Source organism: Muscardinus avellanarius (assembly GCF_963383645.1).
Source record: "Muscardinus avellanarius genome assembly, chromosome: 4".
Taxonomy (NCBI): Eukaryota; Metazoa; Chordata; class Mammalia; order Rodentia; family Gliridae; genus Muscardinus; species Muscardinus avellanarius.
The window spans coordinates 81,437,974-81,510,062 of NC_137789.1; the positions used below are offsets into that span (position 1 = coordinate 81,437,974).

A 72,089-nucleotide genomic window follows, 5' to 3' on the forward strand; every position below is an offset into this window, starting at 1 on the left:
TTCTTCCTGTCTCAATTAGTTTGCAAGTTATTTTAAAAGCTAAATCCAACACAGTTTCTGAGCAAAAAACCGAAACCTTAAAATTTTCACATTTAAATATTTAACAACTTTAAGCATGAACAAATATGCTCATTTTTGGTATTAAGAAGTGACTATATTATCTTTAAGTAGTAGAGTACAACATTTAACATAGTAGTGGTAAAAAGAGTAACTAAGTTATTTTTCCCTTCTAGTGTCAAAATGAAAGACCTGCTGTGGCAATGAAGAAAAAGACTGACTGTCATTTTCACCTAAAGAAAAATGATGGACAAAAATCAAACCTGTGCTGCAGAACAGTATTCTGCGCCATATATGACTTGTCTGATTCGCATACTTGAAGAATGGTTTGGTGTCGACCACCTGGAGGACTATTTGAATTTTGCAAGCCATCTCTTGTGGGTTTTTACACCACTAATACTTTTAATACTTCCTTACTTTACTATCTTTCTTCTCTACCTTACTGTTATTTTCTTACACATTTACAAGAGAAAGAATGTATTAAAAGAAGCTTATTCTCATAATTTATGGGATGGTGCAAGGAAAACAGTGGCAACTCTGTGGGATGGACATGCAGCAGTTTGGCATGGTAAGCAAGAATGCTTTGATCAATACGTTGTAATCTGTTTCCCACTGAAACCCTTTTATCCTGTTTTATTGATTGAGAAGATACTGAAAATAATGGAAGTGATATTTATTGTTCCTTCTCAATTTGCATGCATTGTGCACATGTATGGTTTTCTTTTCTTATTTTTCTTTCTTTCTCTTTCTTTCTTTCTCTCTTTCTTTCTTTCTTTCTTTCTTTCTTTCTTTCTTTCTTTCTTTCTTTGTACTGGGAATGGAACCCAGGGCTTTTTACCTTCAGGCTATACCACCAGACCTATTTTATATTTTATTTGAAAACAGGGTCTCACTAAGGGGCTGAGAGTCTCACTAAGTAGCTGGGGCTGGCTTTAAACTAACTGTGTGATCCTCCTGTTCTGCATGTATGGTTTTCTTAAAGTGGTTTTCCCCAGATATTAGTTAGCCATTAAACAAAGAGTTATACAACACTGTAGATTATTATTATAAGCTAAAATATGAAATTTATTTTTAAAGCATCTAAAAGTATATGAGACTAAAACTGCATAGCAGCTGTTTTTGTTGTTGTTGGTGGTGGTGGTGGTACTGGGGGTGGAACCCAGAGGCTTTCTACCTCCGGGCTATACTCCCAGACCTTTTTTATATTTTATTTGGAAACAGGATCTAAGTTGCTGAAAGCCTCACTAAGTAGCAGAGGCTGGCTTTGAACCCGTGCAATCCTCCTGTCTCAGCCTCCCAAGCGCGGGGATTATTAGCATGCGCCACCACGCCCAGCTAAATCAACTGTTTTTCAAGGGTTTTAATACTTAGCATTTTCATCTGTTCTTTAAAACAAATTTGATTTAATCAGTATAGAAATTTTTTAAAAGAAGGAAATATTAAATAATGATTTTACATTAAATATAATTGTATTTTTATGTCTGCTTCAGCAGCACATAAGCTAATTTGTAATCCAAAATTCACAAAATTCATTAAGTCTTTTAGAATAAATGAGATGACAATACATTTCTCTTCAGGAAATTCATCTTTTGTTACTGAGAGACTGATATTGTATACTTAATGATTTATGGTTGGCTCTTCCTTAGGTCATCATGAAAATTGCCTTTGTGATTGCCTATTTTTAAGGGCTTAAAGTTTTCTCTACCAATTTTTACTTCATTATTACACCAGTAACCTTTTTGTTGGTCTCTTGGTTTTAGCCTATCAAAAAATACCTAGGATTGAATAGGTGTGGTTTTAGTCCATTTTCTGTTGCTCTAACAGAGTACCTAAAACTGGGTTTTAGTTTATAATGAAAAGTTCATTTTGGTTCACAATTCTGGGAGTTCAGAAGCATGGCTCTAGCACCTGCTGGCTTCTGGTGAGGCCTCATGCTTCTCTATGCATTGTGGAAAAGCAGAAGAGTAAGTAAGCATTTGCATAAGAAACAAAACATGGTGGGCAACCTGATTTATAATAACTTGTTCTTGAAGTAACTTACGTAATTCTCCCAAGGGTGAAAACTCACTCAGGAGAGGGCATTCATCTGTTAATAAGGGACCCATCCCCATTACCCAAACACCTCCCATAAAGCCCCACCTCCTAACATTGAAGAAGTAAGCCTCAACATGAGTTTTGGTTCAGGCAAACCACATTCAAACCATAGCAGCTTGTGACAAAGATGTGGCTTTCTGTATCATGTTGTATCATGTTTACTAGAAAAAAGGATGCAGGTTTTCCTCTTATTCAGTTCTTGTGTGCAAAATTAAAAGTCAAGAGACTCTAGAAGAGTTAGCATAGGGGTATAAAGATTTATTTTAAGACAAGGAAAGATAGAAGACAAAGCTCTCCCCACTTAGTGTAGGAGGAGTCCCCTAAAGAAAGTAATTGTTGAAGATCTTGGGAGGTAAGCTTTTATCCCTTTTTGTGGTTCCCCATCTGCTCTTTTGTTATTGGTCAGAACTGGTCTTGGGGACCTGATGTCTTTTGCCTGATTTCGGTCCTTAATATCTATTCCAAAGGTAAGTGGGCTCTTCTATTCTAGCACCACTTATCCTTTTTCCTTTGATCACACTGTTGGGGTTGAAATTTTATATTAATTTTCACTGTTATAATTGTATCTATTAACTTTCCCTATTTCAGTTCTTCAATACCCTTCTGTTCCCAGGTGCTCTGTTCTGCCTCAGTTTTATAGAAGGAGACTTCACAATAGATGCTTGAGGATATAGGTCACTGGAGTATAGGACTACTATTAGGAAAGATTACCTGTAATTGGCTTATTAGGTTAATGTGTTGTCATCTTAATACTTTATACATACTTAGATGCCTATAGTCTTTTTGAGTGTTTATCATTGCAGACATTGGGAAATACTTGACATACATTGACTCCTTTAGACCTTATAACATGACAGATTTTAGTATTTTCTCCATTTTACCCACGAGGAGAGGTTATTTGCCCAGGTTCCACTAGGAAGCAGCACCAGGATTTGACCTCTGACATCTAGCTATAAATCTTGTGCTTTGCATCATGTAGTGAATCTGTCTCAGGTTGGGGATTCAGAGCCAAAGTCAGGGTGTTCAGCAGGTTTGCAAATAGGAACCATTACTTTTGGTGGTTTGAATTCTTAGTATTTACTGATCATTATTAAGGTTCCTGTAGTCAGTATAGCTCACATATCCTCTCATTGTTTTTCATGAAGCAAGATGGTATTTTAGCATTTTACATGTGCATGTCAGCAGAGGCCGCATTTCTGCAGACTACTGCTATTCATTGTCTTTCAGTGATATAGAAATTTAGTGATGTCATTTACAGTACTTGTTGGGAATTCATATTCCCCACATATATGCCTCCTATATTTTAAGACCATGTATAATAAGGAATTTGAATTTACTTATATTCCAGGGGATGTGATTTAATTTAGGTAAATTTAAACACTAAATTTTTTATAGTAGAATATGTATTTTAAGGTATTTTTAGATATGTAGAGCTCAGAGGAAATATTTGGTTCTCAGTCTCTTTAATGTTTTGTATGATAACTTAATATTTTATTGGAATAGTGATACTTTATTTATTTATTTTTTGGTACTGGGGGTAGAACCCAGGGGCCTTTTTTTTTTTTTTAACCCCCAGGCTATTCTCCCAGATCTAGTTTTATACTTAATTTGGAAACAGTGTCTCACTCAGTTGCTGAGAGCCTCACTAAGTAGCTGAAGCTGGCTTTGAACCTGTGTGATCCTCCTATCTCAGCCTCCTAAACGCTGGGATTACAAGATTGAGCCACCAAGCCGGGCTTAAGTGATACTTTTTAAATGTTGATTTTCTTTATTTTATAGCAACATAAAAGGCAGTTGCATGCATATTTGGATTTTATATTGCTGTTAAGTAAGTTTTAATTTATACTGTGTGTGTGTGTGTGTGTGTGTGTGTGTGTGTGTAGTACTGGGGTTTGAATCCAGGGACCTTCTGTCTCTATTTTACATCTCCAGTCCTATTTTATTTTAAGCCTCCCAAGTACTGGGATTACAAGTATGTGTCACTATGCCCAGCTCCCTAATACGTTTAAAATACAGTTTTAGGCTATCAAAGTTTTTACTGTGATTCCTATTGAGAAAAACATTTTGCCATCCTGTATACGTGTACATGGGTATACAGTACCATGAAGAGTATATATGCTTTCTTCATTTGGTTTACTCTGTTTTCTATCTTTTTTGTGTGTGTGTGGGTCTGGGGATGGAACCCAGGGGTATTCGACCTCCAAGCTATACCTCCTGCCCTAATTTTTATTCTTTATTTTGAAACCAGGTCTCACTGAGTTGCAGAGGTCTCACTAAGTAGCTGAGGCTGTCTTCAAACTGCAATCCCCCGGTCTCAGCCTCCCGAATACTGGGATTACTAGCCTGCGCCACCACACCCAGCAGTTTTCTATCTTATTCAAAAAGAAAAACGCTGGTCATAACTCACGAAAGTGTTTTTACATTTGACAAGTCAATTTCACAACTTTTTAATAGATTACAGTCAACATGAAAATCTAGATTAGCATGTATAAACCTGTGACATGGAGCAAGAATACAGACTTTGGAGCTGGGCAAAAGCAGGATTGTACCCTGGCCCACTGTGTGTCTTTAGAAAGATATAGAGGCTTTTCACACTTAGATTTCCCCATCTGTGGAGAGTTTATGAGCATTATGTGAAATTTGTTTAGTCTAATAATAGTTTCTGGCATGTAAATAAATGCTTAGTAAATGTTCATTTCGTTTCCTACAGAACAAAAATAAAAGCACTACTTACACAGGAGGTAGCTTTTGAACAAGGATTTGAAGAATGAGTAGAAAATGAGGAGTAACTACTTTTCACCACTGTAAATGAATTGGCCCATGTTAGAGGAAAATAGAAATAGTCAAAATTGGTTCAAAGAGAAATAGAATAGACCAATAAACATAAAACATTGGAACCATATCTAAAGTTGTTTTCCTTTTCCTTCTAACAAAGGGCAGAGCCCACCAGTTGCATAAGGTTTTAAGTTAATGTCCATCCTAAAACAAACAGTATATACAAAATGTGGAGTTAAACTAGTTCTCATATCTAGCATAATTTTGCTATTAGAACTAAATAGATACAAAAAGATTTATAGGTCAGTCTTGTAGAAAATAATTTTATAAAATTTAGTATTTTTGATAAAAGGGTGTAGCAAATGAGGACTAAAATGTACTACTTTAACTGTTAAGGGGAATGTACCAGAAATCTTTAACAAACATAAATGATGGAGAAGCAGAGTAAAAAAGGAATTCCGTTAATAGAGAACTGGGACAAGGTTGCTGTTATTGCTGCTCTTTAACATTTGTTTCAGGGGTCCCAGAAATAGGAAGGATAAGTAATTAGAAAAAGATACTTGAAAAAATAAACAATAATTTAATTATTAATAAGATTATTTAAGCAAGAAAATTGCATATAAGAGTAATATAAAATTAGTAACTGCCCATATGTCACTAATAGTCATTTTTAAAATGGGATTATTAAACACATTATTTATAATTACATTATAAATAATGTAATTTTTTCTTTATAGTAAAATCTTACTAGGATTAAAACTAACAAAATATATGGATTTTACTGAGAAACTAACTATACAGATAAAAGTCAAAAAGAGCTGAAGAAATGGTTAGTTTCAGTAAATATGTCACCTCACATTCCATATTCCAAGTTTATATGTTAATTTCATGCAATTCCAACTGACTTTTCATTGAGCTTCTAAAATGTGTTAGTGGTACAGGGAAAAGATAGATCATCACTCATAGATCAAGCAGATTAAAGAGTCTAGAAACATGGATTTAGTAAGCGATAAAAGTGGCATTTCGGATCAGCAGGAAAAATTACAGTAAAATATTTGACAGTCTTTAATAGGGAATGTCAAGACAGAAAAGTGAAAAAGAAATAACATGTTAAATGGCAGGGCAGATCAAATTATTTACAATATACCTTAGAAAATAAGTTAGTAAGAAAATCCAATGTCGAAATGGCTTAAAGGGGTACTCAGGAAGCATAAATGGCCTATATTATTTTTTTAAGGCTGATGCTGGGGCCTCCGAGGCTGGGATAAGAGCCTGCCGAGGGGTTAGGCTGGTGCCGGGGCCAGTGGCTGGCATCGGAGCCTGCCGTGAGGCAAGGCCTCTACTGGGGCCTCCGAGGCTGGCTTCGGAGCCTGCCAAAGGGTTAGGCCGATGCCAGGGCCAGCGGCCAGCATCGGAGCTTGCCGTGAGGCAAGGCCAGTGCTGGGGCCTCCAAGGCCGGGATAAGAGCCTGCCGAAAGGTGAGGCTGGTGCTGGGGTCAACAATGGCCAGCATTGGAGCCTGCCGTGAGGCAAGGCCGATGCTGAGGCCTCCAAGGCCGGATTGGAGCCTGCAAAGGGGTTAGACTGGGGCTGGGGCTAGCGAGGCCGTCATTGGAGCCTGCTGTGAGTCAAGGCCGGTGCTTGGGCCTCCGAGGCTGGGATCGGAGACTACCGAGGGGTTAGGCCAGAGCCGGGGCCAGCGGCCGGCATCGGAGCCTTCTGTGAGGCAAGGCTGCTACGGGGGCCTCCGAGGCCAGGATCGGAGCCTGCCTAGGGGTTAGGCCGGTGCTGGGGCCAGCGAGGCAAGGCCGTTGCTGAGGCCTCTGAGGCCAGGATAAGAGCCAGCCAAGGGGTTAGGCCGGTGTCAGGGCCAATGGCCATCATTGGAACCGGCCGTGAGGCAAGGCTGCTACTGGGGCCTCCGAGGCTGGGTCAGAGCCTGCCAAGGGGTCAGGCCGATGCCGGGGCCAGGGGCCAGCATTGGAGCCTGCCATGAGGCAAGGCCGGTTCTGGGGCCTCCGAGGCCGGGATTGGAGCCTGCCGAGGGGTTAGGCCGGTGCCGGGACCAGTAGCCAGCATCGGAGCCTTCCGTGAGGCAAGGCTGCTACTGAGGCCGCCGAGGCCGGAGCGGAGCCTGCCGAGGGGTTAGACCGGGGCTGGGGCCAACGAGGCCATCATCGGAGCTCACCATGAGGCAAGTCCAGTGCTGGGGCCTCCGAGGCCGGGATCGGAGCCTGCTGAGGGGTTAGGCCGATGCTGGGGCCAACGGCCGGCATCGGAGCCTGCCATGAGGCAAGGCCAGTGCTGGGGCCTCCGAGGCCGGGATCGGAGCCTGCCGAGGGGTTAGGCCGATGCTGGGGCCAACGGCCGGCATCGGAGCCTGCCATGAGGCAAGGCCAGTGCTGGGGCCTCCGAGGCCGGGATCGGAGCCTGCCGAGGGGTTAGGCCGATGCTGGGGCCAACGGCCGGCATCGGAGCCTGCCATGAGGCAAGGCCGCTACTGTGGCCTCCGAGGCTGGGATCAGGGCCTGCTGAGGGGTTAGGCCAGTTCTAGGGCCAACGAGGCTGGGATCGGAGCCTGCCGTGAGGCAAGGCCACTATTGTGGCCTCTGAGGCTGGAATCGGAGCCAGCTGAGGAGTTAGGCTGGTGTCAGGGCCAGCGAGACCAGAATCAGGGCCTCCCATGAGGCAAGGCCGCTGCTTGAGCCAGCGAGGTCTGGATCAGTCCACCTGGTAGCTAGGCCACTACTGGGGCCGTCAAAAGTGGGATCGGTACTTGCAATGCATGCACAGAGAAATATCACAGAAAATAAAAATCAGATGCTTCCCCTAATCAGCAAAAATTAGGAGGAAAGGGGCTACAGGAAGAGGTCGAGCTATAGAAAGGGCCCTATGGTGAAGCAACTAATGTGACGAATCAGAGGGTATGGAATAGTGGAGGACGGAGCCTCTTTAAAATGCAGGAGGTACATAAACAAATATATCAAAGTTAATCACCAAACAAGCATGGGATCAAGGGAGGGGGAGGGAATGGGATGGGGGCTGGATGAGGACTGATTGGATGATGTGTGCTTGTATATCCTCTCAAGTCTTGAACTTCAGTGTGATTGATATATGACTACAATGCACCAATTAAAAATAAATAAATAAATAAAAATAATTTTTTTTATTGGTACATTGTATTCATACATCTTAATGGGATTCAAGATGGTGGAGACATACATGCACACATCACTCAATTAGGCCTTACCCAGTTCCCACCCCATTCCCTCCCTCTCCATCCTCCTCATGTTTGGCTTAGTGATTGATATTGATATGTTTGTTAAAGTACATTATGTGTATTAGAGAATTTCTCTCTTCCCCTCTCCCATCCCCTCAAGTCATCTTATTTGCTTATCTATAGAATCTTATCCTGGAGTTCCTCCTATGACCCATTTTCTCCCTAGCTGTCACATATTAGGGAGAGCATTCGATTTCTTATTTTTTGTGACTGACTAATCTCACTTAGCATAATGTCCTCCAGTTTCATCCATTTCCTTGTAAATGATGTAACTGTTTTTCTTTATGGGTGAGTAAAATTCCATTGTGTACATATTCCACAGTTTTGTAATCCATTATCTGTTGAAAGACATTTTGGCTGTTGCTATAGTTTGGCAATGGTGAATTGTGCAGCTATGTACATAGATACGCATACATTAGTTTGGTAGTTTGTTTTTCTTTCTTTTGGGTAGATACCCAGAAGTGATATTGCTGGATCATATCTTTTGCTGTACAGAAGCTATTCAGTTTCATGCAATCCCACGTACTGATTGACCTAGTTTTTTGTGCCCTTGGGTCTTGTTGAGAAAGTTTTATCTGTGTCGATGTTGCAGTGTTGGACCTATGCCTTCTTCTAGGAGCCTCAAGGTCTCTGGTCTAATTTCTAAGTCATTGATCCATCTTGAATTGACTTTTGTACAGAGTGAGAAAGTGGGATTTATTTTCATTTTTCTGCATATGGTTAACTAGTTCTGCCAACACCATTTGTTGAAGAGGCTATCTTTTTTCCTGTGTATGTTTTTGGCCCCTTTGTCAAAAATTAATTGGGTGTAAGTTTGTGGATTTTTTTCTGAGTCTTCTATTCTTCTCCATTGGTCTATGTATCTGTTTTTGTGTAAATACCATGTTGTTTTTATTATAATGGCTTTGAAGTATAAGCTTAAAGTCAATATTATAATTCTTCTTACATGGCTTTTGTTTCTAAGAACTACTTTGGCTATTCTGGTTTTCTTGTTGTTCCAAATGACTGATTTTTCTGTCTGTAAGGAATGATCTTGATAATTTAATGGGTATTGCGTTGAATCTGTAGATCACTTTTGGAAGTATGGCCATTTTGTTGATATTTAGTCTGCCTATCCATGAACATGGAAAATCTTTCCATCTTCTAAGTTCTTCTTTGATTTTTTTTTCCAGTTTTTTTTTTTATCATTTTCTTTGGAGAGGCATTTTACCTCCTTCGTTAACAATAAGTTTATTCCTAAGTATTTTATTTTATATTTTTGTAGGAAATCCTGAGTTGAAATGTTTTCTAGATTTCTTTCTCAGTGGATTTATGGTTGGTATACAGAAAAGTTTTTGATTTTTTAAGATTGATTTTGTATCCAGACACTTTGCTGAATTTGTTGATAATTTCTATAAGCCTTTTGGTTGAGTTTGTTGGGTCTTCTTAGTACTGTGTCATCTGCAAATGGTGAAAGTTTGAATTCTTCTTTTCCTATTTGTACTCTTTTGATTTCCTTTTCTTACATTATTCCTCTGGCTGATTCTCAAGTACTATATTAAAAAGAAGTGGTGATAATGGACATCTTTGTCCTGTAACTGTTTTTAGGGAAAATTCTTGAAGTTTTTCCCCATTTAATATGATGTTGGCTGTGGGCCTATTGTAGATTGCCTTTATGATGTTGAGATGTAATTCCTTCTATTCCGATTCTCTGTAGTGCTTTCAGCATAAATGGATGTTAGATTTTGCCAAATGCTTTTTCAGCGTCTATTGAAATGATCATTTGATTTTTGTCTTTGGTTCTGTTTATGTGATGTAAAACGTGGATTGATTTTTGTATGTTGAACCAGCCTTGCTTCCCTAAGATGAACCCTCCTTGGTCATGGTGTATGATTTTCTTGATGTGGTTTTGAATGTGTGTTGCTAGTATTTTGTTTAGTAGTTTTGCATCCAAGTTCATCAAAGATATAGGTCTATAATTTTCCTACCTTGAGCTGTCTTTGGTTTTGGTATTAATGTGATGTTGGCTTCATAGAATGTATTGGGGAGAGTCCCATTTTTTCTATTTCATTAAATAGATTGAGGAGTATTGGGATTAGCTCTTCTATAAAGGTTTTATAAAATTCAGTTGGAAAGCATCTGGTCTTGTGCTTTTCTTTGATGGTATGCTCTTTATTGCTGTTTCAATCTCTTTGATTGCTATTGGTTAGTTTAAATTTTCTGTATCTTCTTGACTCAGTTTAGGCAGGTTGTATTTATCTAGAAAGTTGTCAATTTTTCCATATTTTCCATTTTGTTGGAGTATAGTTTTTCAAAGTAGTTTATGATAATCCTCTGGATTTCTATACTTTCAGTAGTAATATCTCCTTTTTCATCTCTTATCTTTGTAATTTGGGTTTTTTTTTGTTGTTGTTGTTTGTTTAGATTGACTTGTGGTTTATCCATCCTGTTAATTTTATCGTGAAACCACCTTTTGGTTTTGTTGATTTTCTGTATTTTTTTTATTCTTTACTTTGTTGATTTCTGCCCAATGGCCTCTAACTATAATGGGTATACAAGTCCCCCTAATAATTAGGAAAGGAAAATAAAACTGTCATTGAGATAATATTTTTACCTAGACCACTGGCAGAAGTTAAAATTTGACAGTGTTTTAAAAGTTGAGACAATAGAGAAATGGAAACATTTATTTGATGCATGTGGGAAGTAATGCACAGCCAGCCAGGAGAAAGGACAGTTAGTACTAATTTCTTTCTTTTTTTTTTTTTGCAGGTCTGGGGATGGAACCCAGGGGCATTCGACCTCTGAGCTACAACCCCTGTCCTATTTTTTATTCTTTATTTTGAAACCGGGTCTCACTGAGTTGCAGAGAGCCTCACTAAGTAGCTGAGGCTGTCCGTGAACCGCCATCCTCCAGGTCTCAGCCTCCCGAATGCTGGTATTACAAGCGTGCGCCCCCATGCCCAGCTACTAATTTCTATTATTACTAAAAATAGAAATAGCATATGACCAAGAATTGCCCTTTGATGTGCTCACATGTTCAAGTGAGTGTACATGGGTGCATCTAAATGGGTATTCATGTGGCAGTGATGTGAAACATTGAAAATAACCCAGTTGTCTCTGAATGGGGAAAATGGTTAAATGAAAGCGATAGGAGTTTATTATGGAATACTTTATAGCCACCAGAAAGAATAAGACCAGTTCATGTGCCTGTCATAGGTAGATCCTCAAGACTCATTATTGAATAAGAGAAATAATGTACTAAGTAGGTGCCATTTATGTCATAATGTCAAAATGCAGCAGTATATTCAGGACTAGAAAGTGAATCATTTGTGGGTGAGAAGTGTGCTGAGCAACAAACCTGGAAAGCTAGATAAAGCCAGGTTTGAAGGATCTTGAACCCTATGTTCAGGAGTTTGGACTCTATTTTATGTAGTTTAGTTCTATTTGCTTTTCTGAGGATGATCCTAAAAGGTGACCTTTGTCATTAAGTTACCATACTGTGTAGATGTGTAGGTTTAAAAATGAAGTTTTAATGACAAATATAGAAGAGAGATCTCTCTTTTAGGAGAAGGTTATCTGAATTCATGATAACTTGTCGAAAGCCAGAAGCCCTCAGTTCCATAATAGATCTTTGCCATTATAGAGGCTACTTAAGTTCCCTGTGACTGACCTTCGTATCATTTCCCTATAGGCTAATCTTTATGAGGAAGTCAGAAAATCAGGAGAATGCCTGGTGAGAATGAGATCAGAGCAGAGGAGGAAAATAAATTTTAATTTAATAGAATCATATAAGAGGACCATATTCATTACAGAATATGGCTGTTCTTATTAGTCAGGCCCAGATGACTCCAGATCTAAAGATTGAATCTCAGCCTCCCTGGACAATGGTTGGATGGACAGTGATGATAATTACCTTAGGCACTGCCGTCTTTGAAATTCCTTTTCACATTAGATCTCCCCTAGTGTTGGTGTACTACAGGCAGAAGTTGATGGGGCTGCACTTTGAAACTGATATTGGGAAGGCTACCAGGGCAATAGACTTGAGACAATTTGGAGAACTTAGTGACTGAGTGCAGAGTCTGAGGGAGAAGGAATTAAATGCAGTGCAACTAAGAGAAACATGTGACAGGAGGTACTCCAGTTAAAAGCAACCACAGAAACAGAAGCACAAAGGAGGGAAAGTATAACCAGGGAGCCACTACTGCTTCATGTGACACGTCAGTACTTGCCTGTCACTTGATTAGACAGTTGAGACCTAAGAAGCCTTGGAGAGGGCACAAGGCACTGTGATCTAATAATTTCTCAGCAGAGAGTAGTACCACATGTGTGCTTCATGAGTGATGCAGTTGAATAATTTTGATGCTTAGGGTTTAGTGGCACTATGGTAAGCTATTGTTTTTGTCAATATTGATTATTTGAATTTTTCTACTTTCAACCAGATTACTAGATTTATATAAGTTGCTCAATTATTTTATTTTTTAAAATGTTATGAAAAGCAGAGAGAACCTGTGGAATAGTCTGTGTCCTCCTGAGATAGTATCTTTCAGAATGTATCCAATGGAACATTGATCCTCTTGATAGCCTCATAAAACTTCAGTGATATAAAGAGCTTAAAGCAAAGAGAATTACTTGAATCAGAATTAAGTAATTGGAAGCTGGGCATGGTGACACTTGCTTGTAATCTCAGCATTTGGGAGGCTGTCAGGAGGATTGCGGTTCTAAGAAAGCCTTAGCAACTTAGTAAGGCCCTTTGCAACTCAGTAAGTCCTTATTTCAAAGTAAAGGATAAAAATAGGGCTGGGGGTGTAGCTCAGAGGTAGAATGACCCTGGGTTCCATACCTAATACTGTAAAAACAAAACAAAACAAAAAACCTAATTAATTGGATAGAAAAGTTCTTTTTGCAGTATTTGAAAAATTGCTTTATTTTTTTATTTTGCTGGTCTGGTGATGGAACCCAGTAGCATTTGACCTCCAAGCTACACTCCCTGCCCTATTTTTTATTGTTTATTTTGAAACAGGGTCGCACTGAGTTGCAAAGAGCCTCACTAAGTAGCTGAGGCTGTCTGCGAACCACAATCCTTCGGTCTCAGCCTCCCAAATGCTGGGATTACAAGTATGTATCACCAGGACCGGTTTGAAAAATTGTTTTTTAAATGAATGAATGAATCAGATTGCCTTCTATGGAAAAATCACATAAGACCAAAGAATCATAGGATCTCTAAGGTTAACAAAAAGGTTCTAGCCGGGCATGGTGGCACACGCTTGTAATCCCAGTTTGGGAGGCTGAGACCGGAGGATAGTGGTTCGCAGACAGCCTCAACTACTTAGTGAGACCCTCCGCAACTTAGTGAGACCCTGTTTCAAAATAAAGAATAAAAAATAGGGCTAGGGGTGTAGCTCGGATGTCTAATGCCCCTGAATTCCATTTCCAGACCAGTAAAAAAAAAAAGGATCTAAACTAACAGACAGTATCAGAACTTAAAACTGTTTTGAGTTAATTAACCTGAAATTGGAATCAAACAATTCTGAACCAGTAAACATATGTTCTTAAAAGTGCTTCTTTCTTCAGGTCTTAGACAAAGTTAGTAGTTGGTAAGTTATGTGGATTTTTTTTTGTTTTTAGGGAGGGAGCACTATCAGCCTGTGGCTACAGGGTTAATTCTAGCTCTTTCCTTTTCTATATTTTTAACCCTTTCTTCCAATCATGAGGCACTTGGCTCACATTATCTTTAATGCATAGACTCATGTGATCAGCCCCCTTCTATGTAACCACCCTTCATCGCTACCATTCTCTAACTCATACACCCTCTGACCACACCTGAACTCTTAACATCCCAGGCCAGGCCACCACCCTGCATAGTACCTTTCTCCACTATTCAGGTTGTGAGGCCCTACACCAGGCCACCTCCCCTACACAGACACCTTGTAACCCAGCTCAGCTAGACCTCTTGTGCTAGGCTGTTGCTTGTGTGTGATGTCCTCCTTTCACTTGGGCGTTGACTCCATGCAACCCCTTGGTTCTGCTTCTTTTCCCACTCAGATTTACCATCCTATGCTGGGCTTTCTGTGTCAGGACTCTGCTAGGGCTTTGAGTCACAACTCCAGCACTCACTCTGGGCAACCTCTCCACATAAGTGCATACTTCACTCTGCCCTGCTTTATGGCTATAGGACTGATTCTTTCAGGGAATAAAAAAAGGGAAAAGAAAGGGAATAAAAAGGGAAATGGGAAGGGAACCAGGAAGACTCCTTAACTTGTAAGAAAATACTGAGCTTTTGAGTGGCTGGCTATCCTTTAGTACAGTTAAATTAATGAACAAATCAAGTATTTACATTTCTTTTGAGCAGGTTATGAAGTTCATGGGATGGAAAAAATACCAGAAGGACCAGCACTTATAATTTTTTATCATGGAGCTATTCCCATAGATTTTTACTACTTCATGGCTAAAATTTTTATCCATAAAGGCAGAACCTGCCGAGTGGTAGCTGACCACTTTGTCTTTAAAATTCCAGGTAAGTTACAGTAACTGTACATGGTGGTATAAAAATGTTTAGTCAGCATGATTAGATGATGTGGTAGTCTCCCTTGGGTCTCTAGTGTGATTTGGAAAAGATTTTTTTTACCTTTTAGGGTAATAAACTTGGGACTCTAATTTGGAAACATGATTATCCTGTTTAAGCAATATATCTAAAAATGAGAATTTTCTGGCCAAAAATGTTACTTAAAATTTTTCTTTCCTTTTTTTTTTTTTTTTTTTTCCTGTACTGAAGATTCAGCCCACTGGCATTCTACCTCAGCTACACTCCCAGCCCTATTTTTTATTCCTTTTTTTTTTTTTTGAAACAGGGACTCACTAAGTAGCTGAGGCTGGTTGTGAAACTGTCATCCTCCTGTTTCTTTATTTAAAAAGTATTTAGTTATAAGCTAGGCGTGGTGGTGCATGCTTGTAATCCCAGCATTCAGGAGACTGAGACAGGAGTATCCGGGTTCACAGCCATCCTCAGCTACTTAGTGAGGCCCTTTGCAACTCACACACACACATACACACACACACACACACACACACACACACACACACACTATTTAGTTATTATTTTTCTAAGTTAAACTTTTTCCTTCTTTTCCTCTCCAGCTAGGGTCTCACTAAGTTGACCAGTTTGGCCTTGAACCTCTGATTCTAAGCAGTCTTGCCTCAGCCTCCTAAGTAGCTGGAACCACCACAGACACGTGCCATCACTCCAGGCTTAAATCTTGAACTTTATTATTATTTTTTTTGTTGGTGGTACTCCAGAGCAAATCTAGAGCTTTGCACATGATAGGCAAATACTCTACCACAGAATACATCCCAGTTTAAATTTAAATTATAATTTATGCAAAATAATACATATTTTGGTGTAGAAGGTAGTTGATTTTTCACATGATGAATTTTTTTCATGAGATACTCATTTTGTTTAATTTTACTTTGATTAGGATTTAGTAGTTGTCAGTGTGATAGAAAATAAAAATTAGGGGAAAATTAGTCTTCATTATACTACCCTGCTGTCTTGCTCAACTTGCCTCTACACTTAAATGCTGAGATTGAGGATTACATTCTTTTGAATCTGTTCATAAAATATATGTAGCTTTTTAAAAAGGTTAGTTAGCCAAATGGTTACGAACACAGTAGTGAGATTTTTAAGAAATAATTTTTGAATTAATTTATTGAGATGAAATCTTATTTTCTGTCACTAAATTACTAGAAACAACACAGGAAAGTTAACAGTATTTTCTCTGGAATAATGAAAGCAAAGCTGACCTGTCATCCAGCCTGACACACACCAAGCCGTGCACTGAGTAACGATCTCCGTCAGTGCTTTGCATATGCCTGGTTAGTGCTATGGGTATCATGTGTCCTGAGACACACATTTGTACTTTGTGTATAAATTAAATAGACTATAAGGCTTTCGGTTAAACAGAAACCTAGAGAACAAAAGAGCATCATTGTAATCTTACCACTATCACATTATTTTAATATATTATTTTAATGTATTTTACTTCATTTTTAACTTACATATTTTCACATATTTTGCAAACAATTGTGTGGATTTTAAAAAAGGATTTAATGTAAGCATTAACATGTTTGCCATGTTTTATAATGAATGGTTAATGTTATGACTAAAATGTTTGCCTATTTTATGAAATATTAGGTTGCTCCCATTTTTTTCCTTTTCATAAATAAAATGTGAATATTTTTATCATTGGCTTTTCAGGTAATTTTCTCCTTAATGATCCTTATGATATTTTGACATAGATTTACCTTATGTCCTTCATTGTTTTCTGAAGGTATAAAATCATTATAGTTGTTAGTGCAAAAGAAGGACATTTTTTACTTTATCTTTTTTTTGTGTGTGTGGTACTGGGGGTGGAATCCAGAGGCTTTCAACCTCCAGGCTATACTCCCAGACCTTTTTTATATTTTATTTGGAAACAGGGTCTCACTAAGTTGCTGAGAGCCTCACTAAGTAGCTGGGGCTGGCTTTGAACCTGTGCGATCCTCCTTATCTCAGCCTCCCAAACACTGGCATTACAAGTGTGCACCACCATGCCCGGCTTTTTTTATTTCTTAATCTCAAGGAATAGTGCGCATACTAGCAGTCTTCTAAAGTTCCAATGTAAGATTTTATTAAAATATTCTTATTACTGATAGGATTATGTCATTCATCCATAAACAGTTGTAATATAAAAAGCTATATAATATTAAGACTTGGAATTGACTGTCTTGAATCAACCTCACTTTATTTAAAACTCCTAATAATATTTGTTCTTATTAATTGCTAAACAATTTAATTTTAGGATTAGCATCATCTGACTTTTAAATAGATTTGATTATAGTCTTGCCAGTTTTCATAGGGCTTAGCTTCACATTCTCACAAGTGGTTCTTTCTTATAAGGATAATGAGATTAAGCTCATGATTGCTGATAGGGTATTATTGCTGATTGTTCTAATAAGCATATTGTATTTGGCATGAGATAAAGCAGAAGGACCTTTGGACTTGATATGCCTTTGTGGGAATCTCGGCCCTGCTACCTTTTTGCTATGTGACTTTGTGCATGCTACTTAATTTCAGACCCCAACTTTCCCCACATATAAAACAGCAAGGAGAATCTCTATTTTCTAAGATTGTTTTGCGTTTTAAGAAGAGTTTGAATTTGAGCAGGACAAGGTGTTGCACACCTGGAAGCCCAGTACTTGGGAGTCTGAGATAGGAAAATCATGGGTTTGAGACCAGCCTCAGCAAATTAGCAAAGCCCTCTGCAACTTAGTGAGACCCTGTTTTCAAATATAAAATAGGGAGGGGGTGAAGGTAGGAGATTGAATGTCCCTGGGTTCAATCCCTAGTGCCGCACAAATACATACATACAACATACATACATACTTTAAATATGTAAGGTAGCCAAAGTAGTGGGTGATCAGTAAGATATAGCTATTGCTTCACAAAAAATATTAATCTTATGTTAACCTAAAGAGTTGTTGATTTTAGAAAATAGAGTTTACTGATGTAAGTATAGATAGTCATATAGGTTGTGAAGGGTTTTGCTCTTGAAGAATTTTAACAAGAAATACTTAATATAGATCTTTTTGCTTTGTTTTCTACAGGGTTTAGTTTATTACTTGATGTTTTTTGTGCTCTACATGGACCAAGAGAAAAGTGTGTTGAAATTTTGAGAAGCGGTCACTTGTTAGCCATTTCACCAGGTGGAGTTCGAGAAGCCCTAATTAGTGATGAAACCTACAACATCGTATGGGGTCATCGTAAAGGCTTTGCTCAGGTCGCAATTGATGCACAAGTGGTAAGTTGTTTACAATTAATTATTTAAATAATGCTTTAGGTTTATAATCAATGTTTAAATTGTCAAAATATGTAAGAGCTTCAACCCTTTTATTACATATATTAAAGATTATATGTAACAATTTTTTAACTGTCAATAGAGAAATATTCTGCATGAGAAGCCATCTTATATAAAAAATTAATCTTGAAATTTTGCAAATATTCATCAAGGTTCTACTTTGCAGTATTAAATATAGATTTTTTCTTTTTGGTGGTAGTGGGGATGGAACCCTTCTACCTCCAGGCTACACTCCCCAGACCTATTTTATTTTTTTATTTGGAAACCAAAATTGTTCAGTCTGTAAATAGAATAATCACACCAAATCCCAAAACAATCCTTAATTTTACTGACATTAGGAAGTTTTTAGGAAATATCTATATTAAACAAATGTCTATTTTTGCTTTATGCTATTAGGCAGCTGATCACATTTGCTGCTTAATGATAGAAGTCACATAAAAGTCTCTTAAGTCTCTTAAAACAGCAGGGCTGGCTTTGAACCTGCACGATCCTCCTGTCACCACCTTCCAAGTGCGGGGATTACAAGTGTGCGCCACCTAGCCTGGCTAAATCTAGCTTTTTTATTTTATTCATCTATTTTATTTATTTATTTATTTATTTGTTTATTTGTTTATTTGTTTATTTATTTATTTGTGGTACTGGGGGTGGAACCCAGGGGCTTTCTATCTCCGGGCTATACTCCAAGACCTATTTCCTATTTTATTTGGAAACCGGGGCTCACTAAGTTGCTGAGAGCCTCACTAAGTAGCTGAGGCTGGCTTAGAACCTGTGCGATCCTCCTATCTCAGCCTCCCAAGCATGGGGATGACAGGCGTGCGCCACCATGCCCGGCTAAATCTAGCTTTTTTATATTTGTAATTCTATGCAAATAATTTCATCATTCCTTCAGTTACATATTTTCATAAATATACTCAGTCAGTCTACTTCTATATATTTTTAGATAAGGTACATTTGATATGAATAAGTTGGTATATATCAAGAACATGATTGGTTTTGTAACAATTTTTTATCTGACCAACATTTATAGCAACAAGACTCAAATATGTTACTTCTATTATTAAGCAGCAAATGTGATCAGCTGCCTAATAGCATAAAGCAAAAATAGACATTTGTTTAATATGGATATTTCTTTAAAACTTCCTAAATTGTCAGTAAAATTAAGGATTGTTTTGGGATTTGGTGTAATTATTTTATTTACAGACTGAACAATGTACCATTTGTGCTTTTCTTAGAAATTTGGTCTCCATATTGTATTTTATCCTGTAAAACACCTGTCCATTACTAATGAAATGTTTCTCTTTTGTTTTCTGTTTATTTTTAGTGTAGATTCTCAAAAAACGATGTTATAGACCTTTGATAGGGTGGTGGTCTTTTTTTCCAGCCCTATTAGTAGAGCCTGCTGCCAGTGATTTTTACACTACGGCTTCTTTGTGTTCCCATTGCTGCCACATAAAGAGACCAGTCTCTATCCTTAGCTTGACTGCTTAGCACATAAATAAGGACTATTAACTAATAAAGAAAGATTGTGGTTGCTTCACTGTGGTCAAAGAATAATAGTTGAAGAAGAATGAATGTTTTATTTGCAAAGTTTACAGAAAAAGCACTGAACTCCTTTCTTCCCTCTACATATGTATACCTAACTCCTAGAAGTTGTTGCTATAGTGCTTTAGTCATGGGTCCCAGTATGAGTGAATGTGCTTGCCCAAGCGTTTAAATAACACAAAAATATAAGTAGTACCGTCCTGGAGTACATTGTATGTAAGCTTCTTGAGAACAAGGATTTTATATTCAAATTCTTAGTATAGTGACCGGCTTTGAGTAGGCTTTCAGCATTTGTTGAATTTAACTGACTTTTTTTTTCTTTTTTTTTTTATTGGTGCACTGTATTCATACATCATAGTGGGATACAAACTTTTGTAGACATACATGCACACATCGCTTAGTCAGCCCCCACCTGATCCCCACCCCATTCTCTCCCCATCCCTCCTTCCCATGCTTGGCTTAGTGGTTGACATCTAGTATTATAGCAATTTATCCAAAATTAAAAATGATAATTTCACATAACAGTTTCATTTGTCTGATACCAAGCTTTTGATGACTTAAAGATAACATTTCAATATTTCTTTTTGCTTTCTTTCTTACCAGAGAATATTTTTTTTCTATATTTTTTAGGTGAAACTATCATATATTTATATATTTATTTTTCAGAAAAAAATCTATCCTAATATGGAATATGGACTCTAGATACCCAAAATGATCTTGAAAAAGAACAAAGCTAGAAGATATAAATTTTCTGATTTCAAACCATATAAAGCTACAATAATTGAAACAGTGTAGTACTGTTCTAAAGGCAGATATATAAACCATTGGAGTTAAATAAAAGCCTAGACCTAAATTCTTCCCTATATTGTCAAGTTATTTTTGACAAGGTTTCCACGAACATTTGGTGGTGGAAATAATAATCTTTTAACTAAATATTGTTGAAAAATAATACTTACATGGAAAAGAATAAAATTGGACCCTTACCTAATCCCATATACAAATATTAACTCAAAATAGATAAAAGACCTAAATATAAATCTTAAGACTATAAACTTTTAAAAGAAAATCTGGGTCATAAAATCTCACAACATTGAAATTGGCAGTGATTTCTTGGATATGATTTCAATGGCACAGGCAGCAGAAGAGTATACAAACTCCCTAAAAAATAAAAAAAATATTTTATATCCAAAGACAATGTGAACAGAGTTTAAAGTTACTAATAGAATTGGATAAAATATTTCCAAATGCTGTATCTGAAGGTATATTAATATTCCAACTAGACATCCTAAAAATTAAGAACAATATAGGCAAACAATACAATTTAGAGATAGGTAAAAGACTAACATAAATAATGAATCTCCACAGATAACCAATCTTAGTTGTCTGTTGGATGGAAACTCTTGTTTCTCTGATTCTGGTGTGTGTTACCTATTTCTTCTTTGTAGTTAATCTCTTTCAGTATTTTCCCTACCGCTGGTTTTGAAGACATAAATTCCTTCAGTTTCTGTTTGTCATGGAAGCTTCTTATTTTTCCATCTAATTTAATAGAAAGTTTTGCTGGGTAGGAAACTTTTGGCTAGAAGTTGTTTTCTTTCAGTGTTTGGAATATGTTACTCCAAGCCTTTCTGGCTCTCATGACTTGGTTTGGAAGAAGTCTGGAGTGATTCTAATTGGTTTGCCTCTGAATGTCACTTGGCCCTTTGTTTTTGTTGCCTTTAAGATTCTCTGCTTGGCCTCCACGTTGGTCATTTTGACAATTATGTGGCGTGGGGATCCTATTCTCCGATCCTGTCTAAAGGGAGTTCTATAACTTTCCTGGACCTGTGTATCGAACTCTTGCTCTATGTTTGGAAAATTTTCTGCTCTTATTTCTTTGAAGATATTACTTATCCCTTTGGTTTCACCTTCTTTTCCCTCCTCTATTCCAATTATTCTTAGGTTAGCTCTCTTAAAATGGGCCCATATTTCTTCAATGTCAGATTCCTGCTGTCGGATTTTTTTTTCTAATTTAGAAAGTATGCATTCATTTTTGAATGATCTTCTTCTAAGATCAAGATTCTATTCTCCATGTGGTCTAATCGGTTGTTTGTACTTTGAGGCCTTTACTTCATTAATTGCATCCTTTATCTCTTTTTGGCTCTCTCTGAATTCTTTTCAAAGCACCTCTATTATTTCTACAGTTATTTTCCTGATTTGATCTTCTAGAAATCTCTGATTTTCTGTTTTATCGGGTTCTGATGTTGTGGGGTTGTGGGCATTCATTGCTCCAGTGTTATTCCTCTTTCCCATGATTTCGGAAGTTTGTGCCTTCTCTGGGTTCTTCCCTTGGGTCACTATGACTTCGCTTAAGGTGCTCTGGATCTCGAGTCTGTAGTATCTCTGACCCCACTACTCCTTTACTGGGTTGTATCACAGAGTCTCCGACCCAGGGAGTCGATAGAGGCTGCTTTAGACTATGGGGGGTGCCAGGTTGCACGTTCTCCTATGGCGTGATATCTCTGCCACTGCCACTCCCCCACTGGGTCAAGTCCCAGGGAGTACAGTACTGGGATTTCTCCTCTGTGACCCGCAAATTGACTCACTGTTCTTGAGTACGCAGATGTAGCTGTACTGGACTCGGTCAATTCACTGCTGCTGCCGCTGGTGGCAATATGGCGCCGCTGCCCACGCCCTTGGCCGTGAGGCTGGCGTATTTTTTCTTCTCTGGTTTTGAGTTCCACTCTGAGTCCCTGCAGCTTGTGCTGAGCTCAGCCACTGGGAGCTTTAGATGCTTCCTGCGCCGAAAGATCCCGCCTGGCTGTTCCTCAGCGGCTCACCTCGGCTTGCTGTAGCCGTCTGGTGAATTCGCCGCTGCCACCGGCAATATGGCGCTGCTGCTGCGTCCTCAGGTGTGAGGCCGGTGTATCTCCTCTGTGGCTCTGAGCTCTGTTCTCAGACCGCTTTCTCTCTGGAGCCTGGTGATTTTTTTGTTTCTCTGGTGATGGTGTTTTCTGGCTATGAAAGGCGCTGATTTTGTGGTAATGGAGATTGGTTGTTAGTGGGGCTCTTAAGCCCCGCTTTTCTCGGTCGCCATCTTCCCGGAAGTCCTTTAACTGACTTTTTACTAAACAGAGTACTGAACACTAGTGGAAAGGAGCCTTTTGAATTTAATTTTATGTTAATAATGTTAGCATTATAGAAAATTAACTTTTAGCCCACTTTATTTTCTAGAAAGTGTTAAGCACTGATGTTGAAAACAAAAACTTAGACTGTACAGAAATTAAGGATAATCAATGTAATGTTTAACAAAGCAATGATAAAAACTAAAATCCTAATTAAACTAAAATATAAATATGGTTCACTTTTTAAATTTATATTTTGAAAGAATTATCTCCTTATAAGCTTGAGGTAAAATACCACAAATAGATTTGAAATTACATAAATTTATCATGAAATTATAATTCTTCACACAAGTTTAAAGTTTAAAGCAACATATTGCTCAGAAGACAGAAATGATATAAAGAAAGTAACTTTTTCTATTCCTTGAGTTTCTAGATAAGCGATTAAGGAATCTAGGTAATTAAGATTTTTGTATACAATTTCAAAAAATTTAAGAAATAACCTTTATGAGTTTAAATACAAAGATCGTTAATGCTGTGGATTTGCAAAATAGCATAAACCTGAACAATATTGTGCTATCTCAACATTTTGTAGGCCTGTGAAGGGCTTTTTCTTGGTGCTCCTATATGTAAGGAGTTGACATGTAATTATTCCCATGTTACAGATGAGGAGACTCAGGCACAGAGAGATGGAGGGATGGAAGGGATCTGGTCACACAGCAAGGCAGCAGCAGAGCAGAGCACAGTTCAGGACTCGGGGCAACATGCTGTTGCCATCCCTGACTGCATCTCACAGTGAGCCTGCGGACATCTGAGGTCAAAGGGGCCTTCCAGATACGTGAGGGACATCTTCCAGTAATATGTGTACGTAGTTTTAAGTGACACAAATATCCCATCTGGAAAATCCCTTAATAATCCTTACAAAATTTTCATAGCCATGATAAAAATATAAGACTGTTGTTGCAGGATTACATTTAAACTGCAACATACTGGGCTGAGGGTATAGCTCAGTGGTAGAGTACTAGTATGTGTAGGGCCCTGATTTTGATCCCCAATGCTACAGAAAATAAGTAAATCATAAAAAGTGAATTGTGGCATACCAACAGAAATTAAGAGACAAATCTAGATTGTATCAAGTTCATAAAACATTGGTAGTAAATATGTAAGGTATTTGAAAGTGACAAGCTTTTGATATATGTCATTTGTGAATAATCTAATATCTAAATAAGTTGGGGAAGAAGTTTCACCCATGTAATTGGAAAATAAGTAATATTAAAAAATAACATATTTTATTTGAGTAAAATTGTTTACTTGTATATTTCAATTCATAAATCCTTTAAGGTAAGGATAGGTGTTAATATTTAGACCCATTCCATACATGAAGAAAGTGAGGCATGGATGTGGTAAATTACTTGTCTGATAGGTCCTACATTTTTCATAGCAGAAGACTGTTTGGACCATGCTATACTGATTCTCCAGGAACAGTTAAAAATGCACATTCTGTCTTGCACACATAACACATGTATATATCTAAACAATTAAATTCTAGGTTACTTAGGCAACTACCTGGTATATAATGTATGTACAAGAAGAGGATTGAATAATTAAATTACACCATCAAGTTGTAATAGGCTAATGCTTATGGCTTAAAGGATGCAAAATTGAATGCAAATTTAGAAATTGTAGATCCAGACAACAGCATAGATTACTGAGCCTGCTAGGGTCAGCTTTTTCCTACTTAGCACGTTCTAGAAATGTCCATTCTCTAGAGAGGTAGCTATTTAAGGACTAATGTTGAACCTTAATAGTTTATATGAAGTGTACATTTGAGTATAGACTTCTGGGGTCATAGTCAGTGAATATCCCAGCCTAGCAGTGTTAATCAAGAAGGCAGAATGGTGCATCTGGGAGCCGGGAGGTTTTTTATTTCCTTCTTGGGCATTCTAAGTTGTCAACTCTGAAGGCATTTTGTAAATATAATTTATAATATATGTTTATATAATTTATGTATTATATAAATATGATGTAATGTTATAATCATATTTAAAACATTGGGATTTCAGCCATCACTTTGTTTTATAAAACTACTGGTGATAAGATCATAATCTTTATTTTCCAAAAGAATTCACTGTACTTTATCTTCACATGTATTAACTCCACAAAATTTTAATTCTTCACCTGCTTTTCTTACCTGACCTCTCTCCTCTTCCTAAATGATTTTTAGACTGCTGCTCTTTAGTTGTGACCTTTGCATTCAGAGAATACAAATGGATTCATTAGAAGCATTGTCTCTCTGTTCTATTTATTCATTCCTTCTTTAGTTTCCCCATTACTTTCTTCAGCTCTTCATGTATTCCAGGTGTTGTACTAGGTGCTAGGGCTATAGCAGTGAAAAAACAAAAACAGTGTCCTTGCAGTATATTATGTGTCTTTCTTCTGGTAAGAGAGATGCAATAACTGATCATTTGGCTATAAGTGAGGTAATAATAAGTTTTATGAAGAAAGTTATACTTGTGTTTTCTGTCCTTCAGTCCATAGCATTTTCCAGAGCTGAATAGCTCTGTCACCTTACCTTAATACCTCATCCTACTCATGAAGCAAGTAGTTCTATATTAGGAATGTGCATATATATCAGGGTATAGTATCAGGTTCTGTAAGTAGATATGTAAGTGTACACACACACACACACACACACACACACACACACACACACACACAGTTCTGTCCTGAAATCATTTAATTTGGCATGTTTTTGTGCATATTTAATATTCTATTCAATTTATATGTACTTCAGTATTCATAGTGGCACTTCCTCCTTATGATACTTCATGATATTTCATTATTTAATGGTATTTAGTTAATATTTTTGTTATTAAAATACTACATAATCACTGATATTTTTTGAAAAATAAAAACTATGAACGTGTTAGCAGAAATTCTTTAAATTTAATGTTACAGAGTTCTTTAGTACATATTATTTTCCTTTTCTTCAAGTCTTGTGCTTTTTATCAATGTTGAACATTTTAAATTAAATAAGTTCACAAAATATGGTGTTTTAAAAATTCCCTGACAGTATCTTGTCAAAACATGCCACTTAAACTTACATAAATTTTCTATTAGAGAAAATCTTTATCTTGTAACTTAACTTCCATGACCATTCTTTAAGTAGCCCCTAAATCCATTTTACCACATTTATTTATTTAGGAAAATTAATGATTACTGTAATCTGTATTTTGAGTTTCAAGAATGTGTGTGGGATATTAGGAAAACTGGTAAATGAAATATTATATATTACCACTGGAGGGTAGTGTTTCCAATTTATTTTTTTTGCAGATGATTAAGATGAATTTACTCTGATAAATCACACTAGTCAAATGTGACATGGTTTTTTGTAATCTTATTTTGATAATTCCAAACAACCCCTCAAAAATTTGTCTTAGTGACTCACTGGAGACATTGAATGGATTTATTTATTTTTTAATTCAAATTCTTTTCTTTAGCCCATTATTCCTATGTTTACACAAAATATTCGAGAAGGATTTAGATCACTTGGAGGAACAAGTAAGTTCTGATTCATATGGTTTTTAATCATAATGCAATATTTAAAATATTTGCGCTTTTGAATTCTGTAGGCATCTATTGAATTATTCGCCTTAAAATGGATATATCACTTAGATGTTTTTCTATATAAAGTCTAAATAACTGGTTCTAAGTAATGGCAGTTCTTAGATGTTACGTTTTTGTTAAGAGTAGCATAAACATGCTGAAGCTTATTTGTAATGGGCTTTTTATATTTAAAAAAAATTTTTTTTTGTAGAACTGGAGATTCTCCCTCTGAGGTATACCACCACTCTCCTTTTTTATTTTAAGTGCTTAGCTCATGTTGATGAAGGTTAGAACAAATTTATATACTATCTTTTAAACTCAAACATGAAGAAATTAGTTTTAAAAGTGGATGGCACGACATATAGAACTAAAATGAGCAACCTAATCTCAAAAGAGATGTCATTTGCCTTGGTTTATTGCTGTAATTTCTTTTTTCTTTTTTTTTTTTTTTTTTTGCGGGTCTGGGGGATGGAACCAGAAGCATTTGACCTCTGAGCTACACCCCCTGCCCAATTCTTTATTCTTTTTTTTAAATTTTAATTTAATTTAATTATTATTTTTTTTGGTGGTACTAGGGGTGGAACCCAGAAGCTTTCTACCTCCAAGCTACACTCCCAGACCTATTTTATATTTTATTTGGAAACAGGGTCTCACTAAATTGCTGAGAGCCTGGCTTGCTGAGTAGCTGAGGCTGGCTTCGAACCTCTGCAATCTTCCTGTCTTAGCCTCCCAAGCGCAGGGATTACAAGCGTGCGCCACCATGCCCAGCTTTATTCTTTATTTTGAAACAGGGTCTCACTAAGTTGCGGAGGGCCTCACTAAGTAGCTGAGGCTGTCTGCAAACCATGATCCTCCAGTCTCAGCCTCCCAAATGCTGGGATTACAAGCATGCGCCACCATGCCTGGCTTGTAATTTCTTTTTTTAAAATTTTTTGAATAATATATTTACATTGTTATTCATTTCATCTGCCTTTAATTTACTGATTAAAAATAAACTTTTAATCCAGTTATAGAGATGACAAAAATTGAACTTGTTTTTTCTTTGCAATATGTTTTCTTATTTTGAAATTTTGCTTTTGTTCTTTATGGCTTGTATATCATTTTCAATGACTTATATTTAATATTCCTAGCACTATTTATTTTTGGAGGAGAGTCCTGAGAATTGAACCTGGGGGCATTCTACCTCCAAGCTACACCTCCAGCCCATTTTTATTATTTATTTTGAAATAAAGTCTTGATAAGTAGCTGAGGCTGAACTGGAACCTGTAATTCATCTCAGCCTCCCAAGTACTGGGAATACAGACAGGAACTACCATGCCTAGTTGTTTATTATTATTATTATTATTATTATTATTATTATTATTATTATTATTTACTATTATCACCATCATAATTATTATTGTTTCTGTCTACATGCATCATCTTTTTTAGAGAGTTCTGAATTGCTATTTTTTCTCTTTTTTTGCAGTACTGGGGATGGAACCCAGGGGCATTCTACTTCTGAGTTACACACCCAGCCCTATTTTTTATTCTTTCTTTTGAAACAGGGTCTCACTGAGTTGCAAAGGGCCTCACTAAGTAGCTGAGGCTGTCTGTGAATCACGATCCTCCTGTCTCAGCTTCCCAAATGCTGGGATTACAAGCATTCACCACCATGCCTGGTTGTATTTTTTCTTTTGTACGTCAGGTTGCTATTTTATTTTGATTTTCCATTATGATTTTTTAGTTTTAGTCTTTGTTTTTTAAAATTTAAAAATGGAATGCAGGTTGCTAAGATAGTTAACTTTTGGTGTGGAATTCTTTTTTTTCTCTCAACCTATTTCCTTATAATTTAAATGTCAAACCAGAAATTATTTCTTTAAATATAAATTTTAATAAATTTTTACTGCTTTTTAAATGTGTGTCAACCTAAAAGCTCAATATCTCAAAAATTAGTATCTCGTGATTTTTTTTTAGTGTTACTTTGGGTCTGATGGTGTATTTTGTATATTTATTAGGTAAACATTATTTTCAACTTTTAATATGATATATGCCTATCTAGTCCAAGTGGCTTACCTTTTATGGGGTCCTTTCTGTTTATGTTTTTTTATTAGTCCATCTGTTTATGCTTTATTTTTGCTACTTTTTATTTAATTTTTAAAAATTTCATTCTTGGTCATTAGTATTATTAATTCTTGCTTTAATGTATTTTATTTTTCCTAACTTACAGTAGTAGTTTTTAGTCTTTGTGCAGTTTACCATGCATGTAATCACGTATTTCTATACATTTATTTTATGTCTCTTTTTTTTCCCTCCTTGATTTTTTATTTACATAAGTCACTTATTTTGACTTTTTAGCTTTTTTGGAGTGCTATGGTGCTAGGGATTGAACCCAGGGACATTCTACCTCTGAGATACACCTCCAGCTTTATTTTATTTTTTTATTTTGAAATACAGTCTCCTAGGTTGTTGAGAATCTCACTACTTGCTAGAACGGTCTTCAATCCTGCAATCCCTCCTGTCTCAGCTTCCCAGTACTGAGATTACAAGTGTGAGCCACCATGCCCACCTAGCTCCCAGTTTTTGGTTGCAGTCTTTACCCTTATTTTGGTTTGTCCTTTTAGATTTGCATATTTTAAAAAATCTTAAGCCTTTTTGAAAATTAATATACTTTTTAGACTAATGGGAAAAATTGAGCAGAGACTATAAGGAGTTTTCATATATTTTCTCTCTTATAATTTTTCCTATTATTAATATTGTGCATTTAGTGCAATACTTTTGTTACAATCAAGTAAAAGTTCATCCTTTAAAAATATATTGTACTATTTGTACTGTATTTGTTCTGTTGTATCCTTTAGTAAAATATTGCTTCTGAGTCATACTTTGTGCTACCTTTTCTGTTAAGTCTTGTATGATTAATTTGAATATTTATAATTATATGCTTAAAACATTTAACTAATAAAAATGATTTTATATTCTTTATACAGGGTTATTTAGGTGGCTTTATGAAAAATTCCGCTATCCATTTGCTCCAATATATGGGGGGTTTCCAGTGAAGTTACGAACCTACTTAGGTGATCCCATTCCATATGATCCAGAGATAACAGCAGAAGAATTAGCTGAAAAGGTAAATTATTTTTTCTTTCTTTTGAAAGATTTTCATTTTCAATTATTGTTTTTAAAATGTCATCATTCGCTGTGTGTGATGGGGCACTCTTGTAATGCCCGCGCTTGGGAGGCGGAGACAGGAGTATCACGCAGGTTCAAACCCAGCCGCGCTGGCTAAGAGACCCTTTTTCCAAATAAAAATATAAAAATAGGTCTGGGAGTGTAGCCCGGAAATAGAAGGGTTTCCAGGAACCCCAGTACCACACACACACACAAAAAGTCATTATTCATTTACATATGTATTCTACTAGCATGTTCTCTGTCAGTGGTTCTTAGCCTGTCATTTTGCCCATAGCACATGCTTGGCAATGTCTAGAGATGTTTTTATGTTCACTGTGGGCAGAAGTTGGGAAAGGTGTTGCTACAGGCCTGTAGTGACAGGAGGCCAGGGATAGAATTCACAGTCACTTTCAGGGCATCTAGGAGTATATTATTGTGTGCAGGTGTCTGGAAATACTGGTGTGGAGTTAGGGAAGGAAGTCACAGTTGGTGATGATGACTCAGAAGTCATTTGCTCTGAGGTGATCTTGAGCTTGACAAGGCAGGTCAGCTAGAGAAAGAGGCAGACTGAAGAGCACTTAAGGCAGGAGGAAGAGCACCTAAGGACTAAGCCAAGGAAGGAGAACACCAAAGGGAACTGGCAGAAGTAAATTTGTGTGATAAAAGTCAGTGACTAAAGGTGTGTTTTGATTTTAGTTTTGTTTTTGTTTTCCAGAACTGGGGATTGAACCCAGGGGCATTTTACTTTTGAGCTACACCCCTGTCCCTGTTTTTTATTCTTTATTTTGAAACAGTCTCATTAAGTTGCGGAGGGCCTCACTACGTAGCTGAGGTTGGCTGCGAACCTGCGATCCTCCTGTCTCAGCCTCACAATTGATGGAATTACAAGCATGTGCCACCAGGCCTGGCTCAGAGTTTTGTTTTCAGTTAACTAATTATGTAATTAATTAGTATGAGTGTGTGTGTGTGTGTGTGTGTGTGTGTGTGTGTGTGTGTGTGTTACTGGGGATTATACTCCAAGAGCATTCTACCTCCAAGCCAAAACCCTGGCCTAATTTTATTTTATTTTTTTTGAAACAGGATCTTGTTAAGTTGCTGACAGTCTTGCTATATTGCAGAGGCTGCCCTTGAATTTACGATTCTCCTGTCTCAGCTTTCCAAGTACTGGGATCACAGGTGTGTACTACCATGCCTGACTGGTGAGGGTTTTAAAAATGTGAGAATGATCAGTAATAGCTTTTACAAAGAGATCAAGGAAAATGAGGATGAGAAAAGACCATTCAGTATTGCAATTACACTTTGATAATAAAAGACTACAAAAAAACATGTGCCATGTTACTTAATAAGAAAATAGAATGAATATATTTTGATTATGACTATTGTCGTTTTTGGTATCTATAGTAGTCTGATTTATTTTTAAAATTTAAATTGTGGTAGAAAACATAAATTTACCATAGTAACCATTTTAAAACATGCAGTTCAGCTCTGATAAGTACATTCATATTTTATATTTACAAATTTTGTGAGAAGGCATTTGATTCATTGACTTAATTTTTATTATCTAGTATATAAGGTTCAGTTTCTCTTATACACATTTTATTTTTTGCATTTGAGTATTGAGTTTTCCCAGGACCATTGCTGAAGGTCCTGCACTGTTTTCACTGTGTGGTGTTGATACTTGGGTAAAGATCATTTAACCATAATACATGAGGTTTTATCTCTAGGCTCTATCATATTTGGTTGGTCTGTTTGTCTTTATGCCAGAAGAACACCATTCATAGTGTCCTTTGAACTAAGGATTTGTGATTCCTGTAGCTTTATTCTTCTTTTTCAAGATTGATTAGGCTAGTCTGGATTCCTTCTAATTCTATATGAATTTTATAGTTTTTTCTGTTTGTATTAAAAATGCCACTGGGACTTTGGTAGGGATTATATTGAATCTGTAGAGTGCTCTGGGCAGTATGGACATCCAGTTCATGAATATGGATCTTCCTACTTTTTATGTTTTCTTTAAAATTTTTTAGCAAGTTTCGTAGTTTTTAATGTCCAAATCTTTCTCCTGTCCAGTTAAAAATATTCCTAGATAACTTTATCATTTTGATGCTATTGTTTTCTTAATTTTCTTTTCTATTGTTCATTGGGATTTTTTCTTATTTTCTATTTCTGTTTTTTTATTGTTCATTGTTAGTATATAGAGACAACTGGTTTTCAAGTGCTGATTTTATATCCCACAACTTTGTCAAACTTATTAGTTCTGTCTTCTCTGGAATCTTTAGAGTTTTCTACATATAAGATCATTTCATTTGCAGGAATAATTTTACTCTTTTTCTCCATATACAGGGTGATTTAATCTTCATATAAGCTCTATTACTGTTTTACACATAAGGAAACTGGGGTTTCATTCAGCATTCCTAAGTTATGCTGTGCTAACAGACATCACAGAATGTCAGGCTTATGGCACTAACACTTACTTTTTATTGATGATGTACTTCCCCCTGAGGTTCAACTGTAGCTTTATGTCCATGTCTTCATTGCTTTGGGGTTTCAGCCAATTGGAAAGCCTCATGGGGAATGCCGCCACTTGCATGGTGGAGGGAGAGAGTTGGGAGTGGAGCGTGGGATTGCCCTTGAAGGTTGTGTGGACCTGGCCCGATAAAAGTACATTAAAAAAATAAAAATAGCTTTTTTGTTTTCTTTTTAGACAAAGAATGCTGTTCAAGCTTTGATTGATAAACACCAAAGGTTACCAGGAAACATCATGAGTGCTTTATTAGAACGTTTTCATAAGAAACAAAAAGTCAACTAGAAGATGATTTAACACATGTATACTAATACCTTTACAACTATGGTACTGTCTTATGTTTTATAGGTCCTATAACTAGTATTTTTAAAAATCATGCTAATAAGTCTCTTTCTTAGAAATTGTCTAAATGTATAGTGTCAATTTTGTCTTGCAGTCAGTTGTGTCAAATTTAATCAGTAGCTTGTACGTGCTTAATGATTCAGAAAATGGGCAAATTTTATTTGTAAACTCCCAATATATGATAAACATGGATTCTTGAAGTTAAATTTTTAATAACAGATGTTGAGGTAAAACAAACATTTATGAATAATGTATCTTAATTTCTATATCTGTTCTATTGAGCTAATTTTGAGAGTGGGTATAAGATAGGGTATAGTGCAGTTGTATAAGTTAGGAAAATACTGCTTTTAAATCTTTCCCTCATTTTCTTGATGATTTTGGGCAAGTCATATAATATTTTTTTGCCTGAGCATATTACTTTTTAAAATATAATACTATGGTGGAGAACATTATTTTAAGTTCTTTGTAATTAATGTGATTAATGACTGTTGAACTGAGTTAAACAATATCAAAATTCTTTAGGAATTCTGTATATATATTGTCCATTAGATGTTTAAATTATTTCTTTAGATATGATGTCCAGTTGCCAAGCACAAAGAAAGAAATGTACTGTTTTCAAATTGAAAAAAAAAGAGATGAGGAAAAACACAACTTCTAATGATTATCTTTAGTATTTATTATATTCTTTCTTTATAAACAAACAATATAGGGTACATTGTCAGCCCAGTAGTATGGCATTTAATAGTGCAAAAATGAAGCCGGGCGTGGTGGTGCACGCTTGTAATCCCAGCATTCGGGAGGCTGAGACCGGAGGATCACGTTTCCTGGAGAGCCTCAGCTACTTAGTGAGGCCCTCTGCAACTCAGTGAGACCTGGTTTCAAAATAAAGAATAAAAAATAAGGCAGGGGATAAGCCTGGACGGAGGTCAAATGCCCCTGGGTTCCATCCCCAGATCCGCAAAAAAACCAAAAAGTGAAAATCGCTGTTATGCTCTGGATTTTGTGTTAGAAGCTGAATGTGAGCTAAATAAAGTAGAACTAAAGGAAAAACTGCTTCTGCTCAATATCATGGCTCATTTAGTTTGACTTTGTAACCATTCAAATAGTTTATTGTTTCAATAAAAATATACTTGAATGATGAGTTTCTGTGTACACAAAGCCTTCTGAAAAGCTAATGGCTGTTGATTGGTTGTCTCTTTAAAAAAATCAATTTCAAAAGGTTTTTAAACAGAAGAGTACCTGAAATCAAATGCAGTACCTCTTTCCTCCCCCTTTTTAATGTTAATTGGGTTTTGTACAAATTTTGTATTACAAATGGATATTTATGATGTGTATAAAAATATGTAAAATTAAACAATGTAAAAATAAAAGTAAAGTGCAATTGCAATATTTCCTGTGAAATTGCATGTGACAATTTCTTATTTTAAGGTGAAATTTTTGTTTGACTTTACACATTTCTTATCAATAATAATTTCCTTTATCTTTACCACAATGAATAAACCTTACTTCCCAATGCTATAAATGTAGTTAAATTTAAATTTCAGTGAAGTCAATTCACTATTTTGTCTTTTTAGACCCTACAATAGTAAACAACACTTATTCAAAATTGATAAATATTTCAAGAGTAGATGAGTAACTGATCATAAAGTAAATGAAAAATCTGTTTTGAGGAAACAGGTGAATTTTAAAGACTGAAGTATGAACTTCATTTGTTGCTAATGTGGCAAAAGATATTATTTTTGCAGTCTACATTTTATTATTTTTACTGAGAAATTTTTTGTTACTTGATACATAAACTATCAGGTGGGCTTCCTATCTAGATTGATAATTTTAATCCCATATATGAGTTAAGGAATATGACCGAATATGAAAGTATAAATAGTAATGGGGTGGAAGTCCATTTGGGCTGGATGCATTTTTAGGCAGTGCTCACAGTTGGATCCTGATACTGGCATGAAAGGACTTTTTCCAGAAACATGAATTTAGAGAACTTTTAGGGGAAATTTTTCTTACCCTTTTTAAAACACTTTCACTTTGAAACATTGTCATATTTATAATTTTGCATTAATGGAGCAAAGTTATCCCCCGAGTATTCTCCATCCAGGTTCACCAATTGTTAATGCCACTTTTGTTTTATTCTCTTTCTCTACTCCTTTTCCTCTCTCCTCATATCTATAAATTTCTTTCTCCTGAGTCATCTGATGGTTACATCACATTTAACATTTCTCTTATTGCTCTCTTGCCTGGGAAGTCATTCATTTGCAGATTCACAGAATAATGATCAATACCAGGAAATTGTTTATTGTTCTAAGTATAATCTACAGACCATATTTTAAGTTCAATATTTCTTCTTGATCCAGTTTTTCTTCTTGATCATTATTCATAGCATGATCACACATTGCACTTAGTTTTTCTTTTTGGTCTTCTTTAATCTGGAGAGAATCAGTTGTTAATGATAAGATTTTTGGAAAGGAGGGATTTCGTAGATAAGCTCTCAGTTTGACTTTGGCTTGAAACTTTAAGATTTGACTTAAGTCATATATTATTCCAAAAAGACAGCATGAATAACATCGTGGATTCCTCCAGTAAATTGACTCAGGAGGCACATGCTGGTTTGTGTCATTCATAGTGGTGATAATTTGATTAGCTGATTAAAATGGCTCGCACCAGTTTCTTCCCTGAAAGTTATTGTTTTCCCCTTTGTAATGAGCAAGATTTTGGATACTCTGAGACTTCTTATATTTGATCCGTACCAGCTTTTCACTCACTGGTTTTAGCATCCTTTGAATTAATTTTTGCCTGAATAAATTATTACCTTGGAAGTCCAAGAGTGTGATTGTTCTGACTCTTGTGTTTATTAGTTGGTAGTCTGTAAGGAAGAGCTTTTTAGGTTGGATACAAGGGATTCATCTTGTATTCAAAATGTTATACTTCTAAGTCATGCGATCCTTATGTGAAGCTTATAGCACTTAAAATCCCTGAAATAGTGAGATATTCTTATATTTGTATGTGGTTATTTTAAAAATACTTATTATTTTTATTATAAAATATATATTACATCAAAGTTACTATAGGCTGATATTATCTGATCATAATAACTGGTTGCAGCAACTCTGATCCCTTCCTCCAGGCGCCTCCCTCTAGGTGGCAGTTGCCCTTTGTTTTCTCCAGTTTCTCTGCAGGGGCTGTGATGTGCTAAAGATAACCAGTGACCCAAACCAACCCCCTTTGGCTTCTCAAACCCAGCTTCCATGCTTGCCAGAACTTGGCAGGCTATGTCAGCTTCCTCTCCTATAAATGGTACTCGTACCCCATCTTTTGGGGCTGATGCCATTTTGTCCTAAGTCCATCTGTTGGCAGATGTTATAATAATATTTTGCTCTCCAATCCTCGTCCAGCCTGGTTTGTCTCGGCACTCAACCTAAAAGTTTTCTCTCTCCTTCCCTCTCTCTCTTTTTTCTTTTTGGTATTGGGGATGGGGATTGAACACAAGGCATTCCACCTCTGAGTTATACCCCTAGCAATATATGTTATGCCCCGATTTTTTACATATATATGTGTGTGTGTGTGTGTGTGTGTGTGTGTGTGTGTGTGTGTGTGTGTATGGTACTGGGGATGGAACCCAGGGGTGTTCTACCTTCAAGCTACATCCCCAGCCCAATTTTATTATTTTATTTTAGTGAAACAGGGTCATACTTGGTGAAACAGGGTCTCACTAAAAGTGCTGAGTCTGGCTATGAAGTTGCAATCCTCCTGTCTTGAGCCTCCCAAGAACTGGGGTTATAAGCATTGCCACCACACCCTACTCCCCAGCCCTATTTTATTTTTTATTTTAAAACAGGGTCTTGCTGAGTTGCTGAAGGTCTTGCTAAATTGCTGAGGCTGCCCAGGAACCTGTGATCTCCTGTCTGAGCTTTCCAAGTACTGGAATTACAAGCATGCACCAACACACCCGGCTCAAAGTTACCATTTTAACCCCTTTTAAGTGTATGATTCACTGTGTGTGAGACCAACACCACTAATCCATTTTGGAGCTTTTTCATTATTCTAAACAGACTCTACCTATCAAATAGTAACTCTTCCATTTCTCCCTCTGGTAACTTTTGTTCTACTTTCTGTCCAAAATCTTGGCTCTTGCCTTGACTACCAGATTGAAAAATCAAGACAGGGCTTTAAGAAAAACAAGAAAGAGGGCGGGAGGGAAGGAGGGAGGGAGAGAGGGACGGAGGGAGGGAGAAAAAGAAGTTCTATTGGTTTGTTAGCAAATGGAGAAAATAGTGAGCTTGTATTCAGAAATATGATTCCCTTCCCTTCCCCCAAAGGGGAGAATCTCATTTATAAAGCTTTGGAACTCCAAGGACTAAGCCCCAGGTATTTATCAGAAAACAATCCATGTCCAAATGGTGTCATGATGATAAGTTTCTCAGCCCCACTTCTAACAGTTCTTCATCTCTACATCTTCTAACAGTTTTTCATCTATAGTTCATCAGTCAGTAAAGAGTCACTGGTAAGAGGAGAGAAGAAAAAGAAAAACACATATCAGTTTTAAAATAAGCCACCTGTTGGTTTGCAGCTTATGCTCAGGTATAAAATGGACCCCCTCACTGGGCACCTCATCACCCCTTCCCTGAGTAGCTCATATAAGTGGAGATAACCACCATTTGTCCCTTTGTGTCTAGCTTATTTTACTTAGCATTGTTGTTTGGTATTTTTTTCTGACACCAAATACATTATTCCATACCACTTCTCCATTACAACCTGGGTGGCCTGCAAATTCAATTCAGTTATGATACCAACTCCTGGGTTTTAGCACAGACCCAACAGGGTAAGTCCCCCAAGACTGCTGCCACTTCAGATGGCAACATTTGGGCCCCAGGCTACCTCTACTTCATCCTGGCTAATAGCCAGTTCGAGGGTTTCCATGAGCCTCCCTCAAGTTCATAATTCACTAGAACAACTCACAGAACTCAAGAAAGTGCTACCCAAGTTTTATTATAAAAGCACAACTCAGGTACAATCAGAAGAGAGCAAGGTACAGGATGCTGGGGAAGAGTGACCGTGTGACCGTGTCCTCCCGTGTGTGTGTGTGTGTGTGTGTGTGTGTGTGTGTGTTACTGGGGATGGAGCCCAGGGGCATTGTACACCCAAGCTACATCCTCAAACCTATTTTTTAGTCTTTTTTTTATTTTTGAAAAGGTCTCACTAATTTGCAAGGGCCTCACTAAAGTAGCTGAGGCTGTCTGCGAATTGCGATTCTCCAATCTCCACCTCTGGAATGCTGGGATTACAAGTATGCGCTACTACACCTGGCCCGTGTCCTTCCTTCTAACACTGCCTCAAGCTCTCTAACATCAAGCTCCTCACACCTCATTGTGTCATGATTCATTCAGCCATTAACTCATGTACCATTAGTGATTGAACTCAATCTCTTAAAACCCTCTCAACCAACTGAGGTCAGGGGTAGGGCCTGAAAGCTCCAGTCCTATAATCATATAACTGCTTTTTTTTTTTTTTTGCTAACCTACCACCATCTTGAAGCCAAATAGTGACTCCCTGCTATGAACCATCTCATTAACATATATTGCTTAAGAAATTAGAAATTCTGTTTTAGGAACTCTGTGCCAGGCAGGAATTGGAAACAAAAATATATAAACAGATATATGTATACATATTTTTTTTTTTTTTTTTGGTACTGGGGATGGAACCCAGGGGTTTGCTACCTCCAAGCTACACTCCAAGCCCCCCTCCCTTTTTTTCTTTATTTTGAAGCAGGGTCTCACTGAATTGCAAAGGGCCTCAATAAGTAGTAGTTGAGGCTGTCTTTGAGACAGGATCCTCCTGTCTCAGCCTCCCAAATACTGGGATTACAAACGTGTGCCACCACGTCTGGCTACATATTCTTTTTAAAATCTACATCACAAAATGTTTCCAAAGTTCATCTATATTGTAGCATGTAACCGAATTTCATTTTTATGGTGGAAAAATATTTTGTTGTATGTGTATGCATACAAAGGACATTGGGTTTTTTTTTCAGCTTTTGAACATTGTGAATAACATTGCTGTGAACATTGCTGTATTTGGGTCTCTGCTTTTGTTTCTTCTGGATATAAATGCAGAAGTGAGACTTCTGGATCATATGCTACTTTATGTTTAACTTTTTGAAGAGGTACTGTATTGAAATCTCAGTTCTTGTCTGAGAGGCCAGAGGAAAAAGAAGTTGTATTGATTTGCTAGCAAATAGGAAAATCAGTGAATAAGGATTAGCTATTTTAGTAAAATAGCTAATTTTTCTAAAATTCAGAAGAAAAGAATGGAGTTTATAAAGCTTAGAATTCTAAGGATTAAGCTAAAGATGTGTTCATCAGAAAACACAATTATAGGTGGGTCTGGTGGCTTGTGTATATAATTCTAGTACTTGGGAAGCTGAGACAGGTGGGGATCACAGGTTCAAAGACAGCCTCAGCAAAATCAGAGACTATCAGCAACTTAATCAGACCCTGTTGTTGTTTTGTTTTTTGTTTTTGAAGGCTGAGGAAGTATCTCAGAGGTAGAATACCCTTGGATTCAATCCTGAGTGCCCTCCTTGCTCCACTCACACAAAGAAAATATAAATCCAGTTGCAAAAGTTCTTCCTTCATGTTAAGTAAAATAAAAAATTATGCGAGTAAAATAAAAAATAATGTGAGTATGGTGGAGTGTGAAAAACACGAGAGAGGTCCGGTACACGTGGCATGTAAAGTTTTAATGGCACAGCTCTCCCGGGGGATTAGGGCGAGGCACCGTGGGGCCCGGGCCCGCGCGCCTGTCCAAAGCTAGAGGACTCGGGCTCTCCTTTTTAAGTTATGCATCTCGCAAGATGGGGGTTTTACTCGCGGGAACGCCCAATTCTCGAGGGGTTTTCGGCCCCTCCCTTGCCCTGAAGAGGTCATGTGACACAAAGTCACATGAGTGCAGGACCCAATTTATCACTTCAGTCAATAAGATGATAAGAATACATTGTTAAGAGGGAGACACAAAGAGAGAAATGTCAATTCTAAAGTAAGCCACCTGCTAGCTGAGCTGCAACCTCATAACCTCATAATTAATCTATAAAATGGACCCCTATTTCAACAGAGATGCAACCATTTTACATTCCCACCAGTAATGCAGGAGGGTTCCAGTTTATCTACATCCTTACTAAAACTTGCTATTCTCAATATTTTTGTTAATAGCCATCCTATGACTAGTGGTAAAGTGGTATCTTACTGTGGTTTAGATTTCCATTTCCCTAATGACTAGTGTTGAGCATCTTTTCATGGGCTTGATGACCATTTGTATATCTTCTTTGGGGAGATATTGTTCAAGTCCTTTGTCTGTCTTTGAATTTTGCTCTTTGTTATGTTGAGTTTTCAGAGTTCTTAACCAGATTCTAGAAATTAATCTCAATCTCTCTGTCTCTCTGTCTCTCTCTCTCTCTCTCTCTCTCTCTCTCTCTCTCTCTCTCTCTCTCTCGGTGGTACTGGGGTTCCTGGAAACCCTACTACCTCTGGGCTACACTCCCAGACTATTTTATACTTTTTATTTGGAAACAGGGTCTCTTAAGCTAGTGCAGCTGACTTCAAACCTGTGCGATCCTCCTGTCTTCGCCTCCCAAGCGCGGGGATTACAAGTGTGCGCCACCGCACCGGGCTGAAATTAATCTCTTAGCAGATGTGATTCGCAAATCTTTTCTCCTTTTTTGTGGGTTTTCTTTTTATTTTATTTCAGTACTGGTGATTGAACCCAGGGACATATTATCTCACCTTCAAGCCCTATTTTTCAAGCTACACCTTCAGCCCTATTTTTTATTCTTTATTTTTGAAACAGGGCCTCACTAAGTAGCAGAGACTAGCCACAAACCTACGATCCTCCTGTCTCAGCCTTCCAGGCACTGGGATTGCAAACTGTGCCACCACACCCAGCTTTGCTTTCTTAATATAGTCCTTTGGTATGCAAATTTTAAAAGAATCTTTATTAGATCCAATTTAACAACTCCAGCTCTCCACCCCTCCTCCTTGCCGGTGCTTTTGATGCTGCATCCAGGATTCATTGTGAAATGCAGAGATTCTCTTCTATCTTTTTCCTTTATAGTTTTTCCTAGGTTTAGGATTCGTTTTAGTATATGATGTAAGGTAGAGCTAGTTCAATTTCATTCTTTTGCAGGTTTCAGTTTCTCAGCACCATTTGTTGTAAGGATAGTCTTTCCACACTGAATGGTCTTGGGACTCTTGTTCAAAATAAATTGGCCGTATATGTATCAGTATTGGGAACAGCCTAGGAAGATTTGGGAAAGCTCTGATTATTAATATATTTCAAAAGAAGATGATTGTTATTTCAAAAATAGTTGTATCAAAATGGCGGCAGACATGGGTGAGGGGTAGATCTGTGCAAGGACTTGACCTCTGCCTAAGATAGGCAGCTATTCCAATGTAAATTAACCTAGCTCAAAATAATTACCAAGTCAATAGAGGAGAGCTAGGACTTCTACTTTCTAAAGAGATTTACATGATGATCTAGGGAGGATAGGGCAGGGTTTGACCTTGCCCTTCACGGAAAGGAGCCGCCTTGCCACACCTGGTTGGGGGAGGTACCTTACAGGGTTAAGGGGAGGTACCTTACAGGGACGGTATGTCAGAGTCACGCAAACAAGATGGAGGTCATGGGTATAAAAGGCCGAGTCCACGTGTAATCCCTTTGGTGTATTCATTTTGAGTCACACCCCTATGCCATTTTGGCATGGGGCTGTATTTCTATTTTCTGTATTTCCATCTTTTAATAAACTTCTTTAAATCTTCAGCAACGGTCCAAGCTATGCATATTTATTCTTAGCTTAGGACAAGAATCCACGGTATTTCTTCTGTTTGGGGTCGTTTTGGGTTTTTGTTATGAGTTGGGGGAAAGTGTGTCTGGGACCCTAGCAGGGGTTCCCGGGAAACAGTTTCTTCAAACCATATTCTCTCAATCTGTAACAGTATATGCAAGGCTTTATTTATTTATTCTATTCATGGGTCTATATATTCTTATGACATAGTCATACTATTTTGATTAGTTTTGTAGTAATGAAACGGGGGTTTCTTGCGAGAAAGTAGCTGCCTTCAGGGTCACTACCCGAGTGTCGCCCGAGCCAAGTGCCCATCAGTTGCAAACTACTTTCTCCCAGAGTCCACGCGATCTGCCAGAAAAGAGGTACAGGTCACCCCTAGGGGCCTGGCCAGCCTTGATGTCCAGCAGAGGCCTTCAGGTCACTACTCGAGAGTCGCCTGAGCCATGTGCCCTCAGATGCACTCTGCCTTCTCTCAGGGCCAACACGACCTGCGAGAGAGAGAGAGAGAGAGAGAGAGAGAGAGAGAGAGAGAGAGAGAGAGAAAGAGGGAGAACAGCTCCCCAAAAGGGGAGGGGGTCCCGAGCGGGAAGTCCCCACTTTTGCCATCTGACTGGTTGATGCCTGACTGCTTGCAAGTCCGTTTGTGGTTGTGGTGACTCCAAGGAGAATTTGCATAGGACATTTGCAAGTTCTTTGAAGGGTCTCCTTTCAGGAATGCCAGACTTGCTTGGTAGGTTTGTTGATTAGGAAACTCAGGATGGCTTTGTGAAGCTCTGGCCTTCTTATCTCCTGAGCCTTTGGAATTTCAGGCATTTGTCGCCCCTCAGGAAACTCAGGAAATTAACTTTTTTCTACCAAGGCCTTTTCCCTATCTGCCTATTTCCTTTCTATCTCCTCAGTAAGTTTTGAAATTAGGTAGTATTAGTCTTCAACTTTGTTTTTGTTTGTTTTGGGTACTAAAGGTTGAACCCAGAGCCATCTGACCACCGACCTACATCCCTAGGCCTATTTTATTTTTTATTTTGAAACAGGATTTTGCTAAATTGCTGAAGCTGACCCTGAATATGTGATTCTCCAATCTCAGCCTCCCAAGTGTTAAGTTGGGTCCTGCACTCATGTGACTTTGTGTCACATGACCTCTGCAGGGCAAGGGAGGGGCTGAAACCCCCCTGCGAGAATTGGGCGTTCCCACGAGTAAAACCCCCATCTCGCGAGATGCATGCCTTTAAAAGGAGAGCCCGCGTCCTCTAGCTTCGGACAGGTGCGCGGGCCCCACGGTGCCTCGCCCTGATCCCCGGGAGAGCCGTGCCATTAAAACTTTACATGCCACGTGTACCGGACCTCTCTCGTGTTTTTCACACTCCGCCGTACTCACTTATTTTTATTTTACTCGCATTTAATTTTTTATTTTACTTATCATTTGGTGCCGAACCGGGAGAACTCTTGGGTCCCTCCCCATTTTTTTTCCTTTTTTTTTTTCTGTTTTCTCTTTTTATTTTTACTCTCTTTTTGAGCCCCGGACTCTCCAACCCGCCAGCATCTCGACTGTGAGGTCCCACACCAGCGCTCCGCTTGCAGGCGTTGCTCCCACCACTGCCGCCGCTGCCACCCCGTGCCTGCGTGGACTACCTCCTGCACGGGCCAGGACCTCTGCCTGCCGCTTGGACCTCCTAAAACCGCCGTTCCCGCCTGCCCACGCTGCCCGCCGCTGGAATGGGACCACGCCGCCCGCGGACTGCGCCACACCACGCGCCTATGTCTTCTCTGCGCCTGGCGTTGCTTAGACCCGCCTGCCGGGGCCGCCTGCCTCCTCCATCTAGGCGGCCACCACTCTGCTAAACAGCCCCCAGCCCGCCAAGTCCAGCCCGCGCTCCAGCTGGTTCCTCCACTCGGACCGGCGCCCTGGCGCCCTTCACCCTGTGCCTGCCCACCCCTGCTGCCTGGGCCTGGCCATTCCGGTAAGCAGCCACATGGATTACCATGGGGGGGGGGTCGCCAGCTTTGGCCCGCCATCTTGGACATGTGGAATCACTGGGGGGCCGCCATCTTGGCCCCACCATCTTTAACCCCTCCCACCTCATGGCCTCACTGGAGGCCTCGCCATCCTTAACCCCTCCCACCTCATGGCCTCACTGGAGGCCTCGCCATCCTTAACCCCTCCCACCTCATGGCCTCACTGGAGGCCTCGCCATCCTTAACCCCTCCCACCTCATGGCCTCATTGGAGGCCTCGCCATCCTTAACCCCTCCCACCTCATGGCCTCACTGGAGGCCTCGCCATCCTTAACCCCTCCCACCTCATGGCCTCACTGGAGGCCTCGCCATCCTTAACCCCTCCCACCTCATGGCCTCACTGGAGGCCTCGCCATCCTTAACCCCTCCCACCTCATGGCCTCACTGGAGGCCTCACAATCTTTAATCCCTCCCACTTGATGTGATGTCACAGACGCCATCTTGGCCCGCGCCAGACTGCAATTTTGCTGGGCGGCCCGCGTGGGCGCGCCCTAGGTGCTGTGGGAAACGCCGGGGCTGGGGCGACACCCTCTGCCCGTGGGGAGTCTGCGTTGCCATTCTTGCCGGACACCAGCCCCGGGACGCGCTCTTTGTGAGTATAGGTCCGTCACAGCTGACAGAACCTTAACATAGCATCTAAGTTTTAATTCCAGAGAGAAACAGGCGGAAATGGAGCATACACTCCGACTTTGCCAAAAAGCAGATCCCTGGTAGCTGCCCTTTGGCTGGCGGTGGCGGCTCAGCCCCCTGGAGCGCCACCTAGGTGTGGAGGACTGCAACAACAACTACCTCCAGGAGCCTGCCTCAAGTGGGGCAAAGGGTTTCGGCACCAAATGATAAGTAAAATAAAAAATTAAATGCGAGTAAAATAAAAATAATGTGCATACGGCGGAGTGTGAAAAACACGAGAGAGGTCCGGTACACATGGCATGTAAAGTTTTAATTGCACGGCTCTCCCGGGGATCAGGGCAAGGCACCATGGGGCCCGCGCACCTGTCCGAAGCTTGAGGACGCGGGCTCTCCTTTTAAAGGCATGCATCTCGCGAGATGAGGGTTTACTCGTGGGAACGCCCAATTCTCGCGGGGGTTTCAGCCCCTCCCTTGCCCTGCAGAGGTCATGTGACACAAAGTCACATGAGTGCAGGACCCAACTTAACACCAAGTACTGGGATTGAGATAGAATAGAAAAAATAAAATTTTAGGTAGAGATAGATCAGGAAGGAAAGAAAAATACAGCTTTAAAATCTAAAAAAAACTTCATATCTTTTACACTCATTTGCTCTTAGAGGAAAACCAGGCCCACACTTTTAAATCATAATGGCCTAGGCTCGTACTGGAAAATTCCTGAGATGATTAGATCCCAGAAAGAGTTTCACCTTTTTTCAGAACCTCAGTTTTCTGGGAAGGTCCTGGAGGTTACCAGGAGCCCCAGCTGCATGGCTCCTGGCTCCATGGCTCTATCTATGCCTCCACTACTAGGATTCTTTTCTTAAAGGAATTGAGACTGACATCCCATGTTGCCCCATTTTCCACCATGTGCCCTAGCCACCTCCCTCTCTAACTGTCCTATAAAAAAGGATTGTAAAAGATCCTGGGGACTACTCTCACCTTCTTAAGATGGCCTGCATTTCCCCTTGAACATGTATTTCTACTTTTGTTGAATTAAACCTCTATCTTTGTCTCTGACTGGTGGATGTTGAAAATCTTTTTGCCACAAAAGCCAGAACCCTACAGAATTGTCATGTTTTCCTGTGACAAAATTACAATTATATGCCATCACACCTGGCTTCTTTTATTTTTTATTTTTTAAACTTTTCAATAACCTTTTGGCTATTCATAGTTTCTTGAGATTCCATATGAATAGTAAGGTTTTTTAAATTTTTTTAATATTTTTGTACTCTGGAATAAATTTAGGGGCATTCTGCCTCCAAGCTACACCCCCAGCCCTATTTTATTTTTATTTTGAATCAGTGTCTCACTGTGTTGATGAGAGTTTGACTACTTGCTGAGGCTGTCTTTGAACCTGTGATCCTCCTGTCTCAGCCTTCCAAGTACTAGGATTACAAGCGTGTGCCACCATGCCAGATATAGTATACTTTTTAAAAACAAACAAAAAAAGCCATGGGGATTCTGATAAGAATGGTGTTGAATTAGTAGATGGCTGTAGGTCTTACCAAGATTAAATTTTCAATCTATGAACAAGGGATATTTTTCAGTTTCTTAGAGATTTAAAAAATTTATTTGAGCAATGTTTTATATATAGTTTTTGTTACGGATTGGGAGAGTATAGTTTTGGGGAAACTGTTCCCGGGGACCCCTGTTAGGGTCCCGGACACACTTTCCTTCAAACCACAACAAAACCCAAAATGATCAAAAACAGAAAAAAACCCCACAAGTTCTTGTCCTAAGCTAAGAATAAATATGCATAGCTTGGACAGTTGCTGAAGATTAAAAGAAGTTTATTAGAAATATAGAAATACAGAAAATAGAAACATAGCCCCATACCAGACTGGCATGGAGGGGTGACTCGAATGAATACACCAAAGGGCTCACATGTGGACTCGACCTTTTTATACCCATGACCTCCATCTTGTTCACTACTCCTGATGTAGTAGACGTCACTGTAAGGTACCTCCCCTTAACCCTGTAAGGTACCTCCCCCAGCCAGGTGTGGCAAGGTGTCTCCTTTCATGGAGGGCAAGGTCAAACCCTGCTCCATTTTCCCTAGATTATCATGTAGATCTATCTTTAGATAAAGGCTTAGTTCTCCTCTTGTTAATTACTTTTAGCTATGTTAATTTACATTGGAATAGTTGCCTGCTTTTAGGCAGAAACCAAGTCCTTGCACAGATTTGCCCCTCACCCAATTTTTGAAATATATTAATAATCATAGCTTTCTCAAATCTTCCTAGGCCATTCCCAATACTGGTACAGTTTTCAGTAGATATGTCTCTTGTCTCCCTCATTACATTTAAGAATTCTTTTTGATACAATTGAATTGTTTTCTTAATTTTTTTTTAGTCATTAATGTACCAGTATTAGGAAATGACCTAAAAAGATTTGAAAAAGAAATTTTCATTATTAAAATATATTGGTTTATAGAAACTGGAGTGCAGACCTGTAAAAGGAAATGGCCTGTAGGACATGGGTACTGCCAGGAATCAGGCAGATGTTATAATGCAAATTACCCTCAGAGTAATTAGCAAGTGGATAAGAGGGGTTGGATCCTAGGACCTTCACATTCTAGAAACAGGTTTGTATAAGAGATGATATCTAGCTAAGGATTCCCCAAGAGGAGGGGTTGACCTTCCTGAAAGGATAATAGATACCTCAGGACCCTTGACCTTGTGAAGCATTCTGGTTTAAATAAAGAAACTAGGACCAAAAGGCAGGAAATTAAGGGGCAGACTTTACCTATGTCATAGGAGTACTTAGTAGAGCAAGATGGAAGATGTTGTATCTATAAAGGGCTGTTTTATACTTTGTAGTTGAATGACTTCGTTTTAGGTCACCCCCTATATCATTCTGTAATAATATAGGGCTGTATCTGTATTCTTCATTTCTATCTTTGTACTAATAAACTCATTTAAATCTTGAGCAAGAGTCTGGACTAGTGCATATTTATCCTTAGTCTGGACAAGGACCTGTAGTTTTATGGGAATTGTCTCTGGTAGCCTAACAGAGGTCCCGGAGCCAGTTCCCCCAAACAGTAACATTTACTCCAAACCATAACAATTAATGGTGAGACAGAAATGCAATTGACTTCTGTGTGTTGATTTTGTATCTTTAGCTTTGCTGAATTTGTACATTAGTTCTAATAGGGTTCGTGTGTGTGTGTGTGTGTGTGTGTGTGTGTGTGTGTGTGTGTATGTGTAACCTGTACCAGTATTGGGAATGGCCTAGGAAGATTTGAGAAAGCAATGATTATTAATATATTCCAAAAATTGGGTGAGGGGCAAATCTGTGAAAGGACTTGGTTTCTACCTAGAAGCAGGCAATTATTCCAATGTAAATTAACCTAGGCAAAGGTAATTAGCAAGTCTACAGGAGAGGGCAACTAGGACTTCCTCATCCTCATTCTAAAGACAGGTTTACATAATTGGATAATCTAGCTAGGATGGGAGGAGGGGTTGACCTTCCTGAAAGGAGACACCTTGCCAAACCTTGCTGGGGGGAGGAACCTTACAGGGACATTTACTATGCCAGAATTATGTAAACAAGATGGAGGTCATGAGTATAAAAAGTCCAGTCCACATGTTGTATCTTTGGTGGGGCATTCATTTGAACCACCCCCATGCCATTCTGGCATGGGGCTGTAACTATCTTCTGTATTCTATCTTTTTAATAAACTTCTTTAAATCTTCAGCAAGAGTCCGGGCTAATGTGTATTTACCCTTAGCTCAGGACAAGAACCCGCAGTTTTTCTGTTTTTTTTTTTTTTTTTTTTTTTCTGTTTTTCTGTTTTTTTGTTTCTTTGGGGAGTTTTCGGGAAATTATTCCCAGGGATCCAACAAAGATCCCTAGGGACAGTTTCCCAAACCGTAACATAACCTATAGTGTCCAAGTTTAAGATTATGTAACTTGTGAACAGAGATAATTTTACTTCTTTTCTGATCTGGATACCTTTTATTTCTTTTGCTTGACTAATACCTATGGATAGAATTTCTAATACCATCTTGGATAGATATGAAAGCACACATCATTTATTTCATTTGATTGCTATTAATTTTTCAGTAGAAGGAATTATAAAAATCATCAGAATAAAAATGAAGTCATTTCTGTCAATCTTAAATAAATACATGATTAAGTAAATAAAGTTGGGAGGTTATAAAGGGGTTCATAACCTGTAGTAACTGTAAGAGAAATAGATCACCAAAACCACAATCTACGAAAAGTCCATTGCATCCATACTTAAAACAGTACTTCTCTAAGGACATCTGCCCAGCAACTGTCTGTTGAGCCTTGGGCTGTCACCACCTTTGTTATTAATTCTTGTGGCCACAGATTATTGTTTTAAATAATATTCTGTAATTGTCCTCATTTTTGCCTTTATATTCTGGCTGTATCACTCCTGGGTATCTCTCCAAAGGGGCTGAAATCAGAGAACTACAGTCATATATGCATATACATGTTCATAGCAGCACATTCACAATAGACAAATGATGGAATCAACCAAGATGTCCATCAAGAGATGAACATATTACAAAATTATGGGAAATACACACAATGGACTTCTAGTCACCAATAAAAAAAAATAACAAAGTTATGTCATTTGCAAGAAAATGGAAGAACCTGGAGAGTATTATGTTAAGTGAGATTAGCCAGTCACAGAAAGAGAAGAGGCATATGTTTTCTCTAATATGTGCAAGCTAGGGAGTATTTGGGGTCCCATTGAGCCTCCAGACAATGGAGGAGAAACCTCAGTGGAACCCAGAGAGGTGATCTAAGGGAAGGGGAGGATGAATACTGAGGTTCATTGATGAAATACTACATCAACTATGTGTACATAAGTGAATATACCAACGTCAGTCTCATATTCTGTACTGGAAAGAGGGTAAATGGGGATCTGGGGTTAGGCCCACTAAGTGCTGTGTGCATGTATATTACTGTCAACATGATTTACATTATTATGTGAGACTATCGTGCACCAATACAAGCACATTAGAAAAAAATCTATTAAAACCTTAAAAAATATCTTAGCCAGATGTGGTGACAGTGCACATTTATAATCCCAGTACTTGGGAGGCCAAAACAGAAAGATTATAGGTTGGAGACCAGCCTCACAACTTAGGAAGACCCTATTTCAACATAAAAAAACAAAATCAGGCTGGGAGTGTAGTTTAGAGGTAGAATGCCCTAAAATAAAAATATAAAAATCTCTTTTTTGCTTCAACTTCTTGCATATGCTCATAGTTTACTATGGAACAATTATTCCTACAACAATGCTATTCTATTCCCAAATAAATATTACACCTTGGAGAATCTCTCTTTGATTGTTATTTAGATTGACAGAGTAGATTTGAACAGATAAATCTCTTCCATATTGCACAAATTGACTACCTCACATCACACTGGCTTGTGGTGTTGAGTAATTTTGACATTCTGGTTGGATATTATGGTATTATATTAGATTATAATTTAATATCTATAAAACATTTCCTTAGTCTTATTCACCCCATTTAATTTACTGGATGGCAACTATTTGCTTATCTACTTCTCTAATATAAGATGGGTATTTGATGAATTCTTTTAACCTAGGAATTTGCATATTTATTCCTAAGTGATTTTTCTATCTTGTTCTTAGTCTTTAAGATTTTAAAATGCAAAATATATAATTTATCTAAAAGTGACTATAATGTGAATGTACATCTGGCTTTTAATTTTTCTTTCTTATAATATCTTTGTCAGATTTTAATATTAAGGTTATTCTGGCTTCATAAAACTCATAAAAATGAGCTTTTCTATACTTTGGAAGAATTTCTATAATATTGCTATTTCTTCCTTAAACAAATGGAAGAATTCACCAGCGAGGCTGCCTGTTCTTAGAGTTTTCTTTGTGGAAAGGTTTTTTACTTACAAGTTTATTACTTTTTGTAATGGATGCAGTTTTTCTTCTTGGTATGATTTTTTTCTAGTTCTTCTTGATAAGTTTTAATATGGTGATTATCTAGAAATTTGTCTATTTTCTTCAACTTTCAAATTTATTGTTATGACATTGTTCATAATGTGTTGTAGGATTTGCAGCAATATTCTCACCTTTTATACTTGTTATGAGTCATTTATGCTTTCTTATTTTTTCTGAGTGTCTCTGTTTCACTGTCTTCTACTTCTTTTTTTTTTTTTTTAATGTGTGGGTCCCCAGGGGCATTTGACCTCTGAGCTACACCCCCTGCCCTATTTTTTATTCTTTATTTTGAAACTGGGTCTCACTGAGTTGCAGAGGGTCTAAGTAGCTGAGGCTGTCTGTGAACCGCAATCCGCTGGGCTCAGCCTCCCAAATACTGGGATTACAAGCATGCGCCACCATGCCTGGCTTGTCTCCCACTTCTACCTCTCTCTTTTTACTTTAATATCTGAGAATAGGGGTTATCAACTTTTTCTGGGAAAGGTGCTTTTAATAGTAAATATTTACATGTTATGGCATATAAACTAATACTCTTTGATATAATGAGGTCCAAGACTGTAAATGGGTTGCTTGTTTATTCCTTTTTCAAATGTTCAATCAGAGGTAACATTTAAAAAAATTGTGTTTTTATTGGTGCATTGTATTCATACATCTTAATGGTGGAGACATACATGCACACATCACCCAATTAGCCCTTACCCAACTCCTGCCCCATTCCCTCCCCCTCCCTCTTTCCCATTCTTGGCTTAGTAATTGACTTTGATGTGTTTGTTAAAGTACAACATGTGCTTTAAAGAGTTTCCATCTTTCCCTCTCCCATCCCCTCAGATGTGTCTAACAGGTCCATTTGATTAATGGTGTTCTTTAGGTCTGAAGCATCATTATGACCTTTTGTCTAGAAGAACAGTCTAATGGTGGGAGAGAGGTGTTGATGTCTCCCAGTATTATTGTATTGGGTTTCATGTGTGACTTAATGTCATCAAGACTTTGTTTTATGGAAATAGTTGCACCTATGTTTGGGGCATAAATATTGACTATTGCTTTTTCTTCTTTCTGGATTGTTCCTTTTACCAGTAAAAATCACCTTTGTCTCTTTTAATTAGCTTGGTATTGAAGTCTAACTTGTCTGATATCATAGTTGCTACTTCTGCTTATCCTTGAGTTCTGTTGACATGAATTACCTTGTCCAGCTCTTTACTTTAAGCTCTTTAAGTTTAAGTATTCTCTCTTTTATGCTTATTATTTTTAGATTAGCTCTTTTAAGATGAGCCTATATCTCTTCAATGTCCAATTCATGCTGTCGAATTGTTTTTCTAAATGAGATACTATGAGTTTGTTTTTGAAGTGATCAGCTTCTAAGAGCAATATTCTATTCTCCATGTGGTCTAATCATTTGTTTATAGTTTGAATTGATGCCTTCACTTCAATGATTGCATTCTTTATTTCTTTCAGACTCTCTCTAAATTCTTTTTGGAAGTTCTTTATTATTTCTAGTTACATTCCTGATTTGATCTTCTGCAGATCTCTGCAATTCTGTGTTGTCAGGTTCTGTTATTGTGGTGTTGTGGGAGTTCATTGTTTTCTTTCTTTCTTTCTTTCTTTTTGTGGGTCTGGGGATGGAACCCAGGGACATTCTACCTCTAGCTATACCCCCTGCCCTATTTTTTACTCTTTTAGTTTTTGAAACTGGGTCTCACTGAGTTGTGGAGGGCCTCACTCAGTAGCTGAGGCTATTCATGAACCATGATCCTTCTGTCTCAGCCTCCCAAATGCTGGGATTACAAACATGTGCCACCATGCCTGGCTTCATTGCTTTCTTGTTATTCCTTTTTCTTATGATTTCAGAAGTTTGTATCTGTTGCTTTTGATAGCTTTTTCTCAGTCTCTATGTGTCAGCTGGTATATCCAAGGGCAAGTTGTGTTATATTCAACAGTGATGTTTGAGTAAGGAGAGAACTGAAGCTACTGATAGGATCAAATAGAATGAGAGTATGAGTTTGGTAATGTAGAATATAGTAGAGATTAGAGATAGTGAAAATGTAGTAGTATTCTAGTACACAATGTAGAGTTTTTAGTATAGTGATATGAAGTGAATTTAATATAAGAAAAAGAAAAGAAGAGAGAAAAAAGAAAAGGGATGGAGAGAAGAGAGTGAGTATATACAAGGGAAGAAGCTTGGAATAGGGGTTGGAAATAGAGCAATCAAACAAGCATGCACGCTTACACCAAACAAAACCACAAGAAACAAAACCAAACCAAAACAACAACAATATAATGCAACCCGACAAATATATGAATATTCAACAGTCTGGAATCTCTCTTTGTGCAGACACCAAGTGCCCTTGGCATCTTTTATGCTGCGAGCCTGATTTGCTGAGTCTCTCTCAGTCTATGCAGATGGACAGTATCAATGGGGCTATATCTAGTATTAAGCATAGGTCACCATCCACACTTTCCACAGATTTGGAGCCTAAGTCTACCCTGCCTGCATAAGTGGCAGATGCCTTTAGGACCAAACCCAGTATAAGAGTCTCTGTTCTCCACAGCTAGGGCTGGTCTGGTCTGACTTCTCCCTATTCACCACAATTGGGTGATCTATGATGATCCTGGAGATCCTACTAGTTGGATCTAGTATTAAGTGTAGGTCTCCCTCTATGCTTTCCACTGATGCAGAGTCTGAGTCTGTCCAAGTCTCTGTTATTTCCAACAGCAGACTTTACCCCTACCTTACCCAGATTGAACCACAAAGTCTCAGACCCAGGTAGTTTTTAGTGGCTGTGTGAGTCTCTGGGTGTGCCACACTGGGAATTCTCTTGCGGGAATTGCGGGTTCACTTACAGTGTTGTTGAGCACCACTCTGGATCTCTGGAGAGTGTGCTGCCACTGCTGCAAGTTGTAGGTGGTGTTTGCACAGGAGGAACTGATGGCTTATAATTCCGACGATCTGCAGCACCTTACTTTGTTTCAGGTCACTGGTTGTTTTCTTGTCAGTCTCTGGAGTCGGGTGCAGTGGGATGAGATATCACTGCCTTGAAGGCTGCAGCCATTAAAAATCAGCAGGCTGTTTTTTTTTGCTCTCTGATCAGTCTTCAAGCTTTTTTTCCTAATGCCTTTGAATTATCATAATGTTTTTAAAGTTATGGTTTTTTTTTTTTTCTTTTGTAAGAATGCTGTTTTTAAGGCACTGGAGATCAGGTGCCAGCAGGACTGATATGTGCTACTCCCCTCAGTCGCCATCTTTCTGGAAGTCCAGCATTTATGTTTTTAAATGTCTGGGGAGCTGGGCATGGTGGCGCATGCTTGTAATCCCAGTGCTTGGGAGGCTGAGACAGAAGGATCACACAGGTTCGAAGCCAGCCTCAGCTACTTAGTGAGACTCTCAGCAACTTAGTGAGATTCTGTTTCCAAATAAAGTATAAAATAGGTCTTGGAGTATAGCCTGGAGGTAGAAAGCCCCTGGGTTCCACCCCCAGTACAATAAATAAATGTCTGGGAAAATAGTACTTTATGGTATGAGACATTCAAACTTGGGTGTTTATAAACATAGTTTTATTATGACAGAGACATAAACATCTGTATAATCTATATTTGGCATATGGCTGTTTTACAGGATGATCGCAGAGTTGAGTAGCTGCAATAGACTGCATGACTGGTGTTATAAAGTGGGTCTGGAACATCCCCCAGGGCTCCTATGTGGAGGGTTCAGTCCCAATGCCACAAAGTTGAGAGGTAAGGCTACTAGGGCATGAATGGATTGAGTGCTCTGACCTGGCTAGCTGATGCACTCATACCTGAGTGGAATATTGAGAGGTTATAGAAACTCACGGAGGTGAGAGCTATTCAAAGGGAGTGGGTCTCTCCTTCCTTCTACCCCCTCTTCTCTCCACCTAGATTCCTCTTCTACCCCCTCTTCTCTCCACCTAGATTCATAGCTATCATCAGGCAAGCAGCTTTACTCCTCACAATGTTCAGTGTCACCACAGACCCAGAAACAGTAGACCTTACTAATCATAGACTGAAACCTCTGAAATTTAGAGTCAAAATAATTCTTTCCATCTTTAAGTTAATTTCCCAAAGGTATTTAATTTTGTCACAGCAATAAAAAGATGACTAACACAGCTTACAAACTCTAAAAAAATATATATATTATATATATATAATATATATAATACATATACAAATATATATATAAATTTATATATAAATATATAAAATATATAAAAAATATATTTTTAAAAATTTTATTTTTGGTGGTACTGGGGTTCCTGGAAGCCCTTGTACCTCTGGGCTACACTCCCAGACCTATTTTTACATTTTTTTTTTTTATTTGGAAACAGGTTCTCCTAAGCCAGTGCGCGCGGCTGGCTTCGAATCTGCGTGATCCTCCTGTCTCTGCCTCCCAAGCGCGGGGATTACAAGCGTGCGCCACCATGCCCGGCTATATATATATTTGTGTGTGTGGTACTGGGGATTGAATTAGGGTGCTCTACATCTAAGCTATACCTCTAGTTCTCTCTCTTTTTTTTTAAATTTTGAATCAGGATTTCATTAAGTTGCCAAGGACTTCACTAAGTTGATGAGGCTGTCCTCAAACCTGCAATCCTCCTGTCTCAGTCTCCCAAGTGCTGGGATTACAGGCATGTGCTACCACACTCAGCTAAAATATTTTTTATCTGATTTCTTATACAAGTTTTTTTAAGCTTTGAACATATTATAATATTATATGATTATAAAAGTAACTGCTGGCTTCTGGGAAGATGGTGACCAAGGGAAGCAGCACATACCAGTCTTGCTGACACTTGATCTCAATTGCCTCAAAAAAAGCATTCTACAAAGCCAGAAAATAGTATCAGTAGAGAAATAAAAATGATAAATACAAGGGACAGGGAAAAGGAAGATTACAAGATTAGAGAGCAAAAAAGAAATCCTCCCACCTTGTCTCAGTGGACACCACACTAGAGCCATCTTGCCTTACAGCACATGACTCCAGAGATGTAAAGGAAAACCAAGGACCTTAAGTGAAGAGCTGCATACAATCAGAGTTGTAAGCCATCAGTTTTCCCTGTGCAGACACCACTACAACCTCCAGCAGTGGCGGTGGAGCTCACCACACCCTACAGGGATCCAGAGCGGAGCTCAACACCAGAAAAGAAACCCACCCAACTTGCAACTGAGGGCACCACAGTGGCGCCATCTTGCCTCACTGCACCCAGGAATGATCAGGAAAACATCCAAGGACCTGAAGTTAGCAGCTGCAGATCATTGGAATTGTAAGTCATCAGTTGCTCTTCCTCAAACACCAGCTACAACTTGCAGCAGTGGTGGCCAAGCCTACCATGCCCTCCAGAGATCCAGACCAGTGTGCACTAAAACTCTAAGTCAAGCTGCAGTCTCCAAAGGAGAACATCCAGTGCAGCACCCTCAAGGACTCAGGCAGCCGTGATAAATTGCTTGGGTCTGAGACTTTGCAGTTAAACCCAGCAAAGGAATGGTAGAAATTTACAACTTGCAGCAGTGGCAGCTGAGCTTACCACGCTCTCCAAGATCCAGAGCTGCACTCATTAACACCATAAGTGAAGTTGCGGTTCCCATGGAAGAACACCCAGCATGGTGCCCCCAAGGACTTGCACAGCTGCAATAAACTCCCTGGGTCTGTGACTTTGCAGTTCAACTCAGAGAAGATGGAAATTGAGTCTACTGTTGGACATAGCAGAGTCTCAGTCAGACTCAGGCTCTGATAAGTGGAAAGTGTAGGGGGAGACCTACGCTTAACACTAGACCAACTAGTAGGGTTTCTGGGATGACCACAAACCACCCAATGATGGAGAATGGAAAGAAGCCAGACAGCCAGACATAGCTGTGGAGAACAGAGACTCTTACATTGAGTTTGGTCTCAGAGGCACACACCACCTATGGAGGCAGAGAGAAACCAATACACCACATCTGAGGAAAGCTTGGAGGGTAAACTGCACTTAACACTAGATCCAGCTATGTTGATACTGACCATCTTCATAGACTGAGAAAGATTACAGGAGAACCAGGCTTACAGGAGAAAAGGTGCTGGTGGCACTTGGTATATGCACAGAGAGAGACTGCAGAAGAGGCTCTGCCTGCTGAATAATCATTTATTTGTAGAGTTGCATTAATTTGTTGTTGGCGTTTTTTTTTTTTTGTTCTTTTTTGTATGTATGAGTGTGCATGCCTGTTTTTTTTTTTTACCCAATTTCTATACCTTTTCCCAAGCTTCTTTCGTTGTACATAGCTATTCTCTTCTACCCTTTTTCTATCTTTTTTTTCTCTCTTCTTATCTCTTCCTTGTATTAAATCCACTTCATATAACTATATTAGGAACTCTACATTGGTTACTAGAATACTACTACATTTTCACTATCTCTAAATCTCTACTATATACTATCTTACCAATATACTCTCATCCTATTTGATCCTATCTGAGGCTTTACCCTATTCTTTAATTTATGATTTCACTTCCCCCCTCACTCATCCTTCACTGTTGAATACAATACAACTTGCCCTTGGATATACCAGCTGGCACCTAGCGACTGAGAAAAAGCTATCAAAAATAACAGATACAAACTTCTGAAATCATGAGAAGAAGGAATAGCAAGGAAGCAATGAGCTCCCAAAATACCACAATAACAGAACCTGACAAAACAAAATTGCAAAGATCTCCAGAAGGTCAAATCAGGATTGTAATTGTAGAAACAATACAGGAATTTTCAAAAGAATTTATAGAGAGTCTGTAAAAAATAAAGAATGCACTCATTGAAGTGAAGGCATCAATTCAAACTAAAAACAACTGATTAGACCACATGAATAATAGAATCTCCTTCCTAGAAGTTGATCACTCCAAAAACAAATGTATAGTATGTAACTTAGAACAAAACAATTTGACAGCATGAATTTGATATTGAAGTAATACTGGCCCATTTTAAAAGAGTGAATGTAAGAATGATTGGCATAGAAGAGAGAATAGAAGGCAAACCCAAAGGGATCAACAATCTTTTCAAAGGAGTAATATCAGAAAAATTTCCAAACATAGAGCAAGTGGTCAATATATAGGTACAGGAAACTTAAAGAATTTCTTTACACAAGATCGGAGAAAAAGTTCCCCATGCCACATAATAGTTAAACTGACAAATGTTAGAAGCCAAGGAAAGAAACTTAAAGGCAACAAATACAAAAGACCAAATGACATTCAGAGACAAACCAATTAGAATCACTCCAGATTTCTGAAACCAAGTCATTAAAGCCAGAAGGGCCCAGAGTAGAATATTCCAAACTCTGAAAGAAAACAACTTGCAGCCCCAAATTTTCTACCCAGCAAAACTATCTTTCAAATTAGGCAGGAAATTAAAATCTTCCATAACAAACAAGCTGAAGTAATTAATGACTTCCAAAGCAAAACTAGAGAAAATACTGAAAGAGATTAACTGCAAAGAAGAAATAAGTAATACATGCCAGAAGCAGAGACACAAGAATTTCCATTGAGCAAACAACTAAGCAAAGAACAACAAACACTATTTCAAACAGAAGTTAAATCTCAACAGGTTAGGAAATAAAAATAACCTCTCAATAATCACAATGAACATAAATGCCCTCAAATTCCCAGTAAAAAGACATAAGGTGGCAAAATGGATTAAAAAACAGAATCCATTTATCTGCTGCCTGCAAGAAACACACTTTACAAGTAAAGATAGTAACAAACTAAAGGAAAAGGGCTGGAGCAAGGTAATCCATGACAACAAAATTTGAAGACAAGCAGGAGTAGCAGTTCTGATATCGGAATAGTTAGATTTCAAGCCCCAGCTTATTAGAAGAGACAAAGCAGGTCATTTTTACTGATAAAAGGAACAGGCTAGCAGAGGAAATAATAATAATCATCAACATTTATGCTCCAAACACTAGTGAAGCTATTTTCATAAAACAAACTCTTTGTGAAATTAAGTCACACATAAGTCCCAATACAATAATACTGAGAAGGCCAGGCGTGGTGGTGCACGCTTGTAATCCCCGCGCTTGGGAGGTGGAGACAGGAGGATCGCGCTGGTTCGAAGCCAGCCTCGCTGGCTTAAGAGACTCTGTTTCCACATAAAAATGTTAAAAAATAGGTCTGGGAGTGTAGCCCATGGGAGTGTATCCCGGAGGTTTAAGGGCTTCCAGAAACCCCAGTACCACCAAAATAAATAAATAAATAAATAAAATAGACTTCCGGGAAGATGGCGACGGAGGAAAGCGGCACTTACAAGTCCCGCTAACAATCCAACTCTACTACCTCAAAACCAGCGCCTTTCAGAGCCAGAAAACACCACAGCAAAGAAATAAAAATGGTAAATACAAGGGACAGAGAAAAAGGGCTGGAAAAACAAGACACCGAAAAAAAACCAGCCCGAAGTGCCGCGCCCGCGCGGCGCGGAGCGGCCGGAGCTGCCAGAGCCACAGCGCGGATTGGGGGGAGCCGCGGAGCGGAGCGGCCTGAGCAGCCGGAGCAGCCAGAGCCGCGGCGCGGAACGGCCGGAGCGGCCAGAGTGGCCAGACCCGCGGTACAGAGCAGCTGGAGTCGCGGTTCCGAGCAGCTGAGCAGAGTGGCCAGAACAGCCGGAGCAGTCAGAGCTGCAGCGCGGATTGGCTGGGGCTGTGACGCGGAGTGGCCGGAGCCGCTGGAGCGGCCGGAGCAGAGTGGCCAGAACAGCTGAGCGGAGCGGACAGAGCAGCCGGAGCGGAGTGGCCAGAACAGCCGGAGCAGCCAGAGCCGCGTCGCGGAACGGCCGGAGCGGCCGGAGTGGCCAGACCCACGGTGCAGAGCAGCCAGAGCCGCGGTGCAGAGCGGGCGGAGCAGCCGGAGCGGCCAGAACCTTGGTGCGGAGCAGCCAGAGCCACGGCGCAGAGCGGCCGGAGTGGCGTGGCCTACATCCCCCCTAGCAACACCAGGCTCCAGAGAGGAGGGAGACTCAAAACAGAGCTCAAATCCAGAGAGGAGGTACTCTGTCCTCGCGGCCTAGGATGCAGAAGCAGCGTCTTACTGCTGGCGGCAGCGGCGAGTTCACCAGACGGCCCTAGACCAACCCACTCAACCAACCACCAGGCGCCTGAGAGGAGGGGTGGACAGCGAGCCGAGGTGAGCAGGTGCTGAACAGCCGGGCGGCAGTCAGCAGTCTTGTTGGTGCAGGGAACATCTAAAGCTCCCAAGGGCTGGGAGAGGACACAACTGGCAAGGACTCAGAGCAGAGTTCAAAACCAGAGAAGAAATACACCGCATCATGGCTGAGGGCGTGGCAGTGGTGCCATATTGCCAGTGTTGGCAGCAGCGAATCCACCGAGTTCACTACAGCTCCATCAGCGCACTCAACAACCGTGAGTCAAATTGCGGCCCCTAGGGGAGAAATCCCAGTACTGCACTCCCAGGGACTTGCGCAGATAGTCTCCCTGGGTCGGAGATTTTAGCAGTGCAACCCAGTGGGGGAGTGGCAGTGGCAGAGATATCATACCATAGTCACAACTCCCCACTGGAGAACGCCCAACTTGGCACCCCCCACGGTCTAAGCAGCCTTGATTGACTCCCCGGGTCTGAGACTTTGTGATACAACACAGTAAAGGAGTAGTGGTGACTGAGATACCATAGACTAGAGATCCAGAGCATCTTAAGTGAACTCGTAGTGACTCAGGGAAGAACCCAGAGAAGGCACAAACTTCCAAAATCATGGGAAAGAGAAATAACAATGGAGCAGTGAATGCCAACAACACCACAACATCAGAATCTGATAACACAGAAACCCAAAGATCTCTAGAAGATCAAATTAGGAAAATAACTTTAGAAATAATAGAGGACTTTCGAAAAGAATTTATAGTCAAAAAGAGATAAAGGATGCAATTAATGAAGTAAAGGCCTCAATTCAAAGTATAAACAACAGATTAGACCACATGGAGAATAGAATCTCGCTTCTTGAAGATGATCATTCTAAAAATGAACGCATAGTTTCTAATTTAGAAAAAAAAAACCCGACAGCAGGAATCTGACATGGAAGAAATATGGGCCCATTTCAAGAGAGCTAACCTAAGAATAATTGGAATAGAGGAGGGAAAAGAAGGTGAAACCAAAGGGATCAACAATCTCTTCAAGGAAGTAATAGCAGAAAAATTTCCAAACATAGAGCAAGAGGTCGATACACAGGTCCAGGAATCTTATAGAACTCCCTTTAGACAGGATCAGAGAAGAGGATCCCCACGCCACATAATTGTCAAAATGACTAATGTGGAAGCCAAGGAGAGAATCTTAAAGGCAACAAAAACAAAAGGCCATGTGACATACAGAGGCAAACCAATTAGAATCACTCCAGACTTCCCAAACCAAGTTATGAAAGCCAGAAGGGCTTGGAGTAACATATTCCAAACTCTGAAAGAAAACAACTTCCAGCCAAAAATTTCCTACCCAGCAAAACTATCCATCAAATTAGATGGGGAAATAAGAAGCTTCCATGACAAACAGCAACTGAAGGAATTTATGTCTTCAAAACCAGCGCTGGAGAAAATACTCAAGGAGATTAACTGCAAAGAGGAAATGGGTAATTCACGCCAGAACCAAAGAAACAAGAATTCCCATCCAGCAGACAACTAAGCAAAGAAGAATAAACAGTATCTCAAACAGAAATAAGATCTTAACATGTTGGGAATTAAAAATTATCTCTCTATAATCACACTGAATGTAAACGGCCTCAACTCCCCAATAAAAAGACATAAAGTGGCAAAATGGATTAAAAGCCAGAATCCATCCATCTGCTGCTTACAAGAAACACACCTCACAAGTAAAGATAGGAACAAACTCAAGGTAAAGGGCTGGAGCAAGGTAATCCATGCTAATGGTACTCGAAGACAAGCAGGAGTAGCAACTATGATATCAGACAAGTTAGACTTCAAACCCAAACTTATTAGAAGAGACAAAGAAGGTCACATTTTACTGGTAAAAGGAATAGTCCAGCAAGAGGAAATAACAATAATCAACATCTATGCCCCAAACATAGGGGCAGCTACTTTCATAAATCAAACTCTTTGTGACATGAAGCCACACATAAATCCCAACACAATAATACTGGGAGATTTCAACACACCTCTCACAATACTAGACCGATCTTCCAGACAAAGGGTCAGTAAAGATGTCTCAGAACTAAAGAACACCATTAACCAAATGGACCTTTTGGACACATATAGAATATTTCACCCAACTACAGCAGAGTTTACATTTTTCTCAGCTGCTCATGGAACCTTCTCCAAAATAGATCACATCCTGGGACACAAAATGAGCACTAGGAAATTTAAAAAATGTTACATACTTCCCTGTGTCATTTCAGACCATAATGGAATGAAACTAGAAATCAACTATAAGAAGACCCAGAGAAACAACATAAACATGTGGAGACTGAACACCACACTTCTGAATGAAGAATGGGTCATAGAAGATGTAAGAGGTGAAATCAAGAAATTTCTAGAAACAAATGAAAATAAAGAAACAACATATCAAAACCTCTGGGACACTTTGAAGGCAGTATTAAGAGGAAAATTTATAGCACTGAGTGCTCACATAAGAAAAACAGAAAATCTTCAAATAAATAGCCTTATGACACACCTCAAAGCCCTTGAAAAACAGGAACAATTGAACCCCAAAGCCAGCAGAAGACGGGAAATTATTAAAATTAGAGCAGAAATTAACGAAATAGAGAATAAAAAAACAATACAGAAAATCAACAAAACCAAAAGCTGGTTTCTTGAAAAAATTAACAAGATTGATAAACCACTAGCCAACCTAACTAAAAAAAAAGAGAGAATCAACCCAAATTATGAAGATAAGGGATGAAAAAGGGGACATTACTACTGACAGCATAGAAATCCAGAGGATTATCAGAAACTACTTTGAAAAACTATACTCCAACAAAATGGAAAATCTGGAGGAAATCGACAACTTCCTAGATAAATACAACCTTCCTAAACTGAGTCAAGAAGATATAGAACACTTAAACCAACCAATAACAATCAAAGAGATTGAAATAGCAATAAAGAGCTTACCATCAAAGAAAAGCCCAGGACCAGATGGTTTCCCAAGTGAATTCTATAAAACCTTTATAGGAGAACTAATCCCAATACTACTCAAACTATTTCGGGAAATAGAAAAAACCGGGACTCTCCCAAATACATTCTATGAAGCCAACATCACACTAATACCCAAACCGAATAAAGACAGTTCAAGGAAGGAAAACTACAGGCCTATATCTCTGATGAACTTGGATGCAAAACTATTAAACAAAATACTAGCAACACGCATTCAAAACCACATCAAGAAAATCATTCACCATGACCAGGTAGGGTTCATCCCAGGGATGCAAGGCTGGTTCAATATACGAAAAACAATCCATGTAATTCATCATATAAACAGAATCAAAGACAAAAACCACATGATCATCTCAATAGATGCTGAAAAAGCATTTGATAAAATTCAACATCCATTTATGATAAAAACACTGCAGAGAATTGGAATAGAAGGAACATATCTCAACATTATTAAGGCAGTCTACAATAAGCCCACTGCCAACATCATATTAAATGGGGAAAAACTTCAAGAATTTCCCCTAAAAACTGGAACGAGACAAGGATGTCCACTATCACCACTTCTCTTCAATATAGTACTAGAGACTCTAGCCAGAGCAATAAGGCAAGAAAAGGAAATCAAAGGAGTACAAATAGGAAAAGAAGAACTTAAGCTGTCACTATTTGCAGATGACATGATACTATATTTAGAAAACCCAACAAACTCAACCAAAAGGCTTATAGAACTGATCAACAAATTCAGCAAGGTATCTGGATACAAAATCAATCTTAAAAAATCAGAAGCTTTCCTGTACACCAACCATAAATCCACTGAAAAAGAAATTCAGAAAACACTTCCACTCAGGATCTCCCACAAAAAAATAAAATACCTAGGAATAAACTTGACCAAGGAAGTAAAAGATCTCTACAAAGAAAATTATAAAACACTGAAAAAAGAAATCGAAGAAGATCTTAGAAGATGGAAAGACCTTCCATGTTCATGGATTGGCAGAATTAATATCATTAAAATGGCCATCCTCCCAAAAGTGATCTACAGATTTAATGCAATGCCCATTAAACTACCAAGGTCATTCCTCACAGACATAGAAAAATCAGTCCTTAAATTTATCTGGAATAACAAAAAGCCCAGAATAGCCAAGGTAGTTCTCAGCAACAAAAACCACGCAGGAGGAATCACAATACCTGACTTTAAACTATACTACAAAGCCATTGTAATAAAAACAGTATGGTACTGGCAAAAGAACAGATATATAGACCAATGGAGCAGAATAGAAGACCCAGAAACAAGTCCACACACTTTCAGCCAATTGATTTTTGACAAAGGGGCCAAAAACATACACTGGAAAAAAGATAGCCTCTTCAACAAATGGTGTTGGCAAAACTGGTTAACCATATGCAGAAAATTGGATGTTAATCCCACTTTTTCACCCTGTACAAAAGTCAACTCACGATGGGTCAAAGACTTGGAAATTAAACCAGAGACCTTGAAGCTCCTTGAAGAGGGCATAGGTCCAACACTACAACACATAGGCACAGACAAACATTTCCTCAACAAGACCCCAAAGGCACAACAAATTAAAAGGAGAATCAATACATGGGATTGCATGAAACTGAAGAGCTTCTGTTCAGCAAAGGAAACTATCAAGAACCTCAATCGAGAGCCAACAGAATGGGAGAAGATTTTTGCCACCTACACCACTGATAGAGGACTAATATCTAGAATATACAGAGAACTCAAGAAACTCAACACTAAGAAAACAAAGCATCCAATAACAAAATGGGCAAATGAACTAAATAGACACTTCACAAAAGAAGAAATTCAAATGGCCAATAAATGCATGAAAAAATGCTCAACATCACTGGCAATCAGAGAGATGCAAATCAAAACTACCCTGAGATTTCACCTAACTCCAACTAGAATGGCCATCATTCAAAACACAAACAACAACAGATGCTGGCGAGGATGTGGAGAAGTGGGAACTCTAAGACATTGTTGGTGGGATTGCAAATTAGTGCAACCACTTTGGAAAACAGTATGGAGAATCCTCAGAAGAATGGGAACAAATCTTCCATTTGATCCAGCAATACCACTGTTGGGTATCTACCCAAAAGAAAAGAAACCAAACTACCAAACTAATGCATGTGTATCTATGTTCATAGCTGCACAATTCACCATAGCCAAACTATGGAACCAGCCAAGATGTCCATCAACAGATGAATGGATTACAAAACTGTGGGATATGTACACAATGGAATTTTACTCAGCCATAAAAAAAAACTCAATTACATCATTTTCAGGGAAATGGATGGAACTGGAGGACATTATGCTAAGTGAGATTAGTCAGGCACAAAAAATAAGAAATCAGATGCTTTCCCTAATATGTGAGAGTTAGGGAGAAATGGGTCATAGGAGGAACTCTTGGAAGAGGATCAGTAACTTTTAACTCTGTTTACATTGTCTTTGGATATACAATATTTTTTTTTATTTTTTAGGGAGTTTGTTTACTCTTTTGTTGCCTGTGCCATTGAAATCATATCCAAGAAATCACTTCCAATTTCAATGTTGTGAGGTTTTATGACCCAGATTTTCTTCTAAAAGCTTATAGTATTAAGATTTATATTTAGGTCTTTTATCTATTTTGAGTTAATATTTGTATATGTGTTAGGTAAGGGTCCAATTTTATTCTTTTTCATTTATTATTATTTTTCAACAATATTTAGTTAAAAGACTAGTATTTCCTCCACCAAAAGTTCATGGAAACCTTGTCAAAAATAACTTGACAATGTATGGAAGAATTTATCTCTAGGCTTTTATTTAGCTCCAACGGTTTATATATCTCCCTTAGAACAGTACTACACTGTTTCAATTATTGTAGCTTTATATGGTTTGAAATCAGAAAATATACATCTTCTAGCTTTGTTCTTCTTTGAGACTGTTTTGGGTATCTAGAGTCCATATTCCATATCATGATAGATTTTTTCTGAAAAATAAATAAATAAATGTATGATAGTTTCACCTAAAAAAAAAAAAGAAAAAAATATTCTCTGGTAAGAAAGAAAGCAAAAAGAAATATTGAAATGTTATCTTTAAGTCATCAAAAGTTTGGTACCAGACAAATGAAACTGTTATGTGAGATTATCAATGTTAATATTGTATAAATTGCTATAATACTAGATGTCAACCAGTAAGCCAAGCGTGGGAAGGAGGGATGGGGAGGGAATGGGGTGGGGATCGTGGTAGGGGCTAACTGGGCGAGATGTGCATGTATGTCTACAAAAGTATTTTCTTTATACCACTATGATGTATGAATACATTGCACCAATAAAAATAAATTAAAAAAATAAATAAAATAAAAAATAAAAAAAAATAATACTGAGAGGCTTCACCACTCTTCTCACATCATAGACTGATCTTCTAGACAAAAAGTCATTGAAGATGCCTCAAAACTAAAGAATACTATCAACCAAATTGGCCTACAAGACACATATAGAATATTCCACCCAACTACAGCAGAGTTTACATTTTTCTCAGCTGCTCACAAACTTTCTCCAAAATAGATTACATCCTAAGCCACAAGTGAGCACTAGAAAATTAAAAAAAATGGGACATACTTCCCTGTGTTGTTTCACACCATAATGGAATGAAACTAGAAATCAACTATGAGTTACCCAGAGAAACCACATAAACATGTGGAGACTGAACATCACACTGCTGAATGAAGAACAGATCATATAAGAAAGCGGTGAAATAAATTTCTAGAAACAAAAAAAGAGAAACAATTTATCCAAACCTCTAGGACACTGAGTGCCCACATAAGAAAAACAGAAAGCCACCAAATAAATAACCTAATGACACACTTCAAAGCCCTTAAAAAACAGGAAGAGTCTAATCCCAAAGCCAGTAAAAGAAATTTATTAAAATGAAAGCAGAAATCAATGAAGTAGAGAATAAAAAAAAAAATACAGAAAATCAACAAAACCAAAAGCTGGTTTCTAAAAAAAAACACCCCCCCAAAAAAAAAAAAAAAAAACAATAGATAAACCACTAGCCAACTTAACCAAGGGGGAAAAAAGAGATAGAATCAACCCAAATAATGAAGATAAGAGATGAAAAATGAGATATTACCACTGACAGTGTAGAAATCCAGAGACTTACCAGAAACTATGTCAAAAACTACACTTCAAAAATGAAAAATCTGAAAGAAATTTACAACTCTTTAGATAAATACAATCTTCCTAATGGAGTCAAGAAGATAAAGAAAATTTAAACCAATCAATAGCAATCAAAGAGATTGAAACAGTAAAAATAGCCTACCAATAAAGAAAGTCCAAGACCAGATGATTTTCCAAGTGAATTTTATAAAACCTTTAAAGAATAGATAATCTCAATACTCCCCGACCTAATTTGGGAAATAAAAAAATGGAGTCTCCCAAATGCATTTTATAAAGCCAACATAATATTAATACCAAAGCCAAATAAAGACAGCTCAAAAAAAGAAAAGTACAGGCTTATATTGTTGATGACCTTGGATGCAAAACTGCTAAACAAAATACTAGCAACATGCATTAAAAATCACATCAAGAAAATCACACACTATGACCAAGTAGGGTTCATCCCAGGGATACAAGGCTGGTTCAACATACAAAAATAAAAAATCAATTATGTAATTCATCACATGAACAGAAACAAAGATAAAACTCACATGATCATTTTAATGGATGCTGAAATTGCACTCAACAAAATCCAACATCCATTTATGCTAAAAGCACTGCAGAAAATCAGAATAGAAGGAACATACCTCAACATCATAGAGGGCAATATATACAAGAGGCTCACAGCAAATATCATATTAAATGGGAAAAACTGTGAGAATGCCCCCTAAAAGAGGAACAAGACAAGGATGTCCATTACCACCACTTATTTTCAATATAGTACTTGAGATTCTAGACAGAGCAATATGCCAAGAAAAGTATTTCAAAAGAGTACAAGTAGAAAAAAAAAGAACTCAAATTTTCACTATTTGAAGATGACATGATACTATATTTAGAAAACCCAACAAACTCAGCCAAAAAGCTTATAGAAAAAAATTTAGCAAACTGTCTATATACAAAATCATTCTTAAAAAATTGGAAGTGTTCCTGTATATCAACCATAAATCCACTGAAAGTGAAATCTAGAAAACACTTTCACTTAGTATATCCGACACACACAAAAAAATACTTAGGAATAAGCTTAACAAGGATATAAAAGACCTCTACAAAAAAAATTATAAAAACATTGAAAAAAATCAAAGAAAACCTTAAAAGATGGAAAGATGATCTTTGATCATGAATAGGTAGGATAAATATCATCAAAATGGCCATTCTTCAAAAAGTGATCTAAAAATTCAATGAAATACCCATTAAATTACCAAGGTAATTCCTCATAGACATAGAAAAATCACTTGTTAATTTAAGTTCATTTGGAACAATAAAAATCCCAGAATAACAAAAGTAGTTCTCAGCAAAATAAACAAAAAACAAAACCAAACCATGCAGGAAGAATCACTATACTTGACTTCAAACTATACTACAAAATCATAGTAATAAAAAAAGCATGGTTGCCATGGGTGGTGGCACATACTTGTAATCCCAGCATTCGGGAGGCTGAGACCTAAGGATCACATTTCGAAGACAGCATCAGCTACTTAGTGAGGCCCTCCTCAACTTAGTGAGACCCTGTTTCAAAATAAAGAATAAAAAATAGGGGAGGAGGTGTAGCTCAGAGGTTGAATACCCCTGGATTCCATCCTCAGACTCACAACACACACACACACACACACACACACACACACACACCAAAAAACATGGTATTGGTACAAAAATAGATACATAGACCAATGGAGCAGAATAGGATACTCAGAACCAAATTTGCACACTTATAGCCAATTGATTTTTGACAAAGGTTCTAATAAATAAACTGCAAAAAAGACTGCCTATTCAACAAATGTTGTTGGCAAAACTGATTAACCATATGAAGAAAAATGGAAATAAATCCTACTTTCTCAACCTGTATAAGAGTTAATTCAAAATGGATCAAAAACTTGGAAATTAGACCAGAGACTTTGAGGCTTCTTGAAGAGGTCATAGGTCCAACACTTGCAACACATAGGCACAGGTAAAAACTTTCTCAACTAGACCCCAAATCACAAGACTCTAAAAGGCAGATCAATACACAGGATTGCATTAAAATGAAGAGCTTCTATATAGCAAAGGAAACTATTAAGAACCTCAGCAGAGAGACAACAGAATGGGAGATTTTTGCTACATACTCTTCCAATAGAGGACTAATATCTAGAATAAACAGAGAACTGAAGAAACTCAGCAATAAGAAAACAAACAACTCAATCAAAAAACGGACAAGTGAAGTACAGAGGCACTTCATGAAAGAAGAAATTCAAATGGCAAGTAAATGCATGAAAAAATGCTCAACCTCATTAGCAATAATAGAGATCCTAATCACAACTACTCTGAGATTTTTACCTCACTCCAACTAGAATGGTAATCATTCAAAACACAAACAACAATAAATGCTGACAAGGATGTGGAGAAGTGGAAACTCTAATACATTGTTGGTGGGATTGTAAATTAGTGCAACCACTTTGGAAAAGTATATGGAGAATCCTCAGAAGAATGGGAACAAATCTACCATTTTATCCAGCAGTACCACTTCTGGGTATCTACCCCCAAAGAAAGGCAACCAAACTACCAAACTAATGCCTGTGTATCTATGTTTATAGCTGCTGGGGCCTCCAAGGCCAGGATAAGAGCCTGCTGAGGGGTTAGGCCGGTGCTGGGGCCAATGGCTGGCATCGGAGCCTGCCGTGAGGCAAGGCTGCTACTGGGGCCTCCGAGGCTGGGATCAGAGCCTGCCAAGGGGTTAGGCCAATGCTGGGGCCAGTGGCAAGCATCGAAGCCTGCCGTGAGGCAAGGCCGCTACTGAGGCCTCCGAGGCCAGATTGGAGCCTGCCGAGAGGTTAGACCAGTGCTGGGGCCATCGGGGCTGTCATCGGAGCCTGCCGTGAGGCAAGGCCGGTGCTGGGGCCTCCGAGGCCGAGATCAGAGCCTGCCGAGGTGTTAGGCCAGTGCTGGGGCCTCCGAGGCTGTGATCGGAGCCTGCCAAGGGGTTAGGCCGGTGCCGGGGCCAATGACTGGTATCGGAGCCTGCCGTGAGGCAAGGCCGCTACTGGTGCCTCCGAGGCCGGGATCGGAGCCAGCTGAGGGGTTAGACTGGTGTTGGGGCCAGCGAGACCAGAATCAGGGCCTCCCATGAGGCAAGGCCGCTGCTTGAGCCAGCGAGGTCTGGATCAGTCCACCTGGTAGCTAGGCCACTACTGGGGCCGTCAAAAGTGGGATCGGTACTTGCAACGCATGCACAGAGAAATATCACAGAAAATAAAAATCAGATGCTTCCCCTAATCAGCAAAAATTAGGAGGAAAGGGGCTACAGGAAGAGGTCGAGCTATAGAAAGGGCCCTATAGTGAAGCAACTAAGGTGACCAATCAGAGGGTATGGAATAGGGGAGAATGGAGCCTCTTTAAAACGCAGGAGGTACATAAACAAGTGTATCAAAGTTAATCACCAAACAAGCATGGGATGGAGGGAGGGGGAGGGAATGGGATGGGGGCTGGATGAGGGCTAATTGGATGATGTGTGCTTGTATATCCTCTCAAGTCTTGTATTCCAATGTGATATATGATTACAATGCACCAATTAAAAAAAATAAAATAAAATATAAAAAAAATAGCTGCTGGGTTGGATTTGGTGTACAAGCTACAGATTGCCAGGCCCCAATATAGAAAATTCAGTGATTTTTTTAGTGGTATTGGGGGTGGAACTCAGGGGCTTTCTACCTCCAGGCTATACTCCAAGACCTATTTTATATTTTATTTGGAAGCAGGGTCTCACTAAGTTGCTATGAGTCTCTCTAAGTACTCTAAGTAGCTGAGGCTGGCTTCAAACCTGTGTGATCCTCCTGTCGTAGCCTCCCAAGTGGAGGGATTACAAGTATGTCCCACCATGCTCGGCTCAGTTTCAATTTTTTAGAGTATTCTGCTTTTGTTGTTTTTCTCTCTACTTATTTTTTCTTCAGTAGTTACCACTCTTTTTTTTCTCTTTCAATTTTTTAAAGGTTTTCTTTATTTTTATTACTTCTTAGTTTAGATACTGCTAGGATTGTTGATTTTTTTTTATCCCTTTTTCTTTAGTACTTGGGATTGAATCCAGGGGCTATCTCCATATACCCCCAGCCTCATTATATTTTTTTTTATGGGGAAACAGAGTCTAGCTAAGTTGCTGAGACTGCCTTGCAATCTTCCAGCCTCAGCCTCCCAAGTACTGTAATTATAGGCATGTGCCATCATGCTCAGCTTTTTCTTTTCTTACGTATTTTCATTTAAAGTCATAGAATTTGGCTGCTCTCACAATCTTTGAGGTGTCCTGCACTTCCCTTCAATGTGTGTCTTTACTTTACTTGAATTAAAACCTCTGCCTTTATTTAATAAATAAACTCATAAAATTCTTTGTGAGTACTCTTTTCAGTGCATCTCACACATTTTTAATGCTCTTTTCTTTCTTTTTCATTTTCTTATTTCTTTGGTTTAATACCCATAATCTTATGTGTGCTGGGCATGTGCTCTACCACTGAGCTATACTTCCCAGGCTTTTATTTATTTATTTTTGCTAGCTACTAGGAAAATTTAGGAAGTATATTGCCTTCCAAGCATTTAAAATTGTTCTTTTTCCTTTTTTTTTTTAGTTGATTTTTAGCTTAATTCCTCTGTGACCAGTGAATATGGTTGAATGATTTCAATCATTTAAAATTGGTTCAGTGGTCAAACATATGGCTAATATTTGACAAATGTTTCATGGGCACTTACAAAGAGTTTTAACTCTTTTTATCTTGAGTGGAGTTTTCTGTATGCCATTTAGATTAACTTTGTTAATTGTGATTTTAAGATCTCCTGTGTCTGGTAGTGGATTTATTTACTTCTCATTTTTGCTCCATTTTCTTCCATATATATTTAGAATCTATATTTTAACTGCATATACATTGGAAACTTTTATAGCTTCCTGATAAATTTATTCCTTTATCATTATGAAATATCATTATATCTATATTTTTTAAATTTGAATTTGCAGATACTATAGATTCATGAGCTTTCTTATGGCTAATATATACTTTTCTCCACTTTTGAACCTTCAATTGTTTATCTTTGCATTTATGATGTGTTACTTGTAAACAACCTAGTTAGATTTCATTTATTTATTTAGTGCTGGAGATTGAACCCAGAGGCATTCTATCTTTGAGCTACAACTTCAGCCCTATTTTATATCTTACTTTGAAAGAGGCTCTTGCTAAGTTGCTAAGGGACCTGGAAAAGTTACATAGGTTGGTCTTGTACCTGTGATTCTCCTGTCTCAGTGTCCCAAGTACTGGGATTACAAGTGTGTACCATCATGCCCAGCTAGGTTTTATAATTCTGTTTGACAATCTGTTGCTTTGGTAACTGTAAGCTTTATTTTATTCTTTTAAAGTTAACATAAAGCTGGCATGGTGGTACATGCTTGTAATTCCAGCACTTGGGAGGCTGAGATAGGAGGATTGCACAGGTTTGAAGCCAGCCTCAGCTACTTAGTGAGGCTCTCTGCAACTTAGTGAGACCCTGTTTCCAAATACAATATAAAATATGGCTGCAGTGCAGCCTGGAGATAGAAAGCCCCTGTGTTCCACTCCCCAGTACCACACAAAAAATAAAGTTAATATAATTACTAATATATTTGTCATTATTTCTATGAACTTACTTTTTCTTTAAAATTTCCTCCTGTTTTATGTTCCATATATGTTTTTCTTCTTAAAGATCAATCAAGGGGTGTACTCATTTGAGTCATCCCCCCATGCCAGTTTAGTATGGAGCTGTACCTATCCTCTGTATTTCTATCTTTTAATAAACTTCTTTAAATCTTCAAAAAAATCAATCAAGGATTTCTATTAGTTGACTCCCTCTTTTTCTCTTATCTTCTTCCATAGATTAGCAGACACAAGGCAGACTTTTTTATTTATTTTTCCAGGCTCCTTATTTCCCTTTCATATTGTTCTATTGCGTTTCTTCTCTGCTTCTCATT

General features: G+C 38.5%; 1 protein-coding gene across 2 annotated transcripts; it reads left to right on the forward strand.

The window, feature by feature from the left end:
* Positions 1–300: 300 nt before the first annotated feature.
* On the forward strand, positions 301–32,274 carry TMEM68 (transmembrane protein 68; the record flags this gene model as incomplete). Of its 2 annotated transcripts, XM_080693547.1 has the most annotated exons (6): positions 301–625; positions 14,535–14,699; positions 17,825–18,018; positions 26,216–26,276; positions 29,288–29,427; positions 32,170–32,274. In XM_080693547.1, the coding sequence occupies 6 exons, from the start codon at positions 301–303 to the stop codon at positions 32,272–32,274; spliced, it is 990 nt and encodes a 329-aa protein (XP_080549673.1). The 2 variants fall into 2 exon arrangements, with proteins under 2 accessions (XP_080549673.1, XP_080549674.1); XM_080693548.1 differs by lacking the exons at positions 301–625; positions 29,288–29,427 and having other exon boundaries at positions 14,552–14,699; positions 32,170–32,198.
* Positions 32,275–72,089: the final 39,815 nt, after the last annotated feature.